Source organism: Cricetulus griseus, chromosome 3, assembly GCF_003668045.3.
Source record: "Cricetulus griseus strain 17A/GY chromosome 3, alternate assembly CriGri-PICRH-1.0, whole genome shotgun sequence".
Taxonomy (NCBI): domain Eukaryota; kingdom Metazoa; phylum Chordata; class Mammalia; order Rodentia; family Cricetidae; genus Cricetulus; species Cricetulus griseus.
The window spans coordinates 260,602,085-260,662,035 of record NC_048596.1 but is presented as its reverse complement, the minus strand read 5'-3'; the positions used below and the strand labels follow the sequence as shown (position 1 = coordinate 260,662,035).

The window sequence follows — 59,951 nt, the reverse complement described above, 5'->3', positions numbered from 1 at the left end:
CAGAGCAAACAAAACAAAACAAAAACCTATAAACAGTTACCATATTTTTAATATGCCTTGGTGCTGAAGAAGAAAAGGTAATGGGGTATAGACGGTCATAAAAAAATAAATGGCTTAAAATAATAAAGTGAAGTCTTTAAAGAGAGAGTAAAGTAATATAAAAAATAAGACATGTAAACATAAAAAATATATAGGTGTCTGGATCCTGTATGATGTTTTGTTGACTTTAAATTTTTTAAATGCTAATTAAACAAAAACAATAGCTGCTATAAGGCCTTGGATTATGGAAACTTGTTGTGAGATGTCCACCCAGCCCACATCTGTAGCACTGACCACAAGGTCACAGGTGAGGATGTAATGGAGGGAGGACTAGATCTGTGGTCCCAAACCCCAGAGCTCTCTCTTGCTTCTGGGCAGGTCACAGAAGAGCAGTCTGCGAGGATCCTTGGGGCAGGAACCTGTGGTGGCCATCTGTTTCTTCTGTAAGTGATTCTCTCTGAAATAAATTACATTTAATATTACTACCTAGTCCTGGGAATCATTATCTGTTCCTCCACAGAAACTGTTAAATTAAACCAACCTATATATTTTAAGAATGTCTTCAGGATGAAGTTAAAAAATAAAATAAGTTGCCTTGGGAAAGAGGCCATGCTTTTGTTTCTGTAGTAAACAAATGCTATGGATAAGATTTGACTGGGGGAGACATCATGAGAAAAAAAAAAACAGGAAAAACTACAAGACAGGCAACATGCTGATCCCTCTACATGGAAACACCTCTGAGACCAGATGAGACACAATAAATCCTATTAGCTACAGAGTCCTCATGATTTATTATTACATGCCATTCTTTCATATAACATGGATAGAGATTTATATTAGTTTGTTTATGCAGTCCAAACAGACTTACAAAGTTGACAGATGCCTTTTACTTGCTCAAAAATAAAACTGAAAATCATCGTTAGCTGACTTGTACACACCGAATATTCCCTACTTGTGTTAATGCAAATATATGTTACCTTTAAAAGTTTCTGTTTTCAGAAAAAAAGGACCAGACAGGGCTGGAGAGATGGCGCAGAGGTTAAGAGCACTGATTGTTCTTCCAGAGGTCCTGAGTTCAATTCCCAGCAACCACATGGTGGCTCACAACAATCTGTAATGAGATCCAGTACCCTCTTCTGGTGTGCAGATATACATTTGCAGAATGTTGTATACATAATAAATAAATAAATCTTTTTTTTTTTTTTTTAAAAAAAGGACCAGACACCAATGAAGGCAAGTAGCCCAGGTGATCCAGCCTCTCAGAATGTCTCTGTTGCAGTTTCTTCAAAATCTACATCCAGTCTGGGTGGTGGTGGCACAAGCCTTTAATCCCAGCACTTGGGAGGCAGAGGCAGGCAGATCTCTGTGAGTTCAAGGCCAGCCTGGTCTATAGAGTGAGTTCCAGGGCAGGCCCCAAAGCTACACAGAGAAAACCTGTCTTGGAAAAAAAAAAAAAAAAAAAAAAAAAAAAAAAAAAAAAAAAAAAAAAAAAAAAACTATATCTAGAACAACTTCAAAGCGTCTAGTTGAGATAGTTCAGTCTCAAAGACTACTCCAGCCAGAACTTCAGATAAGCGCTACACCTTTCCCATCACACAGAGACTAAACAAAAAATATTACAAGTTGTAACAATAACTCTTTCCACCAGCCACCTGAGTTCCATCGCAACGTTAGGGCCCCAAAATAACACGCAAAGTCTTATATCAATTACAATGCTGCTGGCCAATGATTTAGATTTCTTATATGCTAGCTCAGTCTTAATTATCAACTATAACTACTAATCTATATAATTTGTAAGGACTTATTGAGGACGCTGGCCTCATGCATCCTCTTTTCCTGGCGATCACATGGTGACTCCTGTCTTTACTACATTTCCTAGAATCCTCCTCGACTCCTAGCCCCACCTATCTTGCTTTCCTATTGGCCAACAGTGCTTTATCTATCAACCAATAAGACAAACATATACACGGAAGGACTTCCCCCATCAACAAGTAGCTCTCCCAGGATTTGACCATTATCCCAATTTTCTCAGCATCACCTAAAGAGGTCATCATCCCCAGACAACAGGAAACAGTCTATAGAACATGACACCCACATTACCAAGAGGTGTGGTGGGTGATTTGGGGGGGTGTCATTTGGTGGATTATGGAAGTTTGTCATCATTTTTGGGGGTGGGAGGGCTGCAAATTTTTATTGGTAATTGTTATTCTTTTGTTTAAATTAAAAATAAAGGAGGAAGGTGCAAGATGAGACACAGGATGAGACATATTAGACATATTAACCAGTTTATTATAGGCCTGGCAGAGTAGGGAGACTAAGAGAGAAGAGAAACAGGGTAAATGGCTGACCGCCATGGCCGGTCGCCAGAGAGAGAGAGAGAGAGAGAGAGAGAGAGAGAGAGAGAGAGAGAGAGAGAGAGAGAGAGCAGAAGCAGACAGAGAAGAGGAGAAGAGTAGAGGAGTGTAGAGAGAGAGAGTGTGTGTGTGTAAATGGGCAGGGATCTGTCTTTTAAAGGGGTCCTCTGCACCTGCGTGCAGACTTAGTTCCCATGGAACCCTGGGCTGACCAGGGTACTGCCTGTTTCGCCAGGTAACGGGTAGGCCAGCATAACGCCTGAACCTTTCAGTAATGGTCAGGGATAAAACTAAGCAAAGTAGGTTATATTCAGGAATCTCTTTCTGAAAATAAAATAAAAGGGGAATATAGGAATTATAGAATAAAGGGGTAAATTATTGAATTTACTTTTAATCTAAAAATAACCACTACTAATCTCAAATATTTTACCTTGGCATGGCCTATTATATATTAATACAAATTTAAGGTTATTTTTGTTATACTGTATATGTTCTTGCTTAAGGTATTGTAGCTATATAGGTCATTTAAAAATGTAAGTTCTAGTTCTTGAAAGCTATCATTACAAACTGCTTAGGATAATTAAGAAATGCAGGCTAGTAGTCATCCATAACAATCAAATTTATAGTCATGTTAGGTATGTTTTCAAGGTTAAACAGATTATTTTAGATAGACCTACCAGATAATGCCATTTAAGATGTTTCAATAAGCTTTTCATGACAGTGAGACATGTGTGCTCCTGGCAACACCAGTTTACTTAAAAAAGGATGATGGGTTTTTCCAAACTGTCGTCTTTGGAGCTTCGCTTGGGACCAGCTGAACAGCCCCAGGTCCGAGCCTGAGTGGGGGTATGTGGATGATGGGAAGCCTAGCTACCCAACGACATTAAGGCTGACACAGAGACGTCTAGTCATCTCAGGAGGGCTTTCATTCAATACCGGAGACTACAGTTTATTTCAGCATCCTCTTAAATAACTTTCCAAAAGCAGGGGTAACCGCAGAAGACATCTATTATCATGTATAAAGGGCTAAATGGGAAACATTTCCTTTAATCCTAGAGATACTCCTAAACTGCACACACTCAAGCCTCAGACACCCCATAACGGCACATCACAGCAGCCTTCGGGCAAGTCTCACTAGCCCTCAGGGTGGGTGTGGATATACCCAGGGCCTAGGTCTTTTGTTACACAAACTCGGAGCCATTCCCCTCCATGGCCAGGCCATCTGGAGGTAACTAGCCAACATCTAAAAGACAATAGGAGTTCTGTGCTCCTAGAATTCTTGGGCAGAGCATATTTCTGAGATATGACATTTGGGCCCTGACAGATGGGCATAGAACTTCCATGTGGAGTTTGCTATCATTGTGGCAAATTTAGTTGCCTTGCCTTAACTGCTGACAATATGCTGTCCAAACTGGACAAGAAAGACACAAAAGAAGGCAACTGCCAAACTTTACCAAGACAAGGTAGGACGGTTCTTGAAAATTCCTGCTTCACAGAAAAGTCTGTCAGATATCCTAGGCCTGTAAGCTGACAATGGATGCCCCAACATCGAAGAGGAACCATGAATGACTATCCAGGCAACCAGCTATTTCTGTTATTTCTATAGTTTTGGAAGTTGCTTGCTCTACACTTCCTGTTTACTCAGGTAATATACCCTTCTTGGGACTCTGGTGGGGCTGAAGAATAGATAGATAGGTAATAAGATTTTCCTTATTACCAAATTCAAGAGAAAAAACCCAAAAAACCTCACAAGAGATTTATAAAGGTTGAGAAACCTAAATAAAAGCTTAAGTTGTTTATCTAAAAAGATGTTTTAAGGTCTAAAACAATGTTTAGGATGGTAATACAAGTTATGATAGAAAGTGGTTTAGATATAAAACTTTGGACTCACCAAGATAGGATAATGGAGTATTTTTTCTGAATTTGCCAAATGCATATGGACTGGACATTGTGAATGTAATCCTTACTTGATAATTGTTCTTACTATATATAGTTTTACTATTATACTTAAAACCTTTTCTTTTTAAAATCAGACAAAAAGGGCCGGGCGTTGGTGGCGCACACCTTTAATCCCAGCACTCAGGAGGCAGAGGCAGGTGGATCTCTGTGAGTTCAAAGCCAGCCTGCTCTCCAGAGTGTGTGTCAGTGAAATGAAAGACCCCTGGAGACTCAGGCACCCAGGATCTCAGCCCAGGACCACAGCCACCCCAATCACCATGCAGAGGCAAAAGCTTGATGCAAACAGCACGAGGTTTTATTGTAGTTGTTTAATGAGTTAACCCCATGTTAGCTTGGGTCTTTCATCCACCCACCATGGCCAATGGCTAGAAAAGACTCTGCAAAGCGTCTGCATAGAGATCTTATAGGGCAGCATAAGGGGAATGTCTAGGGGTACGCACAGGCTCAGGATTGGTGTGTCTCCAAGCTTGGAGGGTTTGCCCTGTGTTGATTGGTTAACTGGTTGTTATGGCCCATAGGCTCTCCCAGGGTGGTTGCTATGCTTTGCATGTCATTGCTGTGTACTTGTCCGTAAAGCACACCCAGAGTGGTAAAGCATAGCACCACCAGCTAACTTCTGATTGGTTCCTTGCCACGAGGCAGGCATCTGACTTCCTAGTGACCAAGACAAGGTCAGGCAAGTACGTGTTCGGCTGTTATGGCTGCCAAAATGGGGAGCTGGCCCCTTCACCAGGATAGGCTCCAAAGCTACACAGAGAAACCCTGTCTTGAAAAACAAAAAACAACAACAACAACAACAACAACAAAAAAACAAAAGGGGTAAATGTTATAGAATGTTTTGTACTGTAAAGATGTATCTCTGCCTAAGGCACCTTTTGATTGGTTTAATAAAGAGCTGAATGGGCAATAGCTAGGCAGGACAGGATAGGCAGGATTTGGGAGAGAGAGGAAGAGGAAGAATCTGGGTACATGTGTTTCACCACCAGATTCAACCAAGTTGGATGTGCCGTACTGAAGAAAGGCAAAAATCATGTGGCAGAACATAGATTAATAAAAGAAGCAGGTTAACTTGATTTACAAGTGCTAGCTGGGGAAATGCCTAAGCTAAGGCCATACTCCATGTTATTTGCAGGCTGGCAGTCCAAGAAAGTCAGACAAGAAAGCTTGCTACAGAGCCCCCTTCCTGAGTTCTTCTCCACCTATGAACTCTAGCCCTTCCCAAGTCACACGCAATTGGGGCAGAATGCATGTAACTGGCTGTGAGGGGTGCCAGGATACAGAGGTGAGGGGGTCCCATGACTGTCTCCACTCCTTGTATAAGTGATGGCGAACAGTCAAAAGCCCAACTGGGATGATCTTTTGTAAGCAGGCACAGCTGGATCATGAAGATGGCTGATAGAATCACACTCTATCATTGCTGCACTGTGCCTGTTGGAGCACAGGGCTGTTGCTGCAGAGGATATATGGAGTTAAGATGGATGACCTAATTAGGGGCTTGTGATACCTTCAGTTCTTATGTATTTTGTCTCCTGTCCAGTGTATCATACTGGATGCCTCACATAAATTTGAAGGCTATGAGTATTTGGGTATCTTATTTATTCCTATTTATGCTAACACATTTCCTATTCATTACTTCTCCTATCTACTATTTTGTTTTTCCTAAGATGGGAGCCTGGCTGGCCTGGAACTCCTGGGCTCAAGTTATCCTCTCGCTTTAAGCTACCGAGTTACTGACTCCAGAACACGCCAGCTGAATTACTATTTATACCAGCTTTATATACTCCCCCTACCTGTCTATTTCTTAGTAGGCCACAACTCTTTGCCACTATGGATACAACTGTGGCTGACAATACCAAGGTTCTCAGATGCCTGGAACAAAAGAATCCCCTAAATAAACTAGGACCAATTGGAAGGTATAACTCGCTTCTGTAGGCACTAGGGGGAAAGGTCAAGGCTCCAAGTTGCTATCAAATCACAGAATTACTGAAAAAGCTTGGACAAGGTTGAGATTCAAATTTACAATACTGTTATTGAAACCCATGCTTTTGTTTTTTAACTTTTTGGTTTCTTTAGATGGGATCTCAAGTAGTCGCAAATACCTTGAAAACCTGCACCTCCTATGTCCTGAATGCCAGGATTACAAGAATGTCCCACCACGCTCACCCAAAATGTTTGCACATACTCCTTTCAAAGCAAGATTATCTTTTATAAGAAAACCAAACTTGGGCTGGAGAGATGGGTCAGAGGTTAAGAGTACTGGCTGCTCTTCCAAGACCAGTTCAATTCCCAGCACCCACATGGCAATTCACAACTGTCTTCAACTCCCAGGGGATCCAGTACCCTCACACAGACATATGTGCAGGCAAAATATCAATGCACAAAAAATAAAAATAAAAATATCACAGATTTAGCTGGGCGGTGGTGGCGCATACTTTTCAGTCCCAGCACTTGGCAGAGGCAGGCGGATCTCTGTGAGTTCGAGACCAGCCTAGCCTACAAGAGCTAGTTCCAGGACCGACTCCAAAGCCACAGAGAAACCCTGTTTCAAAAAAACAAAACAAATCACAGATTTTACTATGTTTAAGTGAGGATGGGGGGAGTGTATGTGTTATGGTACAAGTTTTTCCTTTCACACCTGGGCTTCTGAAGTTGAGCTCAGGTCTCTGGGTTGGTGGCAAGTACCCTAACCCACTACCAAGCCATCTTGTTGGCCCATATTACTTTTATCTTCTTTTGATTTCTACTTACACTATGCTCTTGGGGCTTCCCATCCTTTAACATGAAGACATCCAGGCATCTATTGAGCTGTTCTTTTTTATTTATGTATGTATGTGGACAAGGCTGGCCTTGAACTCAGAGATCTGCCTGCTTCCGCCTCCTGAGTGCTAACTGTAAAAGTGTGTGCCACCACTTGACAAAACATACCCTTCCTATGATGAGGGGGGTAGGAACAGGACATTGTCGTTCAGCACCAACACTATGCTAAGCTTGTTCTAAGACCTACATACACTGATACACCTTAACCCTATACCAATCCTACAACACACAAAGGGATTATATCTCTTATAGATGGTGACACTATGTGCCAACATGGTAACACGGAAGTGAGCCAAAGCTGGTTTAGACTAGCTTAAGTGGGTGAATATTTTTGATGGTCTGAAAGATGAGAAATTATGAGAAGTTGTTTTTTTGCCCTTAAATTTGCTTACCGTTTACCACTAGAAGCAGAATTGTCTCAAAACTCCTTCATTCATTCACTTCTGCGCAAGGCAGAGGGGGCTGGGCACTGCTGGAGTAAAGACAGAGCTTGCTAACATGCAAGGCCCTGGGCTTGATTCCAAGCATCACAAAATAAATATTAAAAACTCTATTATTTTAAATACAGTACTTTCAGTCTTTACTTACTTTGAAAAAAATGTCTAATTACAATTACTATATACCACAATATATAATAAAATGCCATTTGCCAAAAATAATTTTACTATTTAACAAAACAAAGCACCACCTAAAAGTGGTTCTTTTTTTAAGCTACACATTTTCTCCAAAAGGAGAAAATCTTATTGTTTCTCACATGGGAAAGTTAGGTATAATGTTTGAAAAGGAGAATTTTGTCAAGAAGATACTCTGTTGGGGAGGAGATGTCTGGTATTTTCCATGTGAGTTACATCTTCTTTTTTCTCTTTTTCAACATGTTTGTCACTTTCCTCTTCTTGGCTGACACTGGGCTATTTCCTCTTGTTGGCTCCTTGCTGTCATCAGTTAAACTAGATGTCTTTGAACCAGGTCCTGGTGTTTCTTCTTTCTGAACCACATCACAACATTCTTTTTTGATCCTTTTGGGTTGTTCTTTATTTACTGAAATATAAGAGACACAGAGACAGAGCATTAAGGGCTGTTTTCACTCTCAAGTTGAGCTTAACAACTCAGGAGGGAACATACTGCTCAGTTTTTTTGTTGTTTTTTTTAAATATTCCTATCTTCTTAACTATTTATAAATGTCAGAGTTCTCGGTCAGACTTGGAAACACTTTTTAACAAGTCCTTGGCAATCTCTAAATTGTTCTTGGTGACTTTGGTAACCCTTTGATCAAAACTGAGGTCAGAGGGCATACAAAAAGTCACCTTACTGCTCAGTCTTTTAAATGATCAACTTCATTTACCAGGGGAGGGCTCTGTTGCTGGAGGAAGGCTTGCTTTTTCATCTGTCTCTTTGTCTAACCACACTCCAAGACATGTCAGCCTGGCACCAGTGTTCACCTCACACAGCAAAGATGGGGGATCTCTCTGAAACAGAAGGAAAAAGCCCTTATACTTAACCCAGAGGAATTTTTGGATAACAGCTGTTCCTTTTCCATAATGTAACAATCTTAATTGAAGTTTTAGTGTACCGTTATATACCACAAAAGAATGCTGCAGGCAGGGCTAGGATGAGTGCATGGCACTATGTGTCACAGTACCCATGCATAGTAAGAAGTTCCACTAGGGTTTACGTGAGCACACTGATGAAACTGCCCAGCAATGCATCTTTCATAATGCAGCCGTCTGTCAGATGATGCAAGCCTGTATTTTCCTAAGCATACAATAATGATACTTAGACTAGACGTAGCTGACTACTATGGTTTATAATTGATCTGACTAGGCGGCTCACAGAGCCAATTTCTTAAAATCATACAATTCTACAGACACAAACTATGTCTTTCATAGACAAACCACATCTGCAGACTTGAGAATAAACAATACTAAACTGAGACTATAAGGAGACTAAAGAAGGAAATTCAGGGTTTGATTATCTGGTTTAAAAATATCGCCCGGGCGTTGGTGGAGCACACCTTTAATCCCAGCAGGCGGGAGGCAGAGGCAGAGGCAGAGGCAGGTGGATCTCTGCGAATTTGAGGCCAGCCTGGTCAACAGAGCATGTGCCAGGATAGGCTCCAAAGCTACACAGAGAAACCCTGTCTCGAAGGAAAAAAAAAAAAAAAATTAGTAGTTCCATAATTGATCAAGATCTTTCAAACTGTTTAGTAATGGCAATTTTTTTTTCTCTATTTTTTTTTTTTTTTTTTTTAAATAGATAAAGATGACTCAATACACAAAAGCAAGGCACACTAAAAGCAACTGTTTCAGGATAAAGGGCAATAGAAGTTCTGAGTCCTGGTATTAATCAGCTCTAATCAAAGCCTCCTGGCAGCTCTGCAGTAACCCTAACTTTAAAACTACTAATACAGAAATTTTAAAAATTAAGGATCTGTTTTATGAATCCCATTAAGCAAATGCTACTGTTAATTTAAAATAATACTTTAATATAGTAATACTACATTATGACATACTAATGTAATATAGTCAAGCTTGTACTGCAGTGTGTTGATACTGGGGGAAGGACACTGACCTTATTCTGCTTAAGCATCCACATTTTGATGAAGCCATCATTTGATGCTGTGACAAGAACACGATGGTCTGGAATTTCAAAACTGAACATGTCTTTTACCCTAGGGTAGAAACATTAATGTCAGAGATCATTTCTCCCAAAGGGTGTGATATCATAAAACTACGACAGTCTCCTGCTTTTTCAACGTTTCAAATGTTTTCAAAGTGTTCAATGCTGCTTATTTCCACGGAACAGTGATTTATTTTTAGACCACATTATGGGATAAAACTGTCTGAATCATAAAGACAAACAAATGACAGGTACAAACACTCCCGGTACCTTCTAAGTCCTAGAATCTAAGACGTAAGAGGTGTAAAATGAAGCCTATTAATTCAAGCAACTGCACATCCAGAAAGGAAAGATGCAGACTTCCATGAAGAGGCAGGGAACAAATTTCTCCCAGCTCCGGGGCAACCACCACTTCTAGTCTAAGCTGTCTTTTTGCTACTGGATTGTTACTATTGCCCAATAGACCACTCACCTTCCATTGCTGCTAGATAAATGTTTCAAACAGAAGTAAAATCATGCTATCACCAGGTCCAAAGCCCCTCAAAACTGTAAGTTACTTAAAATAACATAGATGGAATTGGCTCCATGGCTCCGTGGGTAAAGCACCCTGGATAAGCCTAATGGCCTAAGTTCAAGCTCTAGAGCCCACAGAAATGTGCAAGGAAAGAATCAACTCCACAGAGTTGTCTTCTGACCTCCAAGCACACACTGTGGTTGCCCCACCCTCATACACACAATCACGATGTACAGCACACAATCAAACAATAATAACTAAAACACCATGGAGGAGTAAGTGCCTGGGGATAAAAATAACGCACAGGCTGGTCCTGAGGTGACAAATGCTGAGCTAGAGGTGGCTCTACAAACAGGGTCCTTAACTGGCTTGTCGGCCTTTCAGTAAACCAAACAGGCCAGGAAGGAAGCTCAGCTAGAGCATTGGCCAAAGTACCCGCTGCCTTATTACAGTGTGAGCCACGGAAGCACAAGCTCCCAAATGTTTTGCTCATCACTGAAAAGGAATGATGAAGTAGCATTGCCAGGAATATGTTTGAAATGGCTTCCCTAAAATGAGTTTACTTCCTAACACTGGGGGAAAGCACAGCTTATACACCAACTGCAGGACTAAATGTTTACAAAGACAGGTTTCTCAAAACAACCATTCCTGGAAAGCAAGAATTGAGACACACTTGAGACATGGAAGAATATGCTGACGAACTACACTGGAGTAAAATGCTGTACACTATTGCTGTTCTGAAAATTATACTTAAAAAAATAGGCACATTAAGCATCAGCTGGCCTGGGTCTGGGAGAGCCCCCTTAGTTAAGTGTGGAATGATCCTGTCTATGTTAATGATGTACTTGCTCTGAGACTCACTATCTAACCCTTATATACACACAGCAAGCACTTGGAGATGGAGCTCGATAATGTCATTTCATTTTTTTTCCTATGGAGGAAAACAGCAGAAGAGGAAGTGGGCAAAGAGATTAAGAAAAAGCCAGGAACAGGCCAGGTGGTGGTACATACCTTTAATCTCAGCACTCGGGAGGCAGAGGCAGCTGGATCTTTGTGAGTTCAAGGCCAGCCTTGTCTACAGAGGGAGTTCCAGGACTGGTTCTAAAGCTACACAGAGAAAACCTGTCTTGAAACACCCCCTCAACACACACACACACACACACACACACAGAGAGAGAGAGAGAGAGAGAGAGAGAGAGAGAGAGAGAGAGAGAGAGAAGTCAGGAACAAAGCTCAATATTGTTTAGCTTTTGCTTTGCTCAAATAATCTTGATATTCGGCTCCAAGTCTAAGAGTTTTAAAAGTGCAAATTGACTACTCACAGTTACTTCACCCCTCCTGCATTATGAGATCCAGGGAAATAATAACACTTTCCATCATCTCTTTAGATGCCAGGTATCACAGACATGTGACATGTCTGAGTACCCTTGTTGCTCACAACACACACACACAGATTTATAAAACTTTTGCCTGTTAACATTAAGACTACACACTCACAGATTGCTTTAAAAGAAAAATAAAGTACCTGTTTTCATGAGCTTTAAATTCACAGAGGCACACCAGTGAACCACAGTCAAAAAACCTTACGACTTCTTCATCTCCAGCCACTGCAAGGACAGAGTCCTAGGAGAAAGAAGAAAAACAATACTCAGAATGTCTTCAGGAATTATGACACCTCAGACTCACGCCCTGCTCTGTGGAACTCACAGAAAGGAAGGTAACTGACGAGATCCTCTTTCCATTTGTGATGGTGCCGCTCACGGAGGCCGTGTCCAGCTGATAGACATCCACCTTATTCAGCACAACAACTATGTACTTCTCTCCACTCGGGGACCATTCCACTATGTGGGCATCTGTAAGGCAAGACTATTTTGATCTTGCTGGGCATGGTGGCCCATGCCTGTAAGCTCAGCACTTGAGAGGTGGAGAAAGGAGAATTCAGGAGTTCAAGGCCAGCCTCAGCTACATAGCAATTTTGAAATCTCATTAGTCTATTCTAGACCCTGTCTCAACAGTCCTACCCCATCTTATAAAAACCTTTTTTAAAAAGATCATAAAAACAGGAAATTGTGTTTCCTCCAAGGGAAAATGGTCTGAATCTCTCAACAAATCCTCAATACATACTTCAGAAGTTAAAAGGTAGACCAACGGAGTTTAAGAAATTACTGAGGTCATAAAGATGGTATGTGGCAGAACCCAGATCAACAGAGGAAGAGAAAATAACATGAAACACTTGTTCTCAGAGGCCACTACCATCTAAGTGGGAAATAAACACGTACACACATGTACACAGAACGTGTGAGCATGGGCTGGAGTTAGCAGTTAGCAGTTCTTCCCAATCCTGCAGGGGGACCCAGGTTCATTTCCCAGCACCCACATGCTGGCTTTCCACAACCGTCTCTAGCTCCAGTTCAGGGGATCAGACACCCTCTTGTGGCCTCTAAAAGCACCAGGCATGTACATCCACATATCTACATGCAAGCAAAGCACTCATGCACGTTAAATAAAGCAACTTAAAATGGGGCTGGAGAGAAGGCTCAGCAGTTAAAAACACTGACTTCTCCTCCAGGGGACCTGGGCTTGATTCCCAACACCCACATGGCAGCTCACAACTGTCTGTAACTGGAGTTCCAGGGGATCTGATGTCATCTTTTGGCCTCCGAGGGCACCAAGGATCCAAGCAGTACACAGACATACTCGCAGGCAAACCATACACATAAATAATCAATATCTAAAAAATGTGTCTGCATTCATTCATAGTCTAGCTAGTTATTATAAAATATATAAAATACTCACTTTGTTTTATATTTTTTATGAAAGCTGACCTTCCTTCTATAAGATTCCATGTTCTGCAAAATAGAAGGTTTGTTTACAGCGTGATCATCATGTCACCAAGTAGAAAAAAAAAAAAAAAAAAAAGCACGACACGCCTCCACACAGGGCAATCTCACTACATGCTATATATTTAAAGCACCTGACATTTACTTTGTAGCAATGTCGATAAAAGTTTTTCTTCAAGTATGATTAAAGCTCAGCCCTTTCCTGAATCTTTAAACATGTTATCCATTACATTTTCATCTATTCAGACATTTCCCTTCAGGGTCATTCTCCTCGATTTACACTACAATAACTCAAATATGGGCCTGTTCGTTTTTTTTTGGGTCAGGGTCTCAGCCTGGAACTTGCTATGTAGACCAGGCTGGCCTCAGATTCACAAAGAGCAGTCTGCTTCTGCCTCTGAAGTGCTGGGGTTAAAGGCATGCACCACTTTGCCTGACCAATAGAGATCATTTTTACACCAGCATTATGAAATAGTTTCTACTGCCTTTCTGCTTTGCTCTGTTATCCTTGTTATCACAATACATTAAAATGGTTGACAGCTTTGGAAACAGATAGATATGGAAACAGTATTTTGTTATTGCTAAGTAAAAGACACATTAGTAAAGGTGCCCTTGGGAATTTATAACTTACCTTAATGTCTTATCAGTACCAACAGACAGAGCCAACTTGCCAGACGGGTGAATAGAAAGGAAAGTCACATGTCCTCTAAAAGGAAAGGGACAGTTAGCCCGCCTTCAGCTTGACTGGCACAGTAAGAATGCCAACAGGACCAAGGGGACTCACTTGTGAGCTTTAATGGACTTCAGGCATTCCCATTTCTTCGCATCCCATACACAGATGAGTCCATCTTCTGCGCCACTGATTAAGTGCCTGCTGCCATAGAATTTCAGGCAAGTTATGGTGCCTGTGAAAAAGCAAGACAGGCAAAATTCTATCCACTTTGAACACAAATGCTGTCTCTGGTTGGAAGTACAGGAGGATGAATGCAGTCTGGAAGTAGCTCTGTCTAGCACAGACAAGATCCATATTCAATCCCTGGTACCACGAAAGCAGAGACAGCCAGTGCTTTTGCAGAGCTGAGTGATTGTAACACGGGCCATACACAATGGTCCACAACAACACTGACCATTTGGTCCTTTGTAGACTATAATTGAAAACCCCTGGGTCACTATTTCCATTAGGATGTATGACCTTGTTAGAGGAAATGTGCCACTGGGTGTTTCAAATGCTCGTCAGGCCCAGTGTCACTCTCTCTTCCTGCTGCCTGACAGTCCAGAAGTAGAACTCTCAGCTACCCCACTAGCACCATGTCTGCTTGCATGCTGCCGTGCTTCTCACCATGATGATAATGAACAAACTTCTGGACTGAACACTTTCCATTTTAAGAGTTGCCTTGGTCAGTTTGTCTCTTCACAGCGATAGAAGAGGGACCAAGACAAACTTACCACTGTGATGCACCAGAGACCCATGATCGATCTTCTTTTTCATGTCATAAATGTGAATCGTTTCATCTTTGCTGCCTGTGACTACAAAGCGACTGTTCGATGCCACAGCTGACAAGGAGGCGGTGTGGGCATGGTGAGTGAAGTCAGCCACAGGGGTCCATGTCTAAGAAAGAATGAAACATATAGTCAAGACCACAGCCACATCACAGTTCTCTGAAAATATAGTTCCACAATCCATAAAAATCAACCAAATGGAGAAAAACTAGGTAATAATAAAAGACTGGAGACCTGAATAAGGAGTGTAACAAGGGGAATTTAGGATTGGTGGCGTATCTCCAGATCCCAGTAATGGAGACTTACATACAGGCTTCCATATCAGTGATTCATTCAAATGTTCAACTTTCTATGTGAATTAATTCCAGTAACATTGCCTACTCTCTCTCATCTCTATTAAATATGCTTGATACCACTATGGGTAGCAGAAATAACAACAAACAGAGGTATTTATTCAAATGCAACTTTCACTCCAAGAAAAGAAATACAAAACTAATTAATGTTATAAGATATGATAAGTCCTATAAAGAAAAATAAGACCATGTGGGTATATTCTCATTAACACTAACATGAGCCCTCGAGAACTGCTAATAATGAGTCTCAGGGACCAGATGCTCACTACTATATGTTTTTGGTTTGAGAAACATGATTGGATGAGTACAAAGTACAGAACACACGCACACACATACAGTACTCTTCAAATTGAAGGAGCTATGTGGAAAGGTATTATTAGTCAAGGAAGAAAGAAGAAAACAAAACAAGAAACCCCAGCAAAGTTCTCTGCATGATGCCTAAGGTGAATCTCCCCACACATCAAGTCCTAAAGACTACAGCAGTAGACAGTCCTCCCATCAATCAGGGGCAATAGGCCTCCTTTGACTCAAGACACAATGTACCTGGAGCTTGTGACTTTAACCCCCCCCCCCTTCTTCTTTTAAAATTCTACTTATATAGCCCAGGCTGGTCTTGAAGTCACTATGAAACCCAGGCAATTTTATACCTCCTCCTCCTTTTTTTTTTTTTTTTTTTATTTGAAACAGGGTCTCACTGTATAATTTATGGCTGTCCTGGAACTCACTATGCAGACCAGAGATTTGCCAGCCTCTACCCACAGAGTACTGGGATTAAAGGCATGTCCATCATAGATGGCTTAAACTTTTAACTCTTAATTCTCCTGTCTCAGCCTTTTGAGTAGACATGGGCCATCTGATTCAACCATTCTACAACTTTATGTCCAAATACATAAGTATTTGTTACCATGGTTACTGGCTAGATTTAGAAGCAGCACCTAGTAAAGTTACAAATGTAAGCCTAGGAAACACCCGTGGGCCCTGACATGTTATATTTGTAAACTGTGTGGCCTTGAGCAGTCTCTTGGCCTGTGAGAAATCTTCCAATTGCTTGTCTGTAAAATGAGAATGGCTGTATCTATCTCAGGGTTGCTGTGCATCTGGAACAAGCATATTACAAAACAAAACAAAAACAAAAACAAACAAACAAACAAAAAACACACTAAGGTAGTACCCAACAAAACAGACTTGTAGGCGATAAGTGGAACTGTTCCAGAAGTAAACATCTGTAACATTAGATCACATCTCTAGTCCTGTATTGGATCACTGTTCTAGTCCTGTATATGCCCTGTTATCATGAGGAGTATTGGATCACATCTCTAGTCCTGTATATGGCTTGTTATCATTTGGAGTAATGGATCACAGTTCTAGTCCTGTATGTGGCCCTGTTTACTGTTTGACTACCATGTTGGCAATTACCTAGATCTGCTTATTTTCATACCTAATAAAAATAATTTTCACACTGTGCTACACTCTATGTCTTCCTCTCCCTTGTTCACCAGCCCTTCAATCAGGACGGTTCCCAGAACAGGAGCCACACCTCTGGCACCTTGTCACCCTGTCTCCCTACCCACGGTAAAGTCACAAGAAATAGTGAATTTCTATGACTGTCTTGATCCCAACCCAGCTGTAATATTTTGTTAATCAGGATAGAAACTCAGTGAAAGGTAAAGTCATTTTTACATTAGAACTTGAACATCTAAATTAACTTTCAGCTTAAATGCTCACCTCATTTTTGTATGTGTTAAAAATGCCAGCTTTTTCATGCCCTGAGAATGCTTTAAGTTTTTTTTCCTTTCAGTTAACATACAATGACTGCATGTATTTATGAAGCACAATGTGATATTTCAATACATTGTAGTTAGATCTGAAAAAAGAAACAACCTATCTATCCCTCAAATAAGTGTCATGTCTTTGACAACATTCAAAATATTCTCTAGTAACTACTTTAAAACATGCAATTGACTGTTACCTTACTAGGTTACAAGAATAGTTATCTTACTAAGCAAAAAAAAAAAAAAAAAAAAGTCATTCCTCCTATCCAGCTGCATTTCTGCAAGCATTAGCCATCACCTCCCTATCCTGGTCCCCTGGCCCCAAAGCCTGACAACCGTTCACCTCCTTTCCACACTGCGATCCACGTTTTCGTTTCAGTCTGTAGGCATTTTCTAACTACTATAACAAGTAGATACTATCTCATTCTGAAAAGCCTCTACTCTGTAAAGAGCAGTGTCTTTCTACGCAAGCTTTGAGCTCACAATCCTCCTGCCTCGGTCTCCCTGGAGTTGGGATTACGGCATAAGCTTGTCTGTTTTCTACGCAAGCCCTCCAACAATTATCTACGGAGACCCAGCAAACACCACCAGGCGCCGCAGTGTCCGCCCGGGAGGGAACCGGGCTCCCCTCCCCGCCGGTGCCCCGCAGCCCCGGGCCCGCGGTCTCTCACCTCCCGGTCGCCACTCTTCGCGGGCTTGCGGTGCACTGCGAACCCAAACAGGACCTGCTCGTAGCTGCCAGCGACCAGCTCCATTCAGCAACGCACGTGCGGCGCAGGGCGAGCCGGCGTAGAAGCCCGAGGAGAGGAGGCCGGCTCTTTTAGCTTCGGCGCGCACATTACGCGTCATCACCCAGGGGCACCTTTTAGGCGCCTGCGTCTGTAGCGAGTGAGGGCACGCTCGAAGGTCACGTGGCCCTTCTACGTGGAGCTGGAGGAACGAAGCCGCAGGCAGGGGCGCTCACAGCAGAGAGGAAAACGTGGTGGCAAACAGGCAGATCCTGAAAAGCCGTGAGCAGGGCGGGCCTTGGGAAGTGGGCGGGAAATACTCCGCGAATGCCCCAATTTCCGATGGGTCTATGGAAGGGGCGGGCCGGCTTCCGGCTTCCGGTTTCCTCGGCGTTTGCACGCACGGGTTCCCGCTGTGTCTCCCGGGCGGGTTCCCTCCTTGAACCTGCGTTCCTCCCGCAGCTCCCGTGGCTCGGATTCCAAAGCCAAGGGTTCCGCTGTTGTGCAGAGAGCATTTGGGGGACCTTTCTGTGTCGGGGTCGGCACGGTGACGGTCCGGGCTCCCGGGCGCCGCCGGAGCTGGCGGTGTCCCCTCGCTGGACCGAGGGCCCGGCCCGCAGGCCAGACCGTGCCGTGCTCAGCCCTTCTTGCCAGCAGGGTTCTGGGATCTAAACGCTAGTGAGCTGCGGGCCATGCTGGGCACGAGATGAAAGATTGCCTGGAGGGAGGAGGACGGGAACGTTCAAAGTGGAAGACTTAGGTTTGCTCCAGGGTACACCTCCACCAGGGTTAGGAGGCTTAGAGCAGAGGGTAACGAAAGCAATGACAGCCTTTTTAAAATTTTTTTAACATTGAGGATTCCTTAAGTTTTAGACAGGGTCAGGAACTTTTTGGTTTTTCGAGACAGGGTTTCTCTGTGTAGCTCTGGAGACCAGGCTGACCTCGAACTCACAGAGATCCACCTGTCTCTGCCTCCCGAGTGCAGAGATTAATGGCATGTGCCACCAACGCCCGGCCAGGGATGTTTTAAAAATGAGTTTTCCCGAGAACCTCAGAGGTTTAGAGCATACGCCATTGCGGGTGGGTTAGTTGGTGCTTATGCCTGGTCGTCTTCACACAAGCCTGTGAACGAATAAAGTCCCTAAGTGCTTAGACTTTATTTCTTTGAGACACTTGTTCTCCAAGGCTACAAATTATCTACATAGTTAACCGGTAAAGTTTTGAGTATGGGGAAATGATCTTTGAATTGTGAGGAGAAGTTCTGTGTTCTTCCAGTTTGGACTACTCTACTGACAAACCCGCACACAGTCCAGTCGAAACCCCTGTGTTAACTAATTTCTGTGTCTTCAGTTAGTGCTAATTTTCCTGAGCTTGGTGTTTGTTTTGTTCTTTTTGAGGCCGAGTCTTTCTGTGTAGCTCCTGGCTGTCCTGGAAGTAAACCAGGCTGGCCTCACTCACAGAGATCCACCTGCCTCTGCCTCTGCCTCCCAAATGCTGGGCTTAAAGGTGTGGGCCACCACCACCCGGCTTCTTTTTCTAGTTTTCACTCTATGATGGATTTTTCACTTTCTGGGGTGTGTAAGTGCATAAAAATCTATTTAAAAGTGTAAAATCCAGTATGAAGTTCCACTGAGGTGTATAGACTTTGGACATGGTTAATATGACTGATTTTTTTTTGCAATTTCTTTAAAGTTTTAATAAAAAATAAATGGTTATTGAGATCAGTGTAGTGAAGCAGAGTTTATGTGAACAAAGCAAAACATGACTTGTCAGTACAAAGGAGGCACAAGTTGGAGGAACAGTTCCAGGCAAGCCCAGGCTCCAGGAGATCCTGTCTCAGCCTTCACTCCCTTCAACAAAACAAAACATCTGCGATCTCAGCATTTGGGAGGTGGAGACTGGAATCAGGAGTTCAAAGCCAGCTTTGAGATGAGACTCTGTCTCATTGCTCCCAACACATACTCACACCAAAACAACAAAATTAAAAAAAAAATTAAAAGCATGATTTGCAAGTTGAGCTGCCTCCAAAAACAAAGCAGGTTCTAGGAACTCCAGAATACTGTAATCAAACAGAAAAACGGAAGAGTGATGTAATTAGCTATAGCTTAGTCCTTTAAACAGTCTGTTGTCATTTAATTGGCTACAAGGCATCTAGTTAGCAACTGAGGCTGGATTATTGTGAAAGAAAGTCTACACTGCTTTGATCTGATAAGCTCAGTGTGGGCACCTAGTCCAGATGCATAGGTCCTGCAAATGTAATCCCATACTGGAATCTGTTAGTACCAGAATATCACACACTTTTGCCTGCATACATTTGATAGGTCTTAGAGGAGAGCTTTGTGGCCTGGCAAAGTCTTCTGCTCCAACCAGGAATCAGAATGTGTTGGCTCTAGGATATAAATCATTAAGTGTAAATGTCATAGTGATTTTACAAAAGAAAACAAAACCACCTTAGAAAGTAGTCCAGCCAGAGACCTGGGTGAGGAAGACCTGGCCAGGTTCTCAGAGACTTGCACAGAGGGGAACCTCGTGCTGCTTACCTGGGTGCAAAGGACACAACAGGTCCCTCGGGGACCTGAAAATTTGGGAGCTGCAGTGGCCTCAAGGAGCAGATTGGGAAAGTCACCAATCAGCAGCTCTGTGGCAGGAACTGCAGCCAGGCGACCCTGGAACTTCCCAGGCTCACTGATCACCCAGACCTGCTCACCTGTGCAGCAGGGCAAGGGACCTGGAAGGACAGAGGAGACAGAAGATGGGGATACAGGTTTGAGACCTACTGAGAATGACCACAGCCCTCTGTGAGACTCTGGATATGGAGCTATGTCTTGGAGCCTAGTGGGCTGAGTGGAGAACTACAGCTAAAGGCAGTGATTCTCCTCCTACAATCCATCCATAGACAACATTTGAAAGAGAACTATCGAAAATGTGATTCTGTCCATCACCATGTGAAGAATGAAAAGGAGATCTTGGCTAAGTGCCTCAGGACCCCTCCATATGTGCACTTTATAGAACAAGTGAAACTACAGAAAACTCTTAATGAATCACAGGGATGCCTCTGTTGACTCAGCAAACCCAGACAGACATGAAAGTATCTACACTGGAGAAGAACCTTGCCAATCTAAAGATTGTGAGAAATCTGTAATATTTTGTTCCAACTTTACTCAAGATCAGAGAGTCGACACTGCAAAGAAAGACCACAGGCAGGAAGAAGGTGATGACTCTTTGAGCTCTGCATCTAGGCTTTTGCAGCAACCAGTCTACATTGAAGAAAATCCATAACAGTGTGGGAAATGCAAGAAATGCTTCAGGACTGCCTCCTCACTCATTGCACCAGAGAGAATTCATACTGGAATTAAACCCTACTAGTGCAACATTAGTGAAAAATCCTTTACCCAGCATTCTAGCTGTAAAATACACCAAAGCCTTCATATTTAGAGAAACTATATACATGTATGTATGGAATGTGACAAGTCCTTCACATGGATTTCAGAATTTAGATTACATCAGAGCAGTCACAGTGAGGAGAAACAGTACAAATCTACCAAATGTGACAAGTTCTTTACCCGGGACTCACATCTTAGAAGTCAGAGAATTCATACAGGTGAGGGACCTTATGTATGGCATGTGAAAAATCCTTTACCAGCGTCTCACTTCTTAGAACAAATCAGAGAGTTCATACTAGAGAGGGACCTTACAAATGTATGGAATGTGACAAGTCCTTTACCTGGAATTCAGATCTTAGAAGACATCAGAGAGTTCATACTAGAAAGAGACCTTACAAATGTATGGAATGTGACAAGTCCTTTACCTGTGATTCTGTTCGTAGAAGACACCAGAGATTTCACACAGGAGAGAGACCTTACAAATGCAAACTATGTGACAAGTCCTTTACCCAGGATTCAGTTCTTAGAACACATCAGAGTGTTCATACTGGGGACAAACCTTACAAATGTATGCAGTGCGACAAGTCCTTTACTTAGAAGACATCAAAGTTCACACCAAGGAGAAACACATGTATTGAAAGTGACAAGTCCTTTATAAGACATCAGAGGGTCCATACTGGAGAGAGACCTTGAAGTTGTAGGGAATGTGACAAATCTTTTACTAGATGCAAACACATTACAACACATCAGAATATTCATACTGGAAAGAAACCTTCCAATGCCAAGCTTGACACATCCTTCATCCATATTGCAAGTCTTAACAGATGGAGAGAAAAATCACACTTCAAATACTGTGACATACCTTTTTCTGCTATTCTCTGCTTACAGATAACAGCAGTATATATAATAAAAACAAAAAGATAAGAAACATGTGAAACCCTTTAATTAGGTTTAGATCTTAGAAAACATCACAGAGTTTTGCCAAATTAATATTCTCCCAATGTTACTGCAGTAAAGGCTTCTTATTTCTTTTACTGTGAAAAAAAAAAAAAGTAGTCCAGCCAATCACAGAGCTCAGAAGACAGGAGTACGCAGCCAAAAATTAATAGGTGGATGAAAATGCACTGATAAAATGTCAAGGGGGAAAGCTACATAGAGAAACCCTGTCTCAAAAAAACAAACAAAAAAAGTATATGGGGAGGGGGGTTAGAGAGATGGCTCAGTGGTTAAGAGCACTGGCTGTTCTTCTAGAGGACCTGTGTTCAATTGCCAGCACCTACGTGGCAACTCACAACTGTCTGTAACCCCAGTTCCCGGGACCTGACACTCTCATGCAGGTAAAACACCAATGCACATAAGTTTTAAAGAAGTTATGAAAATCTGTGGACCTAAATTTTTGGAGAACATTGATAAAATTTAAGTAACCTTTCTAATGGGATTACTGCTTTAATGAAGTAAAATCGAATTTATTTTACACTTTTAGATATATTTTTAAGTACTTACATGTCATCAAAAAAAAATGAAAAATCCATGATAGAGTTAAAACTAGAAAAACAATGAAGGCCAGAGTAAAATATCCTAGTCTGGTTTTAAGATTATAAATGCTGAAACACGCTCAAGAAATTGACATGTCCAAGGCCACACAGATAAGTGGCAGCCAATTATTGCTCCTGTGTTTTACACACTCTTGACCTTAAACTTGCTGGTTCACAGAGAACAAAGCTGCAGCTTTTCATTTCATTCCCGGCCAGATCTGCAGCGTCTTAGCTAGCTCAGGTTGCAACCACTGCAGAATTATACCTGTTCTACTAGATTTAGATGGGGGCATACTTCTAAGACCTCCCTTTCTCTCAAAACAGGCTGTAAAAGGCCACTTAATCTCAGTATGAAACTGAAGTTGCCAAGGAGCAAACCAACTGTTGAGAGATCAATAACACACTAACGGGATTTTTATTGTGCCTTAAAATGATTGATTGCAAAGCTCTTTGCACTTGAACCATGCCTTCATTCATTCATCCCTCTGGTAAATGTTTATTGAGGACCTCGCTTCGTTTGATTTGCCAAAAAAAAGAAACAACTATAGTACAGTAGTTGACTGTATTCCTTTTTGAATAGCAGCGGTAAGAAAGAGTGGAGGAAAATTAGCCTCATTCAGCAAAATCACAAGAGTGTAATATTTCCACTCATTCACCTTCTTCCACGTGAAAATGGGCACTCCTGTTAGATTCTAGGACTGTGGGAGTGTGTATAGCTGTATTGGCAGAGGTGTTTGGTACCTTTGTGTTTCTGAGCTAAAGCCAAGACAGCGGTCAGCTTTCCCAGGCACTAACGTGCATAGACAGCTTGCTTTCTGTGCTCAATCCAGCTGAACTAGGTTTGTTTTATATTTGGGAAAAAACACTACTTTTGACCCCGTCCTCAGGGTCCTTTCTTAAATCACTAAGAGGGCTGAAGAGATAGATGGTTTAGTGGTTGAAAGCACTTGCTGTTCTTGCAGAGGAACCAGGTTTGGTTTCTCAGCCCCAAAATGGCAGCTCACCCCTGCCACCTATGACTTCAGTTCCAGGAGTCCCTTGCCCTCTTCTTGACTCCACTGGATCCTAGATGCACACGGAGCATAAAAACACACAGGCTGTTGTAACTTTAAAAAGTAGCACACAAGCAAAAGATGCCACGTGACAGAGCTTAGGTGGAGGAGTTTTTTATTGGGGAAAAGTAAATGGGAAGACAGGGGAGGGGAGGGAGAAAATCAGTCTCTGCAGACAGGAGCAACAGAAGGCAAGGTGGGGGGAAGTGGGCAGGGCCCCTTTTAAAAGGGAATGCTGTGAATTTGCACAGGGGTGCTCTTAGTGGCTATCTGCTGAGGGCGTGTCCTGTCAGAACTCCGAGGTTAGGCCAGTACAGATGCCCAAATACTAACACAGGTTCACTTATATACACTAAAATAGATTTTTTAATCACTAAGAAAATATTAGAGGGTTTCTTTGCATATTAAAGCTTGCATACTGCTTGCTTTATTGTGCTTTTCATTCTAAAATAAAAATATTGATACATGCTGGGCGGTGGTGGCACCAGCCTTTAATCCCAGCACTAGGGAGGCAGAAGCAGGCAGATTTCTGTGAGTTCAAGGCCAGCCTGGTCTACAGAGCGAGTTCCAGGACAGACTCTAAAGCTACAGGGAAACATTGTCTCAAAAAACCAAAAAAAAGAATAAAAAAAAAACTGTTACAGCTGTAATCCAGCACTCAGGAAACTGAGGCAGAAGGTCATGAGTTTGAGGCCAGTCTCCTATATAAAGATCCTGTCTTAAAAAATGCAAAACTTTAGCTTGGATCTGCATTAGTGTCAAGTGTATGTGATATGCAGCTCCTTCTTGGTAATTCTTAAGCTGGTTGAAGTAATTTTTTTTTTTTTTTTTTTTTTTTTCCGAGAGGCTGTCCTGGAACTACCTCTTGTAGACCAGGCTGGTCTTAAACTCACAGAGATCCACTGCCTCTGCCTCCCAAGTGCTGGGATTAAAGGCAAGTTCAACCACCACCCAGCTGAAGTAACGGTTTCTATACTTAAATATCTAAAGAGAAAGCCATGCATGAGATGTTGGGTCTGGTCAGGTTGTAGGAAGTAGGCAGTGTAGAATTCTGGCTTCTTCAAGGTTAACACACAAATACACAGAGAATTCTGCAGGTTTCCCTAGTCTCCAAAATTCTGGGAGATACTGGCAGCTGAAAACCAGAGAAGTTTGCACAAGTCTCCCCAGGTGTTTGCAGATACACCCCTGCCTCTGCTCACACCTTTGCCTCTTCATCAGGAAACAACTGCCTACAGGAATTGCCACTAAATGTAATTGCCCTGTTTCATGCTTGCTTGTAAGAGGTATCTGTAAGGGTTGATTCAGCTGATGTAACTTCAGACCCAGAAATAAAAGTGGTCAAGTTGTTTTCTTCAGCTTCTGGAGAAATGGCCAAATGGGAGGATGTTGTAGGCTTTGGCACAGCTCAACAAAATAACTATTACCTCATCTGGCAAAGGTGAGCGAGGTTTTATTTATTCTATACTTTTATGAAAGCACCAGTGTTATTTAACACCATCCACCAGCCTGTTACTCGGAACACGGGTGATTTTATTTTAGATGGTAGAAGCAGAGTCATCGTTACTTAACTTCTGGAAAAGAGTGAGTGTGTGGTGCTGCCACTGTTGGGGATGACTGTCACTCCTTGTCCTCTTCCGTCTGTCATTAGGGAGCAGCTGAGGTTCCATTACAGCCAGGGTTGCCACTGTGACAACAGTGATGAACAGCCGTCGAGCAGCATTTACCATCTTTCCTGCCACACCAATGGCTCCACATTGAATGGAAATGGGCCCAGCACTCTGGCTGTGTGTGAGAATCCTGCACCCCTAGCTGGACCTTGGGCCGTTCCAGAGGTAACCCTTGTTGAAATAAATCTTAGTTATCTATGTGCCTAATAACTGTAACCATCATTTCCTTGCCTTTCTCCCCCTGCACTTCTGTTCTCTCTCTCTCTCTCTCTCTCTCTCTCTCTCTCTCTCTCTCTCTCTCTCTCTCTCTCTCTCCCTCCCCCTCCATCTCTCTCTCTCTCCCCCTCCCTCCCTCCCTCCATTTGCCAGTAAGAAAAAAGAGGAAGGATTTCAATTCTTTCTGACTCCTCTGATTAAACCGTGACCTAAAATTTCTTGCTACTAAATTTTAGATGATCATCGGAAATAGATTTTTCTGACCCTTAAACTAGGATTGGAAAGAACTTTTGATTAGCTAAAGGAGACATGAAGACCATTTAGAAAGATATTTCAACAGTGATTAGTGATGTGTTTCTAAGTCCCCTGAAGATTTACCTGCATCTCTCCGCATTCCCTCTCAGCTTGGAAGAAAGTATCCCTGGAATGTATCTTCCACACCTTTCCTCCAAATGCCTGCTGGCTGAGTTGCTTGAGCTTTCCTTGTGCTGTAGATAGGGATGGGGCATCATTTTTTTTTTTAAACTTACTTGTACTTCCAGCTTCTTTAAAACTCCCCCCTCTAGGATCTGGGGATTGTAGCTCAGTGGTAGAGCTGATACAAAGTATCACAGAGCCTAGTACCCAAGCCAAACTAATCAAAGAAGCAAAGTCAATATCCCTTAAGCCTTGGAGGTAGAGGCAGTAGAATCTGAGTTCAAAGCCACCTAGAGCTCCCAAGTGAGAGCCTGTCTCAAACAGCTCAATAAACTCTATTTAGAGGAGTTGTAATTTTTATTCCATCTTCACCTAACAAACTTCTTTTACCTTTCTTTGGGTGTTTGCCTGGATATTTTTTGTGGTGTATTTTCCTTCTTTCTTTCTTTTATTTTTTTATTTTTTTGAGACAGGGTTTCTCTGTGTAACAGCCTTGACTGTCCTGGAACTAATTCTATTGACCAGGTTGGCCTAGATCCTGCCTCTGCCTCCTGAGTGCTGGGATTAAAGGCATTCGTCACTACTGACCAGGTGTTAAGTGGTGGGGCTGGATTAAAATGTTAAGCAACATTTAGAATGTAGTTAGGGATTATGCTGGTTTAGTAAAGTGACAGTTGAAGGTTCTCCTCCAAGATCATGACTTCACTAGTCCTGTATAGTTGGCTAGGTTTCCAAAACCAGGCATGATTTCCCCTCTTGTTGAGTGTGTCTTAAGTCCAGTTAGAGAGCTGTTGGTTACCGCAAAGATATCCCTACCACTATTGTACCCTTAGGGCGATTGTGCCATGCTGGTCATTGCCGTGCTTCATAAGCATCAGAGCTGGGTAGGGCTGTTGGTTGCTTCCCTCCTCTGGAAGCTTTCATGTTGCCTTCTGGTGCCCTGAAAGCTAGTCCTCAGAAGGCATTCAGGTCAGTTCCAGGTCAGGGACCTCTGGGTCCTGTGTCTGAAGTACATGTAACTTCAGCAATAGGATGCTTGTGTGTGTGTGTGTGTGAGGGTGAGGGCATGTGAGTTTGTGTGAGGGTGAGTGAGTGGGTGGGTGTGAGTGTGTGTGAGTGTGAGGGTGTGTGTGGGGGGGGGAGTGGGGGGAGTGGGTGGGTGTGGGAGTGTGTGGGGGAGTGGGGGTGGGGGTGTGCGTGTGCGAGAGTGTGGGAGTGTGAGCATATGGTATACAATATGTATGATACACACACACACACACATGTTTGTAACAATAATTAATGAAAAGGTAGGATTTACAGGGAGTAAAGGGAAGGGAGAAATTATATAATTATATCATAGTCTCAAAAATATGAAAAATGTAATGTTAAGCAACAGATTGCTCACTAAAACCGTATTTACACTTCATTACTGGCTGTGGTGGGAGTGCTAGCTTCTTTGGGTTCTTGTCTGAGTAATCATCAAATAGGCAAGGAAAGCATGGATCTATTAATTATCAAGGGTAAACAGCTTCTAAAATATTCGTTGAGAACCGGGGTGATGGTGCACACCTGTAATTCTAGCACTTTGGGAGGCTAAGGCCAGGGGAACAAGAGTAGGGGCTAGCATGGGCTACACAGGGGACCCTTATTTCAAATAAAAAGAGTACATAAATAAACAAATGTTCATTATGCCTGTGTCCATGCTGTCCTGTCAATTTTCTCCTCCTGGGTGATGTCTTTTTTGCTTAACCAGGTAAGGGACCAGGTAGTGAGGAAAGTGGAGCTTTGCCATTGAAAGATGATGGCTGGTCATAGAATTGTGTCCTGATGTGCCCAGTAATGGAGGCCTCTTCTTAACACCAATGTTGATTGTTTTCTAAAACTTATTATTATCATTATTATTATTATTATTATTATTATTATTAATAGTAGGAATAGTATTTTGTTCATGTACATTTCATTTTGAGAATTTAATTTTCTGAAAAACACTTTCACCTTCAGCTGTTAAAGTCCTCAGGTGTGCCTTTTATATAAGATAACTTGGTTCCTCCCCTCTCCCCAGAGGGGTGGGGGTTCCTTTTATCAGATGCTCTGTTTGTATTTTTTTTTTTAAGTTATTGTCTGGGGCTGGAGAGCACTGGCTGCTCTTCTAGAGGTCTTGAGTTCAATTCCCAGCAACCACATGATGGCTCACAGCCATCTATAGTGGGATCTGATGCCCTCTTCTGGCATAAAGGTGTCTATGCAGATAGAGCCCTCATACATAAAAAAGTCTTTTTTTTTTTTTTTTTAAAGTTCTCATCTGAGATTTGAATTCGAATTTTGTTCTTTCACCCTCCCTGTTTAGTGATTGCCTGCATATCTTTCATGAGACAGATGTAAGTATTTATGCTAATCAACTTCAGAAACTACTTTTGCTTTCCATCCATGATGACACTGAAGTAATTAACAGATTCTTTCTCCACCTTATTAATCCTTCCCTCTGTTCTAACAGTTTATTTTTATTTATTATTGAGGTAAAGGTGTGAGCCATCACACCCAGCTATTTCTGGTTTTTAGGTTTTTTTTTTTTATTTTATGTGTATGAGTATGTTCCCTGCATGTATGTCTGTTCATCATGTATGCCAGGTACCCATGGATGTCAGAGGAGGGTGTAAGATCCTCTGGGACTGGAATTACAGAGGGTTGTGAGCTGCTATGTGGATGATGGGATCCATCAACCCCTTTCTTCTAAGGACTGCTGGTGGCCCCTGGCCAGGGACCCTCATGTCACACAGATGCTCTCTCTGCAGGAGTTTCTGCTTCCCAAACTCTTTAGAATTCATTTCTCAGAGTGAGCTAGGAAAGGACAGAACATGAGATCACTTAAAGACCCCCTCCCCCATTTAAGCTCAGATTCTGGTGGCTTATCCATGTATAAACAGGAAAAAAGACACTTGTGATTACACTTGTCACGGAATCATTTACTTTTCAAACCAGGACATGTTTCAGAGTAAAGAGGAGACTGACTACCTTTTGGTAGATAATGTATGTATCTTTCCTCCCGATTTAATCTACTTATTCCCAAGGAAAATTTTAGGTTCCCTAATGTAGCCTTTCCCAGTCAGGTGGCTCCTTTAAACATCTGTACTTAATTAAAAAGGAAGGCGTCTTGTCAGGTGTTCTGTGTTGCCTGGGTCAGCTGAAGAAAAGGGGTCACTCCAGAATGTAATTCAGGCTCTGTCACAGCAGAGGTGCTTCTGGAAGTTTTCTCATTTGGTAAAAAGGATTGCTTCTCTGCTCTACATCTGCTTTGACTTCATAGGAACCTAATGTGCTGGTTTTTAGCTTAGTCCTAGGTGTGTGTGGGGAGGCTAGGGGTGCACTAGGAGAATGTGTTCCTGGAGATAGTGCAGATTGACTTCTGGGAGAAAGGCCAGGGTTAAAGTGGAGAATAGGAACCTGATACAGGGACCAGAAATCTGTCCACCATGGTAAACAGTAGGGAGGATTTGAAGCAGGAGAATTAAGAGTTCGAGGCTAGCCTGGGCTGCACAATGAAATCCTAGGAGTCTTAAGCAACACAACACTAAGAGTCTGATGCCAGGAGTCTCTGCTGTGTGGTTCCTGGGACCTAGGAATCCAACAGTACCCAGGAGAGGCCAGGAGCCTTTGTTTGTCAGTCTCACCTTGTTCACCTAGGTCACCCACATCGAGATTCAGGTTTTTCAGAGCAAGATTTTCTATCCCAAGAAAGCATGTATGATGTTAAATCTTTGCATCTTTTCTCTTAAGATACTCATTTTTTTTTTTTTAGGAAACCACAGCCCCAGCTGGAAACCAAGATGAAGAACTTCTAGAAGGTAATATGAACCTTGAGCTGCTGTGGTTGAGAAAAAGAAAAAAGAAAGAACAATTTCTAGTACTTCATTCTCTCAGGTTGCTAGAAAAAGAGATCTGACTGGAAAATTCCATTGTAGGTTGCTTAAAAATTCTCCTTGGAGATTTGTCCTGTTTCTATGGGGTCTAATAGGTTTTCTGTGCCCCCATCCAACTACCCAATAATAAGTTTCTCTGCTGACGAAGCAAGCCAGGTCAAGTCGAATAGAAATATTGAACAAAGCAACTCTTGGGCGGAGTCTGTGGTCCTAGAGATCGAGGCCAGAGAAGCTGAGCTCCCAGGCCAGGGCAAGAAAGTTTTATAGATTGTAGGTAAGGGGTGATGATCTGTCTGCCACAAGCTGGGTTTGTGCCCCAAATTTGGTCAAAAGCTGAGAGTGCTTAGGCAGTGACTTGGGCAGCTGGGGGCAGCATCATAGGAAGAAGTTGCAATAGTCGCCAAGAATGCAGAGCTGGGCTTTTTGGCTCCTTTCCTTTGTTTGGATATTCTCTGAGCATCAGGGGAGGTGGGGGGAGGGATGGGGCTTGCCGGACCATGCAGGGATGAGCTGGAGGCTCCATCCAAACAGGGTCAATGTCAGCAGAGTCATCTCTCTGGGCCTTTCCAAAGCTTGGGAAATGGGGACTTTCCCAAGTAGAAGAAGCTATGAAGCTATTTTCAAGATTTGTTTCATCCATAAGCTTAGACTTTAAAATTTGCTACAGCCTGAGTGGGGGCCCTGAAGTTCAAGTGTTGGAAAGTTAACCTCCAGCGCCACAGTGCTGAAAGGTCTCTTAAAGGAGAGAAGTAGAGCCTCAAGGGTAGCTTGGTGCAGTCATTGTGCCAGTGGACTCCTGATACGGGGCTGCAACTAGCCCTGTATCCCTGCCCATTTCTTCTCTCTGTCCCCTTGTGTTCCCCTGCCTTTTCCGTCTATAAGGGGTCAAAACACCCTGTAATCTTGGGTTTCTAGGACTTACGTCAAATACATTTTGCCCATTATATGAATGTCAGTGCAAATGGATTAAGGATTAACCATGTTTCAGTTTGTGTGTGAGAGCTGAGATGTAACACAGGACCTTTCCCATACCCATGATTCATTTTTTAAAGAGAAAAAGCAGGAGGTAGTTTCTGTAGCTATGGCTTCCTGGCTCTCATCTAGGCCATTGATTGATTGCTGGGGACCTAACAAGAGTCTCTGGAGTGAGAAGTTGGAGATGTTTCCTAAGGTTTTCATTGGTTCTGAAAAGAACAAAGTTGGACCCCAAACAGTTTTTGAATGCGTCATATTTGAGTAAGGGGAGAAAATACTTTTATCACAGACAAGAGGAAAGGAGATATGGAGAAATAGGCACCCTGTTCTGCAGGGCTAGGCAGACCATCCTTGCCTTTGTTATCCTAATGAAGCCAGCAGGTAATTGTGTTATGGGGATAACCAAAGCTCCTCCCACCACGGCTACACAGCTCTAGAGGCTGGAAGCTCAGGTTCTGGCAAGAGCTCTCTCTGTCTGACAAGTAGATGGTGTTCCTCTGCATGCCCTCACACAATCTCTTCTTGGTGTTGATATTAAAACTGAGGAAGGAAACTCTGCTACCTTCTCACTGATCCTCTCAGACCTGGATCCTACCCCATGATCCTCTCCAACACCCATTATCCACCCCCAGCCCCAGCTCCAAAGACTATCTAAGTGAATGCTAAGACTTCAGTATATGAAACACAGCATTTAGTCCCTGACAGCCTTTCCAAGGACTATGAACCCACGGGAGGCAAATTATGGTCCTGGATGCATTTAGACTTGCAAAAATTACAAAGGAGCTCAAAGAGCTTCTTCAAATTCCATTCTATGCAAGGAGGAAGAAAATGGATTAGTTTAAAAAAAAAAATGACCTTGGAGCTTCGGGAGCCTTAGAAAGCCTGACCACTTGGATGGAAAACCCAGGCATAGTTATATTCAGCCACAGTATAACCTCTTTACCACGGGTTCCAGGCTTCAGAATTACTTGATCCATGAAGCTCGTTTACTTGCCTATATCTGTTTGCTAAGCAGACAGGGCAATATGCTTCTTTTTTGGAGCTTTGTCTGGGGAGCCCCAGCCTGGCTCACTGTTTATAAAACATCCTCCTGGATTCTCAGGCAGTAGCTCCACTCTCATCCTGGACTTCCCTTTTTCCTAAATGGAATCCCCACCCCTCCTCCCCACATCTTTGCATTTCTGTTTTCCTCCATCTCCAACTATCTAGACTCCTGCTGAGCCCCATGACACACCTTTTACAGTTGGAATTGGTAGTTTCAAGTTTTGGTAGAAGGAAACAGAATTTCCCCCCCAAATGTCTTTTATTCTGTATTTCCATTGTGCATGGTATTATGCTATGTAAGGAGTATATTACACTGTACACTGAGCATGTTCCCCCCAAATAAAAATGGTACCTTTAATGTCTATAATAAATGCCACTGATTTTTTTTTCTTTAACAAAGTCTCTAGTTTTCAGCCATTACCAGTATGTGTTATGTGAAACTGTTCTTCTCATGTCTGATTGGCTTCTGCAGACTTAAATCTTCATTTGGATACTGAAGAATCAAACAAGGAGTTCATGGCAGAAAGTGAAGAACTGTACGATTCCCTCAGGAGCTGTCACTGGCTGTCTCTAGACACCATCCTGTCTAACATGCCTGATGAGCCCAACCCCACCCCCAATGTGAAACAAGTATTCATCACGACCTCCAGCTGACCTATTAATTGTGTCTTGCTTTGGGTTTGGAAAAAAAAAAATCCAGGAATGTATTCGATTCTGAATATATTACTCCTCCCCCTCTCCTTTTTCTGGTACTGGAGTTGAGCCCAGGGTCGTGTGTGTGTGTGTGTGTGTGTGTGTGTGTGTGTGTGTGTGTGTTAGGAAAGCATTCCACCAGCCCTCAAACACTGCATACAAATATAAACCTCTGGGATTTCAGGGAGACTGAGATGATGGAATATGGTGTAAATAAGGCTTAGCAGCACAGCCATTCCAGGAAGTGTTATCTTAAATCTGTTCCAGAAGAATTCATGTGACTGACAAGGCAGAAATTACGAGATGAGGTTGGAGATGGATTTTATAGAGATGGGTTAGTGGCCTTCGCTACTGTGCCTTGCTGACTTCCTGTAACAGTACTCTCAGGAGAAATCGGATGCACATGGGATATACAATTTCTCTTGGCATCCTGTCTGGCAAATGTCAATTAGAATTAGAGTCTCAATCTTCACTGGCCCTCAGGCTCTGTTTAAAGAAGTTGGTTTCACAGTAGAAGGCAGTGGAGAGTCACTCAGTTGAACAGAAAGATTCCTAAACATGGACAAAGTTCACCTCGTCCACACAGCCTGATGGTTTTTCTAAGATCACGGCATTGGGATTTTATAGAAGCCAGTTGTGAAGCTTCAGTGTGTATCGTGACTGTGTTTATGAAGTGGGGGTGGTGTAGTCGGGAAGATGGTTCAGTGACTAAGAGCACTAGTTGCTCTTCCAGAGGCCTTAGGTTCAATACCCGGCACTTACATGACAATTCACAATCACCTGTAACTCCAGTTCCAGGGTATCTGATGCCCTCCTCTGTCCTCTATGGGAACCAGGCATATATATGTTGCATAGGAAAAACATTCATAAAACAGTAAGTTATAAAAACTTAAATAGGTTTTTTGTTGTTGTTGTTGTTCTCTGGTTTATTGCTTTGCTTCAGATAGACACTTAAGGGAGACCCCTGGGTTGAGGTCATGGACTTGAAAGCTAAAAGCATATGTTTAGGAAGGTTGTTCAGACCACACACAAAGGGATCCAGCATCACCCTTCCAAAGGTATTTGGTACATTATAAAACATACTGCACAGGCCTTCGAAAGATACACAGAAGCCTGGTGGGCTGTAGCTGCTGCAAACTAAAGCAGGGGCCAGGGCTTTCCGAGTCCCACCCTGTCACCATTTGTCATTTGAGCCCAGACCTTTTCCCTTGCCCATTATCTTGAGCATTTTTCTTGACCTCTGCGATATGATGCCCACAACACTCTTGCACCGTAATGTGAGGAAAGTGTCCCCAGACATAGCCAAATGCCCCCGAGGGGTGAAACTGTGCCTTCACCTAAGATGACTAGAATAGGACCGTGATTGCCAGGCCCCAGGAAGGTGTGTTTAGACTGAATCAGAAAGCTCGCCCTAGGATTTGACAGTGAAATGAGAAAGATACAGACACAAATCAGCAGGGCAAAAATTTCAATTTAGCCAAGCAATTCTTTGTTAGAGAAATTACCACAAATCCGTATTGTTTGCATATTTGTTTTAAAGGAACAACCAATTTAACCTCATTTACATCCTTCTTGTATATAAAGTCTCACTATATAGTCCTGGGCTCAAGCTCGTGATCTTTTTTGCCTCGGCCTCCTAAGTGCTTGGAAAACAGAATTTTTAATACTGTGGCTAAATGAAGTTAGAACAAGAGATGCCTGTGTTCTCTCTTGGCCTTTTGAGTCTCACATTGCCTGTAGCTCTCAAGTTGGCCTGGAGCTAGAAGCCATCCTCATCCCTCAGCCTCCCAACTGCTGGGATTATGGGTGTGAAGCCCCACACCTGGGTCCAGATAAAGACTTTTTACTACATAAACCGTCCTGTCTTTCTAGCAGGGATTCAGCTTTGAACTTGAAGAACAAATGTTTAAGGAGACCAATAGACAACACACGATGTGATCTAGTAGAACTTCAGTTACATAAGCAGGTCAGATTTAGCTCCCAAGACAAATAGCCTCGAGTGGGTAGAGGCTCCCTCAGAAGGCAGTGGCAACAGACTATGATAAGGGACCATTAAAGCCAATGGAAACATACATGGATGGCTACAGAGGAAAACAGAAGTCAGGTAGCCCATACTTCTAGGGGAAAAAAAAAATGGTTAACCAGGTGCTTTGTGGTATTGAGTTGTGAATACCTCTGGTGTGGAGAGAGGGGGAGACTCTGAGATCTGACTGACTACACTATGGTTGTCAGGTCTACCCAGTCCTTGGGCCTTCAGGGAGTCCTTCTGTAGCAAGCTAACAGGGACTTACTTGATGATGACAAACTCCTCCTACCTTGGAAGCAGGGTAGGTCATGGGTTCCCAGCTGTGAATGTCATTATTCTGCCTGTAATTATCTCATCTGTGAGATCAAGGGCAGGCAGTGCTTTTGTGTGAGTGGAGAGGGAAAGCAGAAGCTGTCTTACCCAACAGGACTGATGACCACAACCTGGAAAACGGCTCTTTACTGATGCTGATACATTTTGCCTTACTAAGAGAGAGGAAATCATTGAGACAATAGGATAGGATGGAATCCGGTGTATCCGATAGGTAAACATAGGAAGGTGTGGACCAGTAGTCAATAGGTCCTTGTTTGCTCCCAGTGGGGAACTGAGTTACTGTTTATGTGGCTGTGACCAAAATGCCTGAGAAAACACTTTTGGACCGAGGGCTTGTCTTGGCTCACAGTTTCTGAGGGTTCAGACAGACCACACTTGGTTAGTGCCATGTGTTTGAGCATGGTGGTCAAACTGTGTGACAGAAGAAGTTCATCACTTCAGGCCAGACAGAAAGCAGAGAATGAGGAAGGAACTGAGGACCGTGGATGACCTTTAAAGTCATATCCCCAGTTAAATACTTCCTCCACAGCTAGCTTTTAAAGTTCCCAGAACCATGTCAGACAGCACTGCTATCTGGGAACCAAGCCTTAAACACACACACACACACACACACACACACACACACACACACACACACACACACACACACACACAAATAAGTAAATGCATGAAAAAAGAGTTATTTAGTCTTTTGGTATTTTTGTGTTCCAGGTTGACCTTAAACTCTTAATATTTCTGCCTCAACCTCCTTAGAGCTGGGATTCCAGGGTTATGTGTCACCATGCCCAGCTAAAGTTTTTGTGGCAGTAAAGTATACATAAGGTAAAATTTACTGTATTAGCCCTTTTAAGATACATTTCAATAGTTTTTTCTTTCCGTTTGTTCATTTTTTGAGACAGGGTTTCTCTGTGTCACAGCTCTGGCTGTCCTGGAACTAATTCTGTAGACCAGGCTGGCCTCGAACTCACAGAGATCCACCTGCCTCTGCCTGCCATGTGCTGGATTAAAGGCATACACCACCACCACCGCCCAGCTCAACAGTTGTTATTGTATAATTATCACCACCATCTATATTCAGATTTTTTTCCTCTTTCCATGTTGAAACTCCATATCCATTGGACATTAGCTCCTTATGCTGTTTCCCTCACCCCTTCTCCACCAGCCAGAATTCTTTCTGTAGTAATGGACTTGCTTAATTTGTATTTTTCATACAAATAGAATCATACAAGCTGCTATTTGTGAACTTTTGTGTTTGATGCATTTTCAGTTGGCATAATATTTTCAGAGTTCATCTATGTTGCAGCATATGGGAATTTATTTTCTCAGGCTGAGTAGTATTCCATTGAATAGACTTGCCATATTGTACTCATTTATCCATGGGTAGATATTTGGGTTGTTTCTAACCATTGGAATGATTATTATGATAATTATGAAATGATAATTATGAATGATGCTGCTATAAATGTTTAGACATGATACCCAAGCCAGGCTTCCTAAAGTCTGAGATGTGTGGGCAAGCAATATACACATATTCCAGTGTGACCCACTCTTTTGGAGCCTGTCCTGGAACTAGTTTTCATATGCCAGGCTGGTCTCGAATTCACAGAGATTGCCTGCCTCTGCCTCCCAAGTGCTGGGATTAAAGGCATGTACCACTACTGCCTGGCCCAGTGTGGTCCACTGTTGATGTCTGATAGAAACAGTGTGGAGGAAAAAGATACGAACTGTCTTCAGGGACCAGGCAGATTTGTTTTAGGCCATGATTTCCCAAGCTATGGTTTATGGAACACATGAATTCTATAAAGAGATGAACAGCTTAAAACAGAGGCAGTGATTCTGTGTTCAAATTCATTCAAGAAAGGCTGTGTCTTTCCTCTCCATGTTTTCAGATGAAAGGCTCTGACAATGTGCCATTTCTGAGCATTTCCCAAATGGACCAGACCATACAATAAGCCCCTTTATCTGACACACCTAGCTGGTACGGGAGTCTTCTAAATTCATGTACTGAAGGTTGATTCTGCAGATGGGATGGGCTGTTGACTGTGCTGACTGACACTCGACATTAAGTTGAATGTAGAAATCAGGCCATAGTAGAAAGCCCTCTGGCAGTGTGGCGGGTCCACGGAGTCCAAACAACATTGTGCTTTCTAATAATTTACTCTGTTATGTTCCAAAACTGTATGCAAATGAAATACCAATTCTCCATCACTGATGGTGAGAGGCCCTGTTCAGAGAGGAAAGTAGCCTAGAGGCATGTACAGACATTTGAATTTCATGGGTTTGAAACCATAAAAGAAGACAACCATTAATATATAGTGGCCAACTGCTTTTCCCTTTAAGATTTGCACTCTCTGTTCCTTTCATTTCACATTTAAACATGACTTTTTTTTTTTAAAGATTTTTATTTTGGAAATAGGGTTTCTCTGTGTAGCCTGGAACTCACTCTGTAGATCAGGCTATCTCAAACTCAGAGATCTGCCTGCCTCCGCCTCTGGAGTGCTGGGATTAAAGGCATGTGCCACCACTGCCTGGATAAATATGACATCTTAATATTTTTAAAAAATGGGCTTGCCAAGAATGTACCTCAGTGGTAGGTTGGGTACTCAGCATGTCATCAAGGCCCTGGGTCCAGTCCCCAGTACCGTGTACATAACATTTAAAAGAGAATGTATGCCATTGGCAAGATGCCTCAACAGGTAAATGTACTTGCCACCAAGCCTGACAACCTGAGTTGATCCTTAGACCCTTTAGGGTAGAGGTAGAGAATCAACTCCCCAAAGTCATACAATCTCCAGAACCAAGGCCAAGGGGAAGAAAGACTTAATTTCTTAACAACATAAATCCTTTATACTTCAGAAATAATGTTTTATGAAAGCCTTGCCTCATTTTACCAAGGGTCTATATTGTACTTTGGATGTTCAAGGTCCTGCACCAGCTCATGTGTTTGAATATTTGGTCCCCAGTTCAGTTGGTGGCACTCTTTTGGAAAGTTCTAGAACCTTTAGGAAATCAGTACTGGATAGAAGCATTGGTCACTGGGGGGGTGGGGGTTGAGATTGAATAGCCTTGCCTCATGTCCTATCTACTGTCTGCTTCCTGACTGAAGAGCCACTGTGACCAGCTGCCTCATGGTCCTGCTGCTATGCCTTCCTCACTATGACAGACTGTGCCTCCTCAAGCAATAAGGCAAAGTAAACCTGTCCTCCTTGAAATAACCTGCAGTCTGGTATTTACTCACAGCAACAAGAAGAGTCACTAATACAGCCCTCAAGAATGTCACTTTAGAGTAGCCTTCTCACCTACCAAGCTATGGAAAGCATTGACAGCAAAGAGTGAGTTCTTGGCTGCTGGAACAAGGGAAAGAGAAAGGGAAGATTTCTCCCCACACTGTTCTCTGAAAGTACCAGAAGCAAGATGAGAGCAACTTGTTCATGTGAGTCACAAATTGGACCTTTAGACCAATTTGAACACTAAGACAAAACAGTTGTAGTGTTTGCCTATATATTCTATTCACCATGGAGACAGGGCCTTGCTCTATAGCTCAGGCTAGCCTCTAACTTGGGATCCTACTGCTTCTACCCACAAGTACTGTTATCTGTACACTTTAAATCATTTTGGAGTCACATATACTGCTTAAAGCCAAGCAAATACTCTGCAAATAGTCGCCACCCTGTCTGGTTTGGGAACAATGACCAGAAGTCTGCAAGTGTTCAGTACAGACAAAATGTTTTTTTCTTGGATGTTTCCTGTCTGTAGCTGACTGGCTCTATGGTGTGGAAGCCGCATGTCTGAAGCATTGTCAGGCTGGCATTTATGACATTTCCTTTTTTGAGTCTTAGAGATTGTACTGATGGCCTTGTGTATGATGGAAAAACACTCTACCTCTGAGACAGATCCCCAGCCCTTGAAAAAAATTTTTTATAGAGTTTTGAGACAGGATCTTATTAGATTGATCAGCCTGGTCTTGAACTCACTGTGTAGCCTGGTCAGGCCTTGAACTTGCAATCCTTTTGTCCGAGCCTCCAAAATAGATGGGATTATAAAACTGTGCCACCAGGCCCTGCTCATTCCTGCTCATATTAAGGTTTCAAGCAAACTACTTGTCTAAATTTCTAAAAATTAATAGTTAAATTAAAACTAATGCATTTCCTTCTGCTAATGGACATTACTAAAGGTAAGGAGACATCAGGGTCACCTCCATACTTTCTCACCAGCTCCATTCCTCATGTTGAACACCATGGGAATGGCCAAGGAACAAGAAATGCCTGCCACTGATAGTCATGTTTGTAGAGGATGACAGGTAGACTGAGTGAGAGAGAGACCCGCCTCTCCCTGGGCACTGGGCAGGTGTTAGGGTTGCTAAGATGGAATCACTATTAAAAAATCTCTTTAAACCCCTACTAGCATTGCAATAACTTATATTTTTGTTGTAAACATCCCCTGTGATGCTCATTTTTATGTAGGCATTGTGGGGTAGGGAGGGGAGCTATGACTTCCTAATTGGCCATTGCATCTTGCTTCCCTGGCTGCCTTGTGGGGGAGTGGGACTTTCAGTTAAAGAGCCAGCTTGACTACTCTTGGGCCAATACCAGCTGTTTTGAACACTCCATGGATGCTTTGAAACACTATTGCTTGCTCTGGCTCCTGAAGGAAGAGCAGTTGTGGGAAACTCAGTTCTAGCTATTTTAAACAGCACCAAGAAGTTTTGTTGTGGCAACTAAGCCTTAGTGACCTCTGAAATAACACTGTAACCTGTGTCTACTGAGGCCAGAGGGGGAGCGCTTCCCTTACTGCTGCAACTGGTACTAAAAGAATAATGTGTAAACACAAACCTACATTTGCATGGGAGGTTTGCTGTGATTGGTGCAGCCTCCCCCGCCCCCTTTCTAGTTATATAAGACCTTCTTTCATTTGGTGAGTTGGAAGAGAAGCCCAGTCATTTGACAGCTGCAGAGAAGGCAGCAGAGCAGTCTGAGGAAATGACCAGGTGGCCGCAAAGGGGACAGTGGAGGCAGAGAGAGGATGAAGAACTGAGACTGAAAAAGCATAGACGACTGTAAAGAGCCGGGTGTGGTGGGACATGCCTTTAATCCCAGCACTATGGAGCTCTGCAGAGACAGGTGGATCTCTATCAGTTAGAGGCCGGTCTGGTCTATCGTGAGTTCCAGGCCAAGGCTACACAGTGAGACCCTATCTCAAATGCAGAAACAAAGCTAGAGAAGAGAAACTGCAGACCCTGGTCTCTCAAAGAGTTCTAAAGAGCTGTCAAGCCTTTGGGGACAAGGATCTTGGATGCTTCTGGCCTGAAAGCTACACTGGGCACTGTCAAGGGTTGGGCAATCGCACCTTCATAGATCCACACAAGTGCTGTGGCACCTTTAGAGCCCAGTCCTCTTAAGTGACCTGAGTGAGAACTGCAACCCTAGAGGGCGCCACCTGCTGCTGTGCCTGCCTACTGGCTGCCAACCCATCATGGCTTTCCAATGCCAAGGGTTACAAAAGTTGCCACATACCACCACCACTTGAACCTTTTTTTCTTGCTTGCCCATAGTTTCCATCTGGATAGAGCAGCAAACTGACCCCAGCCAGCCAATTGACAACAGTCCCAACAAGAACACTCCATCCCTACAACGCAGAGGCCTTAAGGAGTTCCACTTTATCAACTCTTCCTTCCCATGGTGTCCCTGGACAGCAATTGTGCAATAGTGAATGTTCATCCTTTATGTTATTGATATAAACATTTTGATATAGGGATCTTTCCCCATTCTGTTTCTTGATAATTATTATAAGAAAGTTTATATTTATGGTTTATGTTTATTTGATGAACTTCATAAACACTCTGGTTGTTTCTAAAGTGGTTAAGTTAGCCTAGTTAGATGTATTCATATCTAGCCTTTTAGGAAGTCACATAAGAAGGAAAAGAAACAAATAATTTCTTGAGTTCTAGATATGTTAGAGTGTCCAGTTCTCTCTACCCAGCTTTGAGACAACCATTTGGTCAGTCTCTGGCTTTGAAAAAGGGAAGAGTATTCAATGGACTTTGTTTTTTTTTAAGATTTTATTTATTTATTATGTATACAGCATTATGCTTCCATGTATATCTGCACACCAGAAGAGGGCACCAGATCTCATAATGGATGGTTGTGAGCCACCATGTGGTTGCTGGGAATTGAACTGAGGACCTCTGGTAGAACAGTCAGTGCTCTTAACCTCAGAGCCATCTCTCCAGTCTCCTCAATGGACTTTGTAAAAAGAGATCCACTAAGGAATGTACTGAGTCTTTTTCTGTCCCACCAGCCATCTCCCAAATAATGACGAAAACTCAGCCTATAACTTAGGCTTCTTCCTAACTAGCTCTTATAACTTAAATAAACTTATTTCTATTAACCTACATTTTACCTTGTGGCTTTTTACATTTGTTTCATTCTGTATGGCCGATTCCCTCCATGTCTTGTTGTCATCTTCTCCTTTCTTTACAGAGTTCTCTCTGCCCTGAAGTCCTGCCTGTACCTCCTGCCTAGCTATTGGCCGTTCAACTTTTGATTACACCAATCACAGCAATACCCCTTCACACCATGTACAAATATCCCTCAACAAAAGAAGGGGTGATTTCTATCCTAATACTCCGGCTAGGGATGTGACAGGGTGGTCGAGCCTGTGCTTAGCATGTTCTACTTCAGACTCTAGCATCAGAAAAGGAAATTCTGGTGTAACTCCGTGTTTTCTAGTTTGAAGACTCAATGGAAGACCATACTAGATCTTTCTGTGTTTAGTCACAGAGCCACAAAGCCTTCTCCATACAGTCAGACTCAGAATTGGCAAAGACTTCCGCCAGTCTGAGTGCCAATGTTGATGTGTGTGCAAGTGCCAGTGTCTACCACAGATAGATCAGTGTGCACAAAAACTCTCTAATGCAGCTTCCTCCCCCAAGAGGTTTACAGCCTGAGACTGCTGGCTCTCAGACTCCTACCCAATCTAGTCGATACCTCCCCCTATGCTGTACACAATAAAGACACTGAGACCCTGGGCTGTGGAGTAGGAGACGCACACCATCCAAACAAGCCTAGCCACCTGATCCCAGTTTTACTGTACTGTGTGTCTGGTTTTTCCTTATTCCGTTGAGGCCCTCAGTCAGGTTTTCAGGACCAAGCTATTCACGATACAGGGAGTGCCAGGGAGCAGTTAGGAGTGCAGCCAGGCTAACGCATGGCTTTAGCTCTGAAAGTCCAGGCCTGATGCTGTGCTGTTGGACTGTGGGATGGAGATGCATCTGTGTTGTGAGTTGTTAAAAACAAACAAAAATGATATGAAACTGATACAGACCCTGACATAACAGGATATTTTCAGTATATTTTTCTTTTATCATTTGAGCTTTGGGGGTTGAGGAAGTCGAGGAGGCATCTGGCATTATGGACAGAGGTACAGATAACCACTTCTGAACCCTTGCATTCTGTTAAGGCATACTGATTTCAAATGGACTCAAAGAACTGCAGGACCTGTGGCATCAGGTGTGATGCTAGCTATGTTACCAACAAAGCTGCATCTGGATGCTCAAGGCTGTGTGCCAAGATGCCTCTGCTGGGAGCCTCTGAGACTCAGGCAGGGACAAACTAGGTGAGGGTCTAGAAGCTCAAAGGGAGAGCAATGCAGTCTAAGAGACAGATATGTGCTTAGAGAAAATGAGCTCTGGTCCCTGCCACTGTGGCTTGTGGACTTCCTTTCCCAGAAGGAAAGACCCCAGGATGAGTGACAAGAGCTTTCAAAGGATTTGAGAAAACCGTTTTTTAAGAATTGAGGACAAACTGAATCTTCTTGTGGGAAGTTGAGAGTCAAGCATACTAATTCTTTAAAAATCCATACATTGTATATTTCCTAATGAAATTCCATGCTTTTGAAGACAAGAAGAAAACTACAAAAGATCCTAAGAGAGAGAATAGAATGTATTCCTTGGAAAAGGGAAAAATCTCATTGGTGCCAAATTCCTCATTAGGGACCCTTGATACTAGCAGTGACCAAAGCAGAGTTGCAATGGAATTTACTGTAAATTCGTATTCATCTATAACTTGAGAATGAAAACCATAAGCAGTTTGCACCACTTTCAAAACATTTATTAAATGATACTCAGAGATGAACTCTAACCATATAAAATATTAATCCAAGGGAAAAATAGATAGAATATAAGAAAAATTACAGCAAATAGATAATGTAAACTCATACATAATCCTAAGTTGTGCTAATGGTATTGCCTTGAAGCTTCTGGTAATAATGAAAATGTCCCTAAAAGTCCAGGCACAGGCTGGGTAAGTATAGCAAAGCTTCCCTTCTTGCCTTAAATTCTACCTTAAGGGAGAGACTGGGGAGATGGCTCAGCAGCTAAGAGCACTGGATGATTTTCCAGGAGACCCGGATTTGATTTCCCAGCACTCACACACTGACTCACAACCATCTGTAACTTCCATTTCCTTCTGGCCTCTGTAGATACCAAGCATACATGCCCAAGCACATACACACAGGGAAACACTCGGGAATCTAAAATTTGAAATAAACTTTAAAAATGCATAGAGAGAAGTTCCTTTTTTTCTAATTTTGGAAAGATGTGTTTTTTATTATGTACATGTATCTGTTTGTGTGTGTGTGCATATGTGTGCACATGTGCACGAACACCTGAGCCTATGCACAAAGACTAGAATAAAGCACCGGTACCTCCCTCCATCACTTCCCACCAGCTCCTTTGATGTAGAATCTCTCCCTGAACTCGGGGATCTGCTAGGCTGGAAAGCAACAAGCCTCAGAGATCCTCCTGGCTTCACCTTCGGTCCTGACCTGCAGGACATCAACCTGGGGCAAGAGAGTCAGGGATAGGGAATGGGGACAAGAGTCGCAGAAAAAACGACCACAAGACAGGTTTCTGATCAAGTGGCAAACTTTACTTTTCTCAGGCTAGCTTATATAGTCAGGATATGGGGAGGGGCAGAATGGGTTGTTTGTGAGCCAGGTGTTGATATAAGCAGGATATTAGGAAGCCACAAAGAGAGTGTTTGGCAAGGTAAAGAGTTCATGAGTAAGAGGTCCAGGAAGGGTTGCCTAGGTGACTGAGCCTGTGGGTGGAGGACTGGGTCAGGTTGTTTCTTTTCTTGAGCTGAGGTTCTAAGGATCTGCTGTGTAAAGGTTAACTATGTGGCCTGCCAAGCATGGCCTAGGATCTCATGCCAAGTCCTGAGATTCGGCTCCCAACATATTCCCCCTTCCTTGTATAAAAAGAAGTGGCCAAAGTTTTCAGCAGAGGGAGATAGAGGCCTGGTCCCCAATTGGAGAATCTATGTGGATTTTATAAAGGACATTTTTCTCTGACCTCAGGGATGGCTTCTTGGAGCCATCTGAAAGGCAGGACCGTCCGGATGCCTTTTGTGGGGGTGGGGAAGCTTTAGGACATCGACCCCATTGCACACAGGCATATTCCTCAGAAGACGGGGTCTCCTTGCAGAACCATCCAGGTCTGCACCTCTGAAGCTGCCGTGGGGAAGTGGTTAGTATTGGACCAGGACAGGCTGAGTGGCAGAGTCCACTTGTTGCTTGACAAAGGCCACAAGTTGATTAAAGGCTCAAGGACCGAAGGAAAATAATAAGAGGAGCCCTATCAGGGGTCCAAGGAGGGAAGGGAGGAGGGTGCTTAACCATGGGGAAGTAGTAGGAATGGGTAGAAGGAAGCAAAAAGGAGTAACCGGAGGTTATTTTCCCATACGAGGGAAGCCAGCCAAGCCAATTGTTGAGTTGGTGTCATCGAGGTCATTTTCGGGGGGCATGTAGAGTGGGTTGATATGGATATTGGACAGCACTGTCAGACACAGGACTGTCAGCATGTGTTGAGACATACAGTCATCTTCTCCTGACATTGAAGTTATGTCACAACATAACAATATTGAAAACACTGTACTTGCTGTAGAGCCAGAAACCGAAACTACAGCAGCAGAAATAATTACTGACGTGGAAATTCCAGCACTTAATAAATGTCCCACAAAGTACCCCCAAACAAAGAAGCACTTGGTCAATGAATGGTTAAGTGAGAAGAATGAGAAGACAGGAAAACCTTCAGACAGCTTTCAGAAAGGCCTCTGTGCATAACTACAGATCCAGAGGTGTTAGCTACACAGCTCAGTTCTTTGCCAGGTCTCACTTACAGCCCCCATGTATACTCACTCTATTCCTAAGCATTATATTAGATTTATATCACCATTCCTTTTGGAAAAAGAGAATAAAAGAAATTACTGAAAACATTTCTGGCTCATGCAAAAAGCAAAAGTGGAAACGCCAAGAACGACGATTTGGACAGGGATTTTTTCAGGACCAAAAGTCTCATAATAGGAATCCCTCCTGACGTCCACATCTCCTTACGCTCCTGCATTGAGAACCAGCTTAGCATCACTGTCAGCCTTAACCTCCCTAATTCCATGACCTCACTTGCAACTTCCCAGCATTCCCCAGGAATCGACAAGGAGAACGTTGAACTCTCCCCCACCATTGGCCACTGTAATAGTGGACAAACTCACCATGGATCCACAAGCCAGGTGCAGAAACAAAGAAGCACTGGCAGTTTCAAACATAATAGCATTAAAAAGATTGTGTGAAGCTTTTCTTTTACTTTTTAAACCAACCTGCCATGGGCTTCTCACTAGTGACCCTTCCCTAACCTGGCCCCACCCACACTGTACTGCTGCTCTTCATGTCTAATGAACCCATCGGGTCTGCCATGTTGTCAGACATCAACTCTTGGAGGCAGTTGCCAACTCTAGCCCATTTCTTTTCATTAATGGTTCCTTCCCAGGCGACCATGGACAAAGATCCCCAATAAAGAGGAAGAACTTTTTTGTTTGATTCTTTCTAACCTGATTTTCTTGAGGGATTCTTTGATCCCAGAAAGATGTAAATCTTCCTTGCTAATTTTGTCAATTGTTTTTCTTAACCCAAGTTCCCTGCGTCTTGAGGGATTCTGTGATCCCAGAAAGAAATAAATCTTCCTTGCTAAATGCTTGTCCCATTACTCACCTTTTCCACGTAGGTGGTGCTCATGAACCAAAAGTCCCAAGTGCTGGGCAGGCTGCTGGGTCTTCCTCACAATCGACCTTGTTGTGGACAGACCCATCCTTCTAATGAGCACTGAAGTTCCCAGATCCCCAACTCTATCCAGCCCTACGTTGGGCGCCAGTTGTCCCCACCTGCAGGACATCAACTGGGGCAAGAGAGTCAGGGATGGGGAATGGGGACAAGAGACGCAGAAAGAACAACCACAAGACAGGATTCTGATCAAGTGGCAAACTTTACTTTTCTCAGGCTAGCTTATATAGTCAGGATATGGGGAGGGGCAGAATGGGTTGTTTGCGCACCAGGTGTTGGTATAGGCAGGATATTAGGAAGCCACAAAGAGGGTGTTTGGCAAGGTAAAGAGTTCATGAGTAAGAGGTCCAGGAAGAGGTTGCCTAGGTGACTGAGCCTGTGGGTGGAAGACTGGGTCAAGTTGTTTCTTTTCTTGAGCTGAGGTTCTAAGGATCTGCTGTGTAAAGGTTAACTATGTGGCCTGCCAAGCATGGCCTAGGATCTCATGCCAAGTCCTGAGATTCGGCTCCTAATAACCTTCCTTGGAACTGAGGTTATAGCCGTGCACAGGATGCCCAGCTTGTTATGTGGGTGCTGGCTATCGCAACTCCTGTCCTCATGATGGCGTAGCAAACACATTTAACCACAAGCAAATAGCAGCCAGCAGCCCCTCTCATACACTCAGAGGGCACTGGCAAATCTGGACCAAGTCCAAACACTCATTGTGGTTTCTCAGCCCATCACTATCTCCTCCATCAACTCACCACCCCCATCCCCAGATCCTCCTAACCTCAACCAGGACTAGAGCAGATTCCAGCTTCCAGTGGATATTGCACTCAAATGAACATCAGCGATGGGGAGCTTCAGGCCAGGCTTGCAGCTTATCCCATTTTTAAAGAAAATGGTTCTTCAAAATATGGTCCTGATTCTCAGGGTGATGGCAAGAGATGAGATATATATTAATATTTGCACTTAGGGTTGCTTAAATGAAACTACCTGATACCAAGGTGTTGTCAATGAGATACTGTCATTTCAAGGACCACAAACTAAAGCCACCACAGAAACAAAGGTTTTACTTTTTAAATGTTTCTTGGTAGATTTTTCATAATGTAAGATGGTTCCCAAATTTGTGATTTTTTCCCCTCCTTCCCCACTTTTTTCTTAGTTATTTTTTCTTTCCAGACTGTGTGATACTTAGTGAACTTGTGGTCTATTTCCATTCCTGGGTGGAACAGGATGCCCACATACTGTCTAATGAATGCATTTTCATGTTTCTTAGATTAAAAATATATATAATAAGGCCATATATAAGTATAAGGTGCAGGGGTGGTGGTAAGGAGGGGCTGCAGATCCCATCAAGGCCTCGGGCTTTAATCTGAGTTGGTTCTTGGGGCCTGAAACATCAGATTTGTGGCTTGGTAGCATCGAACTGATTACAGAATGGATAACAGGACAAAAGGAGGTCTTAGGAGCTCATTTAGGAAATGGTTGCAGGAGGCCAAATGATGGTTGCAGAGTGGTGGGGAAAGAGTGAGCCAGGAGAGATGCAGGATGCAGACTCAGTGGGACCTGGTGGGTGCCGTGAGGGAGGGGTCTGGGTTACATTGGGATATGTTGACTCTAAGGTCCCAGTGAGACATCCAAGAGATGTTTGTTTGTTTGTTTATTTGTTGAGACAAAGTCTCACTGTGTAGCCCTGTAGGCCTTGAACTCACAAAGATCCACTTGCCTCTGCTGGGCCTAAAAGCATGCTCACCACATCCAGTTCCTGCAAGGATAGATGCTAACCAAGTTCAACACACATGTTGGAAGGGGAATTAAAGGTTGGCAGATTTAAATTTGGGGTTTACTGTGTTTTGAGATGGTTCAGTAGGTAATGGCACTTGCTGTCAAGCCTGACCACCTGAATCCCATCCCTGAGCCCACATGACAGCCTGAGTTTGACTCCTGGAGCCTATATGCTGGCAGAAGAGAACTGACTCTTACAAACTATCCTCTGACCTCCAAACCATGGCATGCACGTGCCCATGCATACTCATGCAGTAAATAATTTTAAAAAATGTTTTCATGTAGGAAGTTTCTGTGAATGAGTTACAGCTGTGAAGAAGTCACCTATATCAGGCAGAAACTCTGGCCTAGGGGCTGGCAATGTTCTCTATACAGCCTGCAACCTGGCTATGACCTGTGTCAGCCATTTCTCACTGTTGAATGGAATTCCTTTGGCCGAATCTCTTATGAGAGCAATCAGTTGGGTTGGGCATGTAGTTTAGTGGAAGGGAGCTTGCATATCACGCTTGAGGCCTAGGTTGGATCATGGAAAAGACAAACAAGCAAGCAAAAGAGGGACCAAGCATTCAAATAGATGAGCCTATGGGGGTCATTCTCTTTCACACCACCACACAGTTCACTTCATATGCTTTGATGGTTGAGGAAGCACTCCAGAGTGGTGTGTGTGTGTGTGTGTGTGTGTGTGTGTGTGTGTGTGTGTGTGTACTGGGCAGGGTCTCACGTAACCCAGGCTGACCTTCACTTTGAACTTGTGATCCTCCTGCCTCCACCTCTGGATGCATGCTGACCCTTCAACCTCAGCCACTGAGTGCTGGGGTCACAGTATGAACCTCTATGTCTAACTAGCCTACAGATGGCTAGTGCTTATTTTTTAATTAGCATACAAAGGAATACATTTCATTATGGCACTTTCTTCATTTTTTAAACATTTATTTATTGAGTATGGGGAAGTTAGGTATACATGCCATAGTGTACATGTGGAATTCAGAGGACAACTTAGGAGTGTCACCTTTCTCCTACTATGTGAGTTCCAGGGATCAAAATCAGGACACCACACTTGGTTGCAAGAGCCCCTATTCTCTGAGCCATCTCACTGGCCCCAATACATCATCTTCACACTTTGATTCTGAGGATTCTCCTTTTCTCCTTATGCTGGTCAGTTCTTGTCAACTTGACATAAACTAGAGTCATCTGAGAAGAGGAAATCTCAATTGAGGGGCTGTCTCCACCCAATTGGCCTGCGGGCATGGCTGTGTAGGTATTTTCTTGATTGATGATTAATAAGGGAGGGCCTGGCTCACTGTGAGCAGTATCACTCCAGGACAAATAATCCCCGGTTATATAAGGAAGCAAGCTTGACAAGCCATGAAAAGAAACCAGTGCTAGTCAGTGATAGTACAGACCTTTATTCCCAGCACTCGGGAGGCAGAGGCAGGCAGATCTTTGTGAGTTTGAGGCCAGCCTGATCTACATAGCTAGTTCCAGGATGGCTAGGGCTGTTATACAGAGAAACCCTGCAGAGAGAGAGAGAGAGAAAGAGAGAGAGAGAGAGAGAGAGAGAGAGAGAGAGAGAGAGAGAGAGAGAGAGAGAACCAAGACTGTGTTCCTCTGTGGTCTCTGCTTCAGTGTCTATCTCCAGGTTCCCGCCTTGAGTGCCTACCTTAACTCTCCTAGATGATGGACTGTAGGCTGAAAGAAACCCTTTCTGCCCCCAGGATTACTTTTGGCCATGATGTTTACTATAGCAATTGAAGGCAAGCTAGGACATCCCTCTTCTCCACTGTTCTTACCCCGACCTTGTGCCCTTCCATCCCAATCAGGCCCTTTCTTTTTAATTTTTATTTTATGTGTTTTGGTGTAAAGGTGGTAGATCCCAAGTTATAGGCAGTTATGAGCTGCCATGTGGGTGTGGGGAATTGAACCCGTGTCCACTGGAAGAGCAGTCTGTGAACTTAACTGCTGAGCCATCTCTCCAGTCCCCTTTTTTAGCTTTCATGTTACAGGTATTCTATTGTGTCCCATCCCCTGACTCAAAACCTCTTTTTTCCCATCTGGGGTCCCCTTTCTGGTTCTATGACTTCTATCCAGGCTCACACTCATACATACATATTTATAAACATAAATTAGAAGCTAGGATCCACATAGGAGAGATACCATATGGTATTTATCTTTCTGCATCACTTAATTTAAGAGTGTTCAGAACTATTCATTTTTCTGCAAATTTCTTTTTTCTTTATGACAAAATAAGTTCCGTTTTGTATTTATAACACATTTTCATTAGCCATTTATCCATCGATGAGCAAGTAGTCTGGTTCCACTCCCTTGCTATTATGAATAAAGTAAAAATAAACACGGTACGTAATAGGGCAGAGAATTCTTTAGGTATCTCTACAGTGGTGTTTTAGAACTCTATTACCTCTTGCTGTATCTGGCCCAGCCTCCCATTTGCCCTTCTGCTAGTTTTGGGGTTATTTCATTTCATCTTTGTTCTCACCCTACCCCACTCTATCCAAACCAAACTACGCGAGTGAATGAATTAGAGCACAGACAGAAATATATCCATGTGCCACTTAGCATCCAGGGATGTGTTGTCAAATGTGTCACCAAACAGTTTCATCTTTGTACAAACACCACAGAGTGACTTATGTAACCTAGATGGCCTAGGTCAATCAGTACCCCTGGTCTTGATGCCATCAAGCTGTGGTAAATATGAGAGGTTAAAGGCTGATGCCCACATAATGTGGCCTGTCCCCCCTTTTTTTTGTAAGCTAGAAGATTTACACTTTAAATACAATACAAAAGATGGAATAGTAAGTGCACAAACAGGTAGCAGGTTGACGTGTATGTGCATCTTTGTATGGGCTGTATGTCATTCTCTACAAGGTAGGAGGTGTGTTTGTGCCTCATTGCCACACACCAGAGGAATGCTTTGGGCTGATGTAGCAGACTTGGCAAAAATGAAGGTATTCTCAAGAGAAACTGTATCTCTCAGTCTATCAGATGATTGAAACATTAGACTCTAAAGAAATGAGAATTCTGCCCCCCAAATCTCACTCTGGGAGAAGGAGAGGGTCCCAAGCCAAAGGGGAACTTGTCTCCCAGAAAGAGATTTCACAGAGTTCTAACAACTCAACAGTCCACCTTACAGGGGGAGACTGAAGCCCAGACAGCGATGGGCCATACCTTGTTGGGGACTGCTAGATGTGTATATCCTTGGTCCTCTCTTCAAACTTTAATCTCACTCAGGACTCCCCCAAGAATTGAGAGGGTTCACCAGCTCACTTTGTCCTTTCCAATGTGGCTTCATTAAATAAATCTCCTTTTTCTATTTTCACTATTATTGGACTCTTTAATTGGCTTTATCAAGGGTGGGTGGCTGAACCTTGATTGGGGCAGAGGCTATGACCCCTAAATCTGAGCTGCTGGGATGACTGTTAATGCCATTAAACAGTAAGAACTTTTCAAGTTAATTATAACCTTCTAGAGTCACTGTGTTCAGCCCACTGTTGCATTGTTTTGAGATAAAGTCCCACTCTGTAGCCCAGGCTGGCCTGGAATCTTCAGCAGTCCTCTTACCTCAGCCTCTTGGGTGCTGGGATTGTGGTGTGAGTTTATCACGCTCAGCTCTGTGCAATCCCTTGACAATCATGATATCATCACACAAGATGTGGCAGCATTCCAACATGGAAAGTTATCTCTGCAATAGGATAGCAAGTCCTCTGTGAACTAATACAACAGGAATGGTACAGCTGTGTCATATGGTACAGTTTTTAAACTTCGAAGTTCATGAGACAAAATATATGTATAATTGCAAGCCAGAAACTAAATATCTGCTTGTTTTGTTACTCTGATTTTGGAAGGAAGGTCATCTTCAACTCGAGGTGGATGGAGGAGGCTGGCAGTCGGGAGTGGAGAAAATCTGAAGTAGTCATCACAGGCAGTGGAAACGTTCAGACAATGAAGCATCCTTGTTTGAGCCTGGGTGGTTGCGAGGCCAAGTGAGGGCAGCAGGCAGTGATGGTGCCCAGCCTGGTACAGCAGTACTTAGGGCAGGAATGGAGATGCTGGATGCCTGGATCCATTCTGAGACCCCTCATGTCCAGATTCATGTAACGAGTAGGCAAAGGGGGGAAACTTGAGAAGGCTGGCCCAAGGGAGGTTTATGTGAGAGATCACGAGACAGAAATTGAACCATTTTCCCCGAAGAATTGAGCATCATGGGATGGGAGGCAGTGTTAAGAAGTGGGTGTCTCAGTTGGGAGGTGATGGCACACACCTTTAACCCTAGCACTTGGTGGGGCAGAGGCAGAGGCAGAGGCAGAGGCAGAGGCAGAGGCAGAGGCAGAGGCAGAGGCAGAGGCAGAGGCAGAGGCAGAGGCAGAGGCAGAGGCAGAGGCAGAGGCAGAGAGAGGCAGAGAGCAGAGAGCAGAGGCAGAGAGCAGAGAGGCAGAGAGAGAGCAGAGAGAGGCAGAGAGAGGCAGAGAGAGGCAGAGAGAGGCAGAGAGAGAGAGGCAGAGAGAGGCACAGAGAGAGAGAGGCAGAGAGGCAGAGGCAGAGGCAGAGGCAGAGGAATTTGAGGCCAGCCTGGTCTATAAAGGGAGTTCTAGGATAGCCAGGGCTGTTATACAGAGAAACCCTGTCTTGAAAAACCAAAAAAAAAAGGAAGAAACGGAGGAGGAGGAGGAGGAGGAGGAGGAGGAGGAGGAGGAGGAGGAGGAGGAGGAGGAGGAGGAGGAGGAGGAAGAAGAAGAAAAGAAGAAGAAGAAGAAGAAGAAGAAGAAGAAGAAGAAGAAGAAGAAGAAGAAGAAGAAGAAGCATTTGTTTGAGCCTCTCTTTTCATGATGGCCAAACAGAAAAGCAAAGGGTCTTTTCCTCTCTTCTCTCAATTCAATTCCTGCCTGAGATGAGAGGTAGATTGTGTCTTTCCTGGTTTCCAGACTGGGCTGTTCCCAGCTTGGAGATGCCGACAGGAATCTCCAGAAACAGCTGTCTTCCCAGGGTTCTGGGGTTGGAGATTTTAAGTTGCTTGCTCCTTTGTCTTGTCACTGTGCTAAGATCTACTGATCTGTGTCAGAATACTATTTAGACAGCGATTTTCTTGGAGGTCCTTTTCTTACATAGGATGGACACCATGTAATGACGATACACTTGCAGTTGTTGTTGATTTTTCTCTTGGTTAATCTGTTTAATTAACAGGAAGGTGCACCTACCATGAACTTTCAAGGGCTGAAAAACAAAACTGTATTACTCCTTTTCACACACAGCGTGAGGAAAATGAAACCAGGAAGAGACAGGGGGAAAAAAGAGAAATAAGAGGGTAAAAATATGTAAATTGGGGTGGTAGACAAAGTTAGGAAAGCTGCAGGGGAATGTTGAAACAATTGTACTAGACATGATTTCTTGGGGTGATGGAAAGATTGGAGGAGGATGAGATTATAAATATTTCCTTTATCATAACCTCTCTATTCTAGAAAATGTCAAAATGTCTTCCAACTAGAGAATTTTATTATGAGATCATGCAAGGAGGCCAGAAAAAATGGCTACATGTCAAATAGTCTGGTTTGAGTGTTCTATTTACAACTTGTTGACTGTGTGGACAATGTCTGCCCCTACAGAGGGAAACTCATAGCAGAGCTTGTACCATGGGTCTCTTGTGATAAATTGAGACAATCCACCAAAAGCTCTTTTTTTTTTAAAGATTTTATTTATTTATTATGTAGACAACATTCTGTTTCCATGTATATCTGCATACCAGAAGAGGGCACCAGATCCCATAACAGATGGTTGTGAGCCACCATGTGGTTGCTGGGAACTGAACTCAGGACTTCTGGAAGAGCAGTCAGTGCTCTTAATCTCTGAGCCTTCTCTCCAGCCCCCCACCAAAAAGTTCTTAATGCAGTGTTTCTCAACCTTCCTAACTCTGCGACCTTTTAATACACCATTTCTCATGTTGTCACCACCCCCAGCCATGAAATTATTTTGTGGCTACTTCATAACTATAATTTTGCTACTGTTAAGAATTGTAATGTAGGGCCAGGCAGTGATGGTGCATGCCTTTAACCCCAGCACTCAGGAGACAAAGGCAAGCAGATCTCTATGAGTTCGAGGCCAGCCTGGTCTACAGAGTGAATACCAGGACAGCCAGGGTTACATAGACAAACCCTGTCTCAAAACACAAGAAAAAGCAAAAACACCCCAAACCAACCAACCCACAACACAAAAAGCATCATAATGCTTTTTAAATTAATTAGTTAAATTAATTAATTAATTAAATATCTGGTATACAAGATATCTGATATACGACCCCTGTGAAAGGGTTGTTTGATCTCCCAGAGGGATCGTGACCCACAAGCTGAGAACCACTGTCTTAGTGCCACAGTGGGCCCATACACAGATGGTAGGGTAGTGGTAAATGTTTCCTGGGTTCCAACAGTTCCCTTTGATTTAAAAGTGTGGGATGGCTAATCTTGGTTCAACTTGACTGCATCAGTGATCAACTAAAACTCAAGCAGCTGGGCACACGCACAAAGGATTTCCTTGATTGGATCGTTTGAGGTGAGAAGACTCACCCTGAATCTGGGCAACACCTTCTGGTGACAGCCCACATAAAAGGACATGTAAGGAGGTATCTTTATTCGACAATAAACATCCTTTCTCTTTCTTTTCCTTTCTTCTTTTCTTTTCTTCTTCTTCTCTCTCTCCACCCCCTGTCTTTCTTTCTTCTTTTTTATTTTTTTGAGACAGGGTTTCTCTGTGTACCAGACCTGATTGGCTTCCATTTGTAGACATTGCTGGCCTCGAACTCTCAGAAGTCTACCTCACTCTGACTCTTGGGTGCTGGGATTAAAGGCGTGCACCACCACTGCCCAGTTTGTGTTAGGAAATTAAGGAACTGAATAAGACTGTGTTTTCTAGAAGATGGTCAATCTGGATATGATGAGAACCATGCATTAACTGTAATGTGAGAAACCTAAACCTAGAGGAACAATAAAAGTGAATGGGAAGGGAGAGGAAGGTTGGTTATTCTGCCTAAAAAAAAAAAAAAATGAACCTGCCCTTCAGTGGTTCTGTTTATTTTAAGCTTATTCAAAGGCCTTCTCTGCTTACAGAATGGAGAAGAAGAATTGAAGACAAAAGAGGATTTGAGAAGTGGGAACCCAGAAGAAATCTTCTGAAATAGGCTGTTTCAGAAGATCTGCCTGAAAGGAAGACAGGTGAATGCAGAAAAAGCACTGTAGGAGGGAGTGGGTAGATTCTCCCAGAGGTATATTTGTGGGTGTTTGCAAGAAGTGCACACTGAAAGTCCCTCCGTGGTTATAGCATACACATGGAATCAGAATGCCTGTAGAGTATTCAACCCAACCCAGAGAGTCACCTGCCAATCAAACCTTAGTATAACCATGATTTGCCATCCAATTCTTGGTCTGTAGGAATTGACAGTGTAACAAGTCAAAAAATAAAATAAGAATGCAATCAGTTGGTTCCTGAGTGTGGCATAGTCTACAACAGAAGAGCTAAAGAAAATGAGTTTCAAAGAGATTATGAACAAATTCAAAGGAAATCTTGTTCTGGTTCTTATTTCCTTGAGTCAACTCTATCCATTTTTAAATGACTAATTTATTTTTGTTTTATATGCATTATTGGTGTGTTTTGCCTGCAAGCATGTCTGTGGGAGGTGTGAGATCCCATGGAACTGGAGTTACAGACAGCTGTGAGGTATTGTGTGACTGCTGGGAATCAAACCTGGGTCCTCGGAAAGAACAGCCAATTCTCTTCATTGCCAAGCCATCTCTCCAGCCCCAACTCTACATACTTTTAATATTTAGAGAACCTTAAAGTGGGAATTCAGTTAATTAAAGGAATTGATCTTATCCAGAGGATGATAACATTATTTTGGGTGAGAAATGTCCTAGTTTTTTCTTCCTGTAAGATGCACAATGAAGTAGTTTCAGATAAGATTACATTAAGTCCTAGATATGCTTTTAAGTATTCCATTTTTGTTTTTAGGTGGAAGGGGATAAGTATAGTATCATACAGACAGTTGTGAAGTTGATTGATAGGGTTGTGAGAGGTCACTGTACCCTATTTAAAAGGATTCTGGGACGCTTCTCGTTAAAACATTAAAAGTAGGCTACATCTGAACATATCATTGACAAGAGGAGAGAAGGCATGGCTAATGATGGAAATGCAGACTTGAGAAGCAGCCCCATGGGATAGTTCCTGGGTGTATATGCTACACTGGTGTTGCTAGAGTGGACAGCTGAAGCTGTCCCGTACCCACCAGGTAACAAGACTTCGTTGCCATCAATTTTCTAGTGTAACTACATAATAAACCAATTCAGATGCCTCTTTGTAGTCCCCAAAGCACAGTCCTGCCCTGGTTTCTTTTCCTGTTGCTCTAATAAAATCCCCCTGATGACAGCAAATTAAGAAAGGGTTTGATTTAGCTCACAGTTCAAGGGTCCTTCTATAGCAGTTTCCTCTGAATTGAAATATCTCATCCCTGAGTTCATTAAGACTCAGGAAGTAAACAGGGCACAAGTCTCAGGAAGTCCCTGTAAGCAAGTGCTGACAATCCCACTCTCCTCATGGTGCATGCTGCTAAGGACTACTGAGGAGAGAAGACTTTCTCACTTGTTGAGCTGCCCATAAGATGCAGAGAGCACTCTAGAAGCCCAGCTTTTGTGAGTCACCACCCACCATTGGGTAGACTTCCAGCGATGCAGCTGCTTCTGAGTCATCCCTACTCCTAGGAGGAATCCGTCACACACGCTCCTGGAAGAACTCATTGGTTCACCAAGTTGGACTTCAGTGGTGTTATTACTTTGGCCTGTGGTCAGTTTCCTATCTGGGGTCACTAGGTGTTTGTTCACATTTCTCTAGGAAAAGTGTCACACAACAAGTGTATAGTCAACCGGGACAGGGAATTCATGGCAGCAGGAGCCTGAGGTCACACTGCATCTGCATTTTGAAAGTCGACAGCAATGAATGCTTATGCTCATCTCATTTCTCTTTTCTGTAGTCCGGGACACTGCACCCAGGGGGGTGGAGGGTCTTTCTAACTCAATCTAATCAAGATAATTCCCCAAGATATGCACAGAGGCCCATCTCCCAGGTAATTGTGGACCTCGTTGACATTTGATATTAACATCATGACTACCCAACATATTGCCTGTTGGAGAATTTCTCTTTACTGCACTCCTGGAATATGGAATATGCCCTGTCTACTATGTTCTCTGAAGCTGTAACACATGGATCAGGGAATCAAAATCTTCAATAGGAGTGGCTCCATTGTTGTATTTATATTTTTGGTTGTGAGCCTAGCCTTTAACGGCTGAGCCATCTCTCCAGCCCTCCATTGTTGTATTTAATAATTCACCTTCACTGCTTTCACCCTGGCAATTAGCTGATCAATAAGTAGGTCTTGGGATTCAGCAGGGGAGGTGTGTGGTAATCTAAAAGATGGAGAAGACCGCTGACCCACATCATCATGACCAAATTAATTAAAGCAAGCAATTAACTGAAGCAAGCTTTTTTATTTGTATACACGGGCTGCCTCCCCCTAATGTGGGGTTTGAGAGGTCAGCATTGGATGTGAGGAAGACAAGGCTTTCATAGCTCAGGTGTAGGTGATTTCCAAACTGTGGGCAGGGAAGGGAGTCATTGGCAGGCAAAATACTTAGTGTTATAGGAGCAGGACAAACAAATTAGTCCTAGCAACCTCTTGAAACAAAGACATGAATTGCCAGGTGGGCATAACAAGGTAGTCGTAAGTGATCATAAAATCTTTTGAAAAAAGGAGAGTTGCAAGATGGTTATAAACATTTGAAACAAAGACATGATTGCCATTCCTGGAATAGGCAGTACAGAATCATTTGTAGTTAAGGTTATATTTGTAGTTAAGGCATAGCCCAATCCTTGAGAAACAGAGGCTTAATCATGAACAGAAATGAACCTAAGTTGTCCTTACTATAAGATGGCTTTTAAGCCTAAGATGGAGGCAGGCTGGTTCTTCAATGCAGTTATCAAACGAACGCACATAGATCCCTGGCTTCCAAAGATGAGGAATGTTTGGTTATTCCAAGTTGCTAATTCCACTTAACCAAAACTACTGGTGAAAATGATGGATCCAATGCTCAAGAAGGAAATTACACACACAGTGGAGGGGAGCGGGAGTGCAAATCAGACACTGGAACTCAGGTGAGCACCTCTTAGTACTTCCAAGCCCAGTCACAAAGGTTAATTGAAAACTACAGCGGGCCAAAGGATACAAAACTATTGAGGGGTCATACACTTCAGAAAAGATGATTTTAGTCATTCTGTGAGGGAAAGAAACTTGGCTGGCTGAGGCCAGGCTGAAGGCAAGGGGAACGTGTGTGGTGGAAGGAATTCACAGAGAGCTCCTACAGCCTTCTGATGGATTTCAGAGGTAAGGATTCCGTGGCTGTGTGTGCCTCCGATTTGTGTGTGCTTCCTATTTGCACATGGTAACAATTTCTAATCTCTCTCCTCACTATTACTTTCTAAATCAGTTATGGGATGTTAACTTCAGATTTATACTGTAAGGTAACAGAACATTCCATTGGGTTGTGATTATTGCATGCATTCCTGGGGAGAAAGGAACTAGCACGTATCCACTCCCGATAGGGCATGATGACACACCAAAGAAGCCATTCCACACTTCCAGCTTCATGAGCCAATTAGTGCATTGTGGTTATTCACAAGAGCATGGCAGGGATAAGAAGGCAGCAACATTGAAGAACTGTGAAGACTAAAAGACTGTATTCCTGGAGCTGCCTGTTCAACTTGCAGGCGGCCTGTCTTTTCCCACAGCAACTGCTTGCTGCCCATATGAATGTGGAGAGGGACCTGAGTCTGGTAACTTTCTGCACCGAGCTTGCTGATTTTCTATAGCCTTCTGAGTCCTGAGGGCATCCCTCCTCCCCCAAGGAGTTTCAGCATGGAGGAAATTGCTGCCCAACAAGGGACTTTGGGACAATCTGTCCTCCAGTTTGGGGGAAGTGTCTTTGTTGTAGGATATTTGTACACTGTGTGAAGGTGTATGGCTATGATAGTGTAATAAAAATCGTGATGGCCAATAGCTAGGCAGGCCAATTCCTGGCAAAAAGAGAGTAACTGGGAGGAGGAATCTAGACTCGCAATTTCACCAGCAGACTGGGAGCAAGCCTGATGTGCCATACTAAGAAGAGATAACCAAGCCATGTGACAAAACATAGATTAAAAACTATGGGCTAATCATATTGTGAGTTAATGGGGAGGGGAAGCCTAAGCTAAGGCCAAGATTTCATAATTAATATGGGGGAGACAGTGCCGGTCACAATTCCTTCCCTTTCAGCTCTCATGTGTGTTTCTTCCCAGTACGGAGCTGGGCCCTTGAAACACTTCTCCTTTGCCAGCTCACATAGTTATTTCATCAGCAAAGGCAGAAAGACGGCTTCCGAGAAAGGAAGTGGCCTCCTTCCTAGTCATTGTAGGTATTTGCCTTGAGTCTGGAAGCTTAGAGCTGAGTTCAGCAGGCGGGAGGGCAGATTCCCAGTGAGTTTCAGTAATGCCCTGCAGGTGACTTCTGGGTAAGTGTCACTTGGGCACTCCAATGAGACCAAAAGACACCCAGGGCTGTTCACTTCTGGTGAATTGTGTGGGCATCCCAGAAAGTAGCTTCTGAGGGAATGTTGGCAGCATCCTAGTTGTTATCTTCACAGAAGGGTTCCTGTCATCCTGCTGAAGGGCTTCCCGTCATCTTGCCTAGGTAGACTTGCAGATGCCTGCCCAGCAAACTTGGCAGAGACTTGACTACACCTTCTTGCTGAGTTCTGAACCTCGTACTATATCAGGGTCTTACTCTGTAGCCTAAACAGGCCTCAAATTCACAACCTTCTTGCTGCCTTTGTGCTGGGGTTTGAGTGTGCCCCCTCCTTGCTTGGCTGATCTGTATAATTCATTGACCCTACATGCATAGCCAAAGTTTTCAGTAAATAGCCCTTGGACTGACCAGCTGTTGCAACACATACTTACTTTCCTAACAGCTCAAGAGATACAAATACTAACACTTCCCTGTCCTGCAGTCTTGGTCTCCAGATGTGTTGCTTTGAATGTCCCACCTTTTCCTACTCGAGATTTCCCAAGAGCAGCTCAGTCAGACTCCATAAGCTCTCTTACCCTGCCAGCTTTACCCAGCTGTCCTTGCTCATTTGGATAAAGCACACACCGGTTTATTCATGCCTTAGACAGAGATGTAACCAAGATATAGAAGCCAGTTTTCCTTCTGTGTGTTTTTCTCCTGGTTGGGGGTTGTGGGTGGGCGGGGCACTCAAGC

General features: G+C 43.3%; 1 protein-coding gene and 1 long non-coding RNA gene across 2 annotated transcripts; one reads left to right on the top strand and one right to left on the bottom strand.

Moving 5' to 3' along the window:
* Nucleotides 1-7,722: 7,722 nt before the first annotated feature.
* Nucleotides 7,723-17,630, bottom strand: Pak1ip1 (PAK1 interacting protein 1). The gene is made up of 10 exons (XM_027410403.2): nt 17,436-17,630; nt 14,586-14,748; nt 13,924-14,044; nt 13,771-13,845; nt 13,096-13,148; nt 12,007-12,152; nt 11,825-11,922; nt 9,738-9,837; nt 8,512-8,635; nt 7,723-8,207 (listed from the first exon to the last, which is right to left on the bottom strand). Exons 1-10 carry the CDS (start codon nt 17,517-17,519, stop codon nt 8,014-8,016), a joined length of 1,158 nt encoding a protein of 385 aa, XP_027266204.1. The 5' UTR covers nt 17,520-17,630; the 3' UTR covers nt 7,723-8,013.
* A 4-nt stretch (nt 17,631-17,634) lies between these two features.
* LOC100764871 lies at nt 17,635-33,270 on the top strand. The gene is made up of 4 exons (XR_003484354.2): nt 17,635-17,774; nt 25,114-25,297; nt 29,544-29,589; nt 32,156-33,270. It is a non-coding gene; the product is annotated as an uncharacterized LOC100764871 (long non-coding RNA).
* The last annotated feature ends 26,681 nt before the right edge of the window (nt 33,271-59,951 follow it).

Coding starts and splice junctions, on each gene's coding strand:
- Pak1ip1 (XM_027410403.2), bottom strand. CDS start 17,519: ATGGAGCTGGTCGCTGGCAGCTACGAGCAGGTCCTGTTTGGGTTCGCA. Junction 14,749..17,435: donor CGAAGAGTGGCGACCGGGAG/GTGAGAGACCGC, acceptor ATTCTTTCTTAG/ACATGGACCCCTGTGGCTGA. Junction 13,846..13,923: donor AAGTCCATTAAAGCTCACAA/GTGAGTCCCCTT, acceptor CTTTCCTTTTAG/AGGACATGTGACTTTCCTTT.